The 67442-nt window shown below is 60.7% G+C and overlaps 5 protein-coding genes across 6 annotated transcripts in view; 1 reads left to right on the top strand and 4 right to left on the bottom strand.

Moving 5' to 3' along the window:
- Window positions 1-11183: 11183 nt before the first annotated feature.
- Window positions 11184-22604, bottom strand: SLC7A3 (solute carrier family 7 member 3). Its single transcript, XM_029067100.2, has 11 exons — window positions 22184-22604; window positions 17510-17668; window positions 17138-17315; window positions 16336-16448; window positions 15828-16050; window positions 15573-15712; window positions 14036-14138; window positions 12165-12361; window positions 11887-12053; window positions 11572-11680; window positions 11184-11476 (listed from the first exon to the last, which is right to left on the bottom strand). Exons 1-11 carry the CDS (start codon window positions 22569-22571, stop codon window positions 11376-11378), a joined length of 1878 nt encoding a protein of 625 aa, XP_028922933.1. The 5' UTR covers window positions 22572-22604; the 3' UTR covers window positions 11184-11375.
- Window positions 22605-40917: 18313 nt separating this feature from the next.
- SNX12 (sorting nexin 12) lies at window positions 40918-46046 on the bottom strand. 2 transcript variants are annotated; one of them, XM_029067094.2, is made up of 4 exons: window positions 45864-46046; window positions 42920-43015; window positions 42382-42506; window positions 40918-41085 (listed from the first exon to the last, which is right to left on the bottom strand). In XM_029067094.2, the coding sequence occupies exons 1-4, from the start codon at window positions 46014-46016 to the stop codon at window positions 40983-40985; spliced, it is 477 nt and encodes a 158-aa protein (XP_028922927.1). In that variant the 5' UTR covers window positions 46017-46046; the 3' UTR covers window positions 40918-40982. The 2 variants fall into 2 exon arrangements, with proteins under 2 accessions (XP_028922927.1, XP_028922926.1); XM_029067093.2 differs by having other exon boundaries at window positions 40931-41085; window positions 45852-46046.
- A 5618-nt stretch (window positions 46047-51664) lies between these two features.
- FOXO4 (forkhead box O4) lies at window positions 51665-56733 on the top strand. The gene is made up of 4 exons (XM_039912319.1): window positions 51665-51976; window positions 52078-52115; window positions 52276-52504; window positions 55527-56733. The coding sequence occupies exons 1-4, from the start codon at window positions 51665-51667 to the stop codon at window positions 56187-56189; spliced, it is 1242 nt and encodes a 413-aa protein (XP_039768253.1). The 3' UTR covers window positions 56190-56733.
- Window positions 56734-57465: 732 nt separating this feature from the next.
- C6HXorf65 (chromosome 6 CXorf65 homolog) lies at window positions 57466-64709 on the bottom strand. Its single transcript, XM_029067825.2, has 6 exons — window positions 64640-64709; window positions 60935-61021; window positions 60718-60852; window positions 59828-59896; window positions 58554-58657; window positions 57466-57613 (listed from the first exon to the last, which is right to left on the bottom strand). The coding sequence occupies exons 1-6, from the start codon at window positions 64662-64664 to the stop codon at window positions 57500-57502; spliced, it is 534 nt and encodes a 177-aa protein (XP_028923658.1). The 5' UTR covers window positions 64665-64709; the 3' UTR covers window positions 57466-57499.
- Window positions 64710-66560: 1851 nt separating this feature from the next.
- The window catches only part of IL2RG (interleukin 2 receptor subunit gamma), an 8551-nt gene continuing 7669 nt past the window's right edge, over window positions 66561-67442 (bottom strand). The window contains exon 8 of the mRNA XM_029067083.2: window positions 66561-66810. Within this exon, the coding sequence (XP_028922916.1) occupies window positions 66676-66810 (135 nt within the window). The 3' untranslated portion in view covers window positions 66561-66675. The remainder of the gene's footprint in view (window positions 66811-67442) is intronic.

The following is a 67442-nucleotide window of genomic DNA, read 5'->3' on the forward strand; positions in this document are numbered from 1 at the left end:
TGTGCAAAGACCTGCCTGGCTTCAAACAGATTTGCTCTTTTAATCACCGCGTATTCAGCAAGGGGAGGCTCGCCCCGCAAGTCTGAGCAAATCTAGCCCTCGCTGTACCCGCTGCGTCGAAAATAAAGGATGGGTTTCGAGATGAGGAATCTGGCCGCCGTCCATAAAGTCTTTACACGCGTCCCCGCTCGGGGGAGTGGGAAAAGTTTAACTCCTTTCAGGCCCTCGGTCGGACCGGAGGCTCACCCGTGACCGATTACGGTGCTCTCTGGCAGTTGTTTTTCGTATGACGCGCTTTGGGCCAAATATAGCTGCCTCCGAAGCACTTCTTTGAGCAACCGAGGAACCCGGCCCTTAGGTGAAGCTCTGTAGGGAGGAGCGGAGTGGAGAGAGTCCGGGCCCGGGAGTCAGAAGGCCCTGGGTTCTCATCTCGGCTCTGCCCCTTGTCTGCCGGGTGACCTTGGGCGAGTCGCGTCCCTTCTCTGGGCCTCGGTTCCCTCATCCGTAAAATGAGGATTGAGGACGTGAGCCCTACCTGGGACAGGGATGGGGTCCAGCCCCATTTGCTTAAAATAAGAATAATAATGTTGGTATTTGTTAAGCGCTTACTATGTGTCGGGCACTGTTCTAAGCGCTGGGGTAGATACAGGGTCATCAGGTTTCTCACAAGTGAGACTCCCACAGTCTTCATCCCCATTTTACAGATGAGGGTACTGAGGCCCAGAGAAGTGAAGTGACTTGCCCACAGTCACACAGCTGACAGATGGCAGAGCCGGGATTCGAAACCTACCCACCCCGGCGCTTAGAACGGTGCCCGCCACGTAGTAAGCGCTTAAAAAATACCACCGTTATTCTTAGGGGGAGATTAGATGAAGAGCGAATCGCTCTGAGATTCCCATCCTCAGCATCCGGGCTCAAGGGAGCGTTGTATTTTATTTATGTATTGATCTACTCGTTGAATTATTTATTCAGGATGGTTCGTCGAGATACGCGTTTGTGTCCTGCTTCCGGCTCTGTCCAAGTTTTTCCTCCAGCTTTCACGATCTGCAAATCCTTTTTCTTGGGCTCCCCCATTTTTTGTTTTTTAATAGTATTTATTTTAACGATGACCGTGTGCCAGGCCCTGAGCGGAAACGCCCTCCCTCCTCAAATCCGACAGACACTGAGTCTCCCAAGCTTTAACGAAGGCCCATCTCCTCCAAGAGGCCTTCCCTGACTAAACCCTCCTCTCCTCCCGCTTCCTTCTGCGTCGCCCCGACCCGCTCCCTTTCTTCATCCCCCCTCCCAGTCCCGCACCGCTAATGTCCGGATCTGTCATTTATTTATATTAATGTCTGTCTCCCCCTCCGGACTTTCAACTCGTGGCGGGCAGGGAATGTGTCCGTTTAGTGTCGTGTCGTCCTCTACACACACTAAGCGCTCAGTAAATACGATTGAATGAATGAATGAATGTGTAAGGACAAGATCATCATCGTAATAATGACTGTGATATTTGTTTAGCGCTTACTATGTGCCAGGCACTGTATTAAGCGCTGACAAGGTGATCAGGTGGAGGAGTTGCCAGGCCTCACTGTACATGGATTGAATTTCACGGGAAGGAGTTACTTTTAATTTAACGACCACCATAAATAAAAGAAATGGAGAAGCGTCGTGGTCTAAGGGATAGAGCTCGGGGCCTGGGAATCGGAGGGCCTGGGTTCTAATCCCGGCTCTGCCCCTTTTCCGTCGGGTGGCCTCAAGCCAGTTGACTTCTCTGGGCCTCGGTTTCCTCATCTGTAAAATGGGGATTCAATCTCTATTCTCCCTCCTCCTTAGGCTGTGAGCCCCATGTAGGGCAGGGAATAAATCCAACAGGATGAACATGTATCTACCCCAGTGCTTGGAACGGCGCTTGGCATGTTATTATTCTTATAACTGCATTTGTTAAGCGCTTGCATGTACTAAGCACTGGGGTGGATACAAGCAAATCGGCTTGGACGCAGTCCTTGTCTCACACTGGGCTCACGGTTTAAATCCCCATTTTACAGATGAGGGAACTGAGGCCCGGGGAAGTGAAGCGACTGGCCCGAGGTCACACAGCAGACTAGCGGCGGAGCCGGGACCCAAGTGGCTAGACAACGCAGAAGGGAGAGCCAGCTGGGGAGAAAGAGGGCTTAGTCAGGGAAGGCCTCCCGGAGGAGACGTGACCTTAATAAGGCTTGGAAGGTGGGGAGAGGGGTGGTCCGGCGGCTATGGAGGAGGACGGGGTTCCAGGCCGGAGGCGGGACGTGGGCGAGAGGTTGGCGACGAGACGGAGGCCCCGTGAGCGTGTTGGCGCGAGGGGAGAGGAGGCACGCGGGCCGGGCCGGAGGAGGAGATCGGGGAGGGCGGGGAGGAGGGGGTCGCCCCACCGAGGCCTTTAAACCCCACGGCCACCGCTTCCCGGGGGACACCGAGGCGGACGGACAACCGCCGGAGGGTCCGGAGGACCGGGGAGACGCGGACCGAGCCTTTATGTAAAAAAACGGGATGAGGGGAGCAGCGTGGCCTAGTGGGTAGAGCCGGGGCCTGGGAGTCAGAAGGACCCTGGTTCTCATCCCGGCTCCAACTCTTGTCGGCTGTGCGACCTCCGGCAGGTCCCTTCACTTCTCTGTACCTCGGTTCCTTCGTCTGTAAAATGGGGATGAAGACCGTGAGCCCCAAGTGGGACGGGGACTGGTTCCAACCCGATTATCTTTGTATCTACCCCAGCACTGAGACCAGTGCCTGGCACAGAGTAAGGGCTTAGCAAATACCGCAATTATTATTATTATTATTATTATTATTAGGTATGGACTGGAACGGGAAGAGACGAGAGGGCGAGACACGTAGTCAGCACTTAACAAACAGCATCGTAAAAAAAAAAAAAGCCCATTATTAGTGGCCTGATGAATTTCGGTCTCTAGTCCAGAATCCTTCCGGGCCCCGTTCAAGCCTGTAGCTTTTAGGTCCCGGCTCTTTCCTCCCGGAGCCCCGATGTCAGGCCGGAGCCAGCCGGCCCCCCGTTCCCCTGCGGACCCCGGAATCCCGTAACCACGTGGCTGACCTTAGCTCTGAAACCTCTGACCTCTGAAAGCTCCCCGTCCCCCCTCTGACTGACGGTCTCCATCCGGACGAGGAAACCGAGGCGCAGAGAAGTGAAGAGATTTCTCACCCACGGCAGCGGGCCCCTCTGACCTTAGCTAGGAAAGCTCTGACCTCCTAAACCACCCCGTCCCCCGTGGGGCTCACAGTCCCATCCCCATTTGACAGATGAGGAAACTGAGGCCCGGAGATGTGAAGTGACCGGCCCTAGATCACACAGCAGGCGAGGGCCGGAGCCGGGATTGGAACCCACGACCTTCTGACTCCCAGGCCCGGGCCCTGAACGAACTTAGCCCTGCGCTCAGTACAGTTCCCGGCCCGTAGTAAGTGCTAACAGACACCTTAATGAGAGGGAAAAAAAAGGAAATCGATATTTTCATCCCATGCCAAGGGGCTTGCTTGGGTGACCACCACCCACCAGAAAAGCCGAACAACTCTACAGCCTCCAACCTGAACAAGTCTGACCTAAACCACCGTGGGTCGTGGGTGTGGGACCGTAAAGTATTTACCTCACGTCACACCCAACATGTCAACGCAAAGATGGCCTTTGAGTCCTTTTCCGGCTCCGGCGCTCGCTCCCGGGGCGCGTTGGGGTGAGAGTGGATTCCCTTGGCGTGAGTTTGGGCAGCGTGGGTGGGAGGGCCGAGAGAGCAATTATCTCCCCAGCCGGCCAGCCGGGACAGGCCTCTGAGCTGTGTTTCACTTGCGGGGAAGTGATTCATTTTGATGGATTTTCTGATGTGGCCACGGGGTTGAATTTTCTCCCCGGGGCAGATTTTTCTTTTTTTCCCTCTTTTTGCGGGATCTGCTAAGGGTTTACCGTGTCCACCGGGCACTGTAAGAAACGCTGGGGTGGATCCAAGCTGATCGGGTTGGACACGGTCCCTGTCCCACGTGGGGCTCGCAGGCTCATTCCCCAATTTCCAGATAAGAGTAACGATGGTGACATTTGTTAAGCGTTTATTACGTGCCGAGGACTGTTCTAAATGGGAGGATAAATACATGGTCATCCCCTGTCCCGTCTGGGGCTCGCGGGCTTTTACAGGTGAGGTAGCTGAGGCACAGAGAAGCGAAGTGACTGGCCCAAGGCCACACAGCGGGCAGGTGGCAGAGCCAGGATTAGAACCCAGGTCTTTCTGATTCCCAGGCCCGGGCTCTTTCCCCTAGGCAGTGTTGGTTTTCACTTTAGCCATTTTGTCAAGATAGAACAGGATTTGGCGACAGATGGAATATGGAGGTGGAATATTGGCACAGCGCTCTGCTCACAGTAAGCGCTCAATAAATATAATTGATCGAATGATTGAATAAGAGAGATGAGTTGAGGATTAATGCCAAGGTTACAGGCTGGTGAGATAGGAAGGATAGTAGTATTTGTCTACAGTGAAAGGAATGACGGGAGGAGGACAGGGAATGGGTGGGAAGCATTTAATGGGTTTTAGACGCCTAAATGAGAAGGGTCAGCGATATATTCAAGTAGAGATGACCCGAAGGCAGGAGAAAATGTGAGATGGTAGAGAAGGTGAGAGAACAGGGCTGGAGTTGGAGATTTGGGAAGCGTCCACGTAAAGGTGGGAGTCGAAGCCGTGGGAGCGAAGGAGTTCTCCGAGGGGGGGGGGGAGACAGAGAAGAGGAGGGGACCCGGGACCGAGCCCCGAGGGACACCTGCAGTCCGGGGGTGGGAGGCCAAGGAGGAGCCCGCCCGGAACACGGAGAAGGGGCGGCCGGAGAGATGAGTGCTCTTCACACAGTAAAGCACTCAATAAGTAGGACCGAACGAAGGGACGGATGGAAGAGGAGAAGCGGGAGAGGCGGGCCGAAGTCCGCGGGGGCCGGTCGGCGAGGCGGAGGGCGGCCCGGAGGCCGAGGGGGAGCGGGACGGGGCGGAGGCTGTCGGGTTTGGCCAGGAGGAGATCGGTGGTGACCTCCGAGGGGACGCTTTCCATGGAGCGAAGGGGACGGAAACGAGATGGGAGGGAGTCGAGGTGTGAATTCTTCCAACCCCTCCAGCTCAGCACGCCTAAAAGTAAACTTTGCAGACTAAGCCTCTGATTTCTCCTGTCTGCCCTCCCTGTCAGCATCCCCTGTGTATTCAGTTATTCACCCCTTGGTATTAATGGAGCGCTTACTGTATGCAGAAAGTAGGTGCTCGCTAAATATCCCTGGTTGACTGATGTTGTTGTGCAATAGACTAGGTGGACTTCAGACAGCTTACAGCCGAGAGGGCGAGAGAGACGTGAAAATAAACGCAGCCGGGGGTGGGGGGAAAGGATGAGGATAAAAATAATAATAGTATTCTGGCCCTGTAGCAGTTATAATAATAATAATAATAATATTGGTATTTGTTAAGCGCTTACTATGTGCCGAGCACTGTTCTAAGCGCTGGGGTAGACATAGGGGAATCAGGTCGTCCCACGTGGGGCTCACAGTCTTAATCCCCATTTTACAGATGAGGGAACTGAGGCACAGAGAAGTGAAGTGACTTGCCCACAGTCACACAGCCGACAAGTGGCAGAGCTGGGATTCGAACTCATGAGCCCTTATGAGTTATGTAAATCATCTCTTAACTCTCCTATTTCCCCTAACCCTAATCTGTTTTAATGCCTGTCTCCCCCGTGGACGTAAGCTCTTTTTTTAATGATATTTATTGAGCGCTTACTCTGTGCCAGGCACCGTACTAAGCACTGGGGGTAGGTACAGGCTAATCAGGTTGGACACAGTCCATGTCCCAGCTGGGGCTCACGGTCTTCATCCCTATTTTACAGGAAAGGTAATCGAGGCCCAGAGAAGTGACTGGCTCAGTGCCACCCGGTAGACAAGTGGCGGAGTCAGGATTAGAACCCGGGTCCTTCTGACCCCCAGGCCTGGACTCTATCCACCCTGTTTCTTGGATTTCTTAGGCCCTGAGTGCCACGGGAGACCAAGAGTGGGCCTGACTTCATCACGGAGCAGTGTGGCGGAGTGGGTGGAGCCCGGGCCTGGGAGTCAGAAGGTCACGGGTTCTAATCCCGGCTCCTCTACGTGTCTGCCATGTGACCCCGGGCCAGTGGCTTCACTTCTCTGGGCCTCGGCTCCCTCCTTTGTAAAACAGGGATTGAGCCCGCGAACCCCATGTGGGCCAGGGACTATGTCCGACTCAATTTGCTTATATCCACCCCAGCGCTTAGTCCAGTATTTAGCACGTAGTGAGAGCTCAGCAAATACCATTATTATACTTTATCATCTGATTCTCCCACAGCCCTTAAGCTCCTAGCTGTGCTTCTATATACCGAACCCGTCCTACAATAATTGAGCCAGAAATAAGCCGGAACAGGAAGCTGGATTTCTGTGTTATTCATTTAAAGAGAGAAGGCAGATAACTCTAAAGAGCCTCTTTCATAAAAACGTCTTCAGACGAGGCATAAACGGAGAAGAGAAATGCAATGCCTTGTCTCTATAAATAGATTAGGATCTCCAGAGAAATTCTCCAGGCCTTCTCCGAAGGCTCCGGGGACCCTGTCGGCAGGACGGGAATGTGGCTCGGGGCGGCGGGTTGGCGCTAAGCCATGAGAACCCAGTGCGTAGAGCCCGGCCCCGGGTTCTAATCCCGGCTCCGCCACTTATCTGCTATGTGACCTTAAGCAAGTCACTTTGCTCCTCTGGGCCTCAGTTGCCTCATCTGCAAAATGGGGATTGAGACCGTGAGCCCCACGGGGAGACCGGGACTGCATCCAATTTGATGTGCTTGAAAGGGAGCAAGAGTCGGGGTGACGCAGAAGGGAGGAGGAGACGAGGAAAAGTGGGGGGCTTAGTCAGGGAAGGCCTTCGATAAGGCTTTGAAGGCGGGGAGAGTCATTGTCCGTCAGCTATGAGGAGGGAGGGTGTCCAGGCCGGAGGTAGGAAGTGGGCTAGGTGGCACTTACTGCGTGCCAAGCCCTGCGCTAGGCAGTTGGATAGTTCCAAGATGATCAGGTCTCACGTGGGGCTCACAGTTTAAATTCGGAGGGAGAACCGGGATCGAATCCCCATTTTGCCAATGAGGGAACTGAGGCACGGAGGAGTTATTTTGTTAAGGTATCTGTCAAGCACTCACTCTGCGTCAAATACTTTTCTAAGCCCTGGGATTGAGTACAGGTTAATCAGTCAGACCCAAACCCTGTCCCCCGTGGGGCTCGCGGTCTAAGTAGACAAGAGTCAGGATTAGAACTCAGGTCTTCCGACTCCCAGGCCCGGGCTCTCCCCACGAGGCCCCCCGCCAGTGAACCGAGCGGGGGACAGGATCTGAGTCCAATCCGATTAGCTTGTATCTAACCCAGACCCTAGTAGGGTGCCTGGCACACAGTGAACGCTCAACAAATACTATTTAAAAATGGCCTTTTGGTATTCCAGACCTCACTTTAAGTGAAAGAATGGCCAACCTTCCTAATTACCTCGTCTATTCACCGGCCCTCCGCTCTGGAGGAGTGAGGTCACCGATTTTATCATTAAGCTGTCTGGGACTCCGGCCCCTGAATTTCAATGAGAAATTAATGATAAATTAGGCCTCAGAATTCCTCCAAACCTTTGCCTCATCTGGGGAATAACAAACACCTCGGGGCATTCGTCTTTCCACACCTGCTGGTCCTTTCGAATTCAATTTATAGTTTTATTCTAACGTCCGTCTGCCCCTCTAGACTGTTGGCTGGTGGTGGGCAGGGAATGTGTCTCCTTTTTTTGTTGTATTGTCCTCTCCCAAGCATTTAATAATAATAATAATAATAATGGTGGTATTTGTTAAGCGCTTACTATGTGCAGAGCACTGTTTTAAGCGCTGGGGTAGATACAGGGTCATCAGGTTGTCCCACGTGAGGCTCACAGTTAATCCCCATTTTACAGATGAGACGACTGAGGCACAGAGAAGTGAAGTGACTTGCCCACGGTCACACAGCTGACAAGTGGCGGAGAGGGATTCGAACCCATGACCTCAGACTCCCAAGCCCGGGCTCTTTCCACTGAGCCACGCTGCTTCTCTGTTTAGCTCAGAGCTCTGCACGCAGCGCCCAATAGATACGATTGGTTGATTGAGTGCAGGGAACGTGTCTACCCCCTCTGTTGTATCGTCCTCTCCCCAGTGTTTAGTCCAGTGATCTGCGCCCCGTCGGCGCTCGGTAAATACGACTCGATGAATGAACTGACAGCTACATGAAACTGCATCCCTGCAGCTAAAACCGAAGCTACGAGGCCTAGTGGGTAGAGGTCGGGCCTGGGAGTCAGAAGGACCTGGGTTCTAATCCCGGCTCCACCGCCGGTCAGCTCTGTGACCTTGGGCAAGTCACTTCCCTTCTCTGGGCTTCAGTTCCCTCCTCTGGAAGAGGAGGATTAAGAGTGCGAGCCCCGAGTGGGACAGGGACGGCGTCCAGCCCCATTAGCTTGGATCTACCCCAGCGCTTAGAACAATACTTGACACATAGTAAGCGCTTAACAAGTATTATTATTATTATTATTACTGACAACCTGTCAATGAAGCTCGTTGTGGGCAGGGATTGTGTCTGTTTATTATCATCCAGCGCTTAAAACAGTGCTTGGCACATGGTCGGCGCTTAACAGATATTATATCGGACACTCCCAAGCGCTAAATACGGTGACTTGTAAAATATTAACGGTGACAGTAATATATTAAGCTTATTACGCTTACTATATAATACTTAATACCCAGTGAGAGCTCAATAAATACAATTGATTGAATCTGAGGGGCCTTCGGTCTTTCGCCTTTCCAGAACCAGAAGAACAGACTCATCTTCACCTTTCTGTTCCGCCAATCGCCTGAGAAAAATTCACTTTCCCCTCCTCTCCAGTGCGTGACTCCTGCTACTCCTGTCTAAAACAGTCTTCCCGTTCCACTAGACTCCGCCGCTGAGATTTCGTTTGTTTCGGTTACCAAGGTTACCTCGCTTCCCGCCAACTGGAAAGCTTTCCGGTGGGATTTTTTATTTTTTCCCCGGTCTTTCGATTTTCGTTTTTCGGAGGGGAGATGCAAAATGCCCTCGATTTATTTCCTCCTAAGGGGAAGCTCGACCCTCTTCTAAATTACGTGCTCCGAGCTCGAACAACGTCACGTGCGACATCGAGAGGGCCGAATTAGAAAAGATCCTTGGCCCGGGGCTTTCGGGCCGTGACTTAGCAGACGGGCTGGGGTTACTACTCTTGGAAGGAAGGGTGGGATGACGTGGTTTCGATCCGGAGTCTTGCGGGGGTTGAATGAGAGTCAGCTCTTCGAGGGATCTGCCAGACAGTATGCCAGGAGGGTTTGGGAGGAAGGAAAATTGAGGCGGTTTGAGAGAAGAACCACGGGAATTAGGACAGTTCGATGCTCAATAAAATGGACGATAGATGTCAATTCTGTTCCTACAGCCTGACGTGGTGGGCAGAGCCCCGGCCTGGGGGTCCGAAGGACCCGGGCTCTCATCCCGGTTCCGCCACTTGTCTGCTGCGTGACCTTGGGCCAGTCGCTTTACTGCTCTGGGCCTCAGTGGCCTCCTCTGTAAAATGGGGGTGGAGACTGTGAGTCCCCCGTGAGCCCCAACCCGATTTGCTTGGACCCAGCTCAGGGCTTAGTACGGTGTCTGGCACATTGTAAGTGCATAACATCAATCACAATTATTATTATCACTACTACTGTTTTGACTACCGATGCTATTTATCTCTCTTCAGCCCCCTCCTCTCAGCCTCTCTCATCAGACTCCCTCCCCTTTGCCTCTCCTCAACTTCTATCTTCAGCTCCCTTTCCTCAGCCTTTCCTCGGCCTCTCTCTTCAGCCCCCTCCCCTCGACCTTTCCTCAGCCTCTATCTGCAGCCTCTTCCTCTCAGCATGTCCTCAGCCTCCACTTTCAGCCCCCTCTCCTCAGCCTTTATCTTCAGCCCCCTCCTCTCAGCTTCTCTCATCAGACCCCCAGCCCTCAGCTCTCTCTCCTCAGCCTCTATCTTCAGCCCCCCTCGTCTCCTCCTGTCCTCAGCTCACCTCCTCAACCTCTATCTTCAGCCCCTTCCTCTCAGCTTCTCCTCAGCCTCCCCCTCTCCTCAGCCTCTCTTCAGCCCCCTCCTCTCAGCTTCTCTCATCAGACCCCCACCCCTCAGCTCTCTCTCCTCAGCCTCTATCTTCAGCCCCGTCCTCTCACCCTGTCCTCAGCCCACCTCCTCAACCTCTATCTTCAGCCCCCTCCCCTCAGCCTCTCCTCAGCTTCTTTCTTCAGCCCCTTCCTCTCAGCTTCTCCTCAGCCTCCTCCTCTCAGCCTCCACTTTCAGCCCCCTCTCCTCAGCCTCTATCTTCAGCCCCCTCCTCTCACCCTGTCCTCAGCCCAATCTTCAGCCTCCCTCAGCCTTTATCTTCAGCCCCCTCCTCAGCCTCTATCTTCAGCCCCCTCCCCTCAGCCTCTCCTCAGCTTCTAACTTCAGCCCCTTCCTCTCAGCATCTCCTCAGCCTCCTCTCAGCCTCCACTTTCAGCCCCCTCTCCTAAGCCTCTATCTTCAGTCCCTTCCTCTCACCCTCTCCTCGGCCCACCTCCTCAACCTCTATCTTCAACCCCCTCCTCCTCTCAGCCTCTATCTTCAGCCCCCCTCAGCCTCCATTTCAGTCCCCTCCTCATCCTCTATCTTCAGCCCCCTCCCCTAGCCTCCTCCTCTCAGCCTCCAACCTACCCCTTCCCATGAACCAGGATATTCTGCTCCCCAGAAGGCAGCATGGCGTAGTGGGTAGAGCCCGGGCCTGGGAGTCAGAAGGTCATGGGTTCTCAACCCGACTCCGCCACTTCTTGTCTGCCTTGTGTCCTCGACCAAGCCACGTCACTTCTCTGTTCCTCAGTTCCCTCATCCATAAAATGGGGATTGAGACTGTGAGCCCCCAAGGGGACAGGGCCCGAGTCCAACGTGATTTGCTTGTATCCACCTCAGCGCTTAGTACAGTCCCTGGCACCTAGTAAGCGCTTAAATACTACAGTTGTGAGTATTATTACGGGGCCTGGCACATAGTAAGCGCTTAACAATTATCATCATCATTATTTATTATTTAGGGCAGGGTGTGGGGGAGGATGAGGAGGGGGAGGGGGCTTGCAAAAGAAGGCAGACGGCCCTTATTTTTTTTCCTTTTAATACAAAGGGAACCGATCCAGTGTACTATAAAACAAAAAAGGAGTCCGGATTCGAAAGAGCTGTCCGTCTCTCCCTACTGACCCAGCTTCCCCACGCCCCGCGTCGTGGGGCCCAGCGAAGGGAAGGAGCGTGGTCATCCCGGGGCCGAGGTGGGGAGGGGGTCCGGGCGGCGGTCAGACCGACGTGTCGCCGGACTGCGTCTTGGAGGGCAGGGGGTCGCCGCGCTGCCCCTCGGCGCTGTGCCGGATCCCGTAGCCGAAGTAGATGGCGAAGCCTGGGGGGAGGCGGGGAGGGCTTAGCGGGGGTCCCCGGTCTCACAGGCCGCGGCCTCGGGGGGCGGGGGTCCGGGGTGGGGGCGGCGACACTCACCCAAGGCCATCCAGACCCCGAACCGGGCCCAGGTGCCCGCGCTGAGCTGCATCATGAGGTAAACGTTGATGAAGATGCTGACCACGGGGAGGAAGGGCAGGATGGGCACCTGAGGGGAGACGGACGCGGGCCTCGAGGCCTGGCACGGGCAAGGCTGGCGGGGAAGGGGGCGGGGAGGTGCGAGGGCAGGCCGGCGGACGGGCCCCCCTCACCGACCGCGGGGAGCCGGCGTCGGCCGGACGTCAGGGAGAGAGGGAGGCCGTTGGCCGGTCAGGGGGAAAAGGAGGGAGGGAGGCCGGCATCGTCCGCCGTCACCTTGAAGCTGAGGCGTGTGGGGCTCTGCGGTTGCCTCCAGATGACCCCGGTGACCCCGGCGACCAGCACCAGGAGCAGCAGGAACAAGGCCACCCTGCCGGGGCTCCCGGCCAGCAGCTCTTCGGCCCACTGGGCCAGCACCAGGCTGAGGGCGGTCAGCCCCACGGCTGCGGGCGGAGCCAGACGGGTCAGGGGGACGCCCCCCGGCCCCCCGGTCCCCCCAAACCCCCACCGCCCCGGGGAGCCCCTCTCCGTTTCGGGGGCGGGCGGCCCCTCACCGAGCAGCGAGACGCAGACGTAGACCAGGCGGCCGGAGGCGGGGGTGGGGGCCGGGGGGACGTGGCAGAGGAGGCGGGAGAGGGTCCGCGCTGGATGACCGGGCCCTCCCTCGGGCCGGACCGCCTTCTCCTCCCTCAGAGACCGAAGCTCCACACATTCCTCTCCCTTCCGCTCCATCAGCTCATCCGGCTGGTACCTGGGGCCCCCAGAAAACAGGAGGGTCAGAGGAGACCCCCCCCCGACCCCCGTCCCAAAAGCATCACGGAGGAATAACGGCAATCGTTGCATTAGTGAAGCGTCGACTACACCCCAAGCACTGTGCTAAGCGTCGAGGGATGAATTGTTTTGCTTTGTCGCCTGTCTCCCCCGCTTCTAGACCGCGAGCCCGTTGTTGGGTAGGAGTTGTCTCCAACGGTTGCCGAATCGTACTCTCCAAGGGCTTGGCACAGTGCTCTGCACACGGTAAGCGCTCAGTAAATAAGACTGAATGAACGCATACGAGATCATCGGGTCGGGTAAGCTCGTTGTGGGCAGGGAGTGCCTCTCTCTATTGCCGTATAGAGCCCGGGCCCGGAAGTCAGAGGTCATGGGTTCTAATCCCGGCTCCGCCGCCTGTCTGCTGTGTGACCTTGGGCAGGTCGCTTTACTTCTCTGGGCCTCAGTGACCTCATCTGGAAAATGGGGCTGGAGACGGGTGAGCCCCACATGGGACGGGTTACTCTGTCCAACCCGATTTGCTTGTATCCACCCCAGTGCTTGGCATAGTAAGTGCTTGACAAACACCACAGTTATTATTATTATTGCCCTCTCCCAAGCGTTTAGCACAATAAGTGTTCAATAAGTACAGTTGATTGAATGAATGAACCTAATCCCTGACCCACACGGCCCAAGTGGGAGGGAGAATGGGTGGGTTTTTTTGTTTTTTATTTTTTTTTAAATGGTACTTGTTAAGCGCTTACTATGTGCCAGGCACTGTTCTAAGGGCCGGAGTAGACACGAGGTCAGCGGGTGAACTTGTTCAACTGTCCCAGTGCTTAGGATGGTGCTTGGCACATAGTAAGCGCTTAAAAAGTACCGTTTCAAAAAGATAAAAAACAAACCCACCTATTTTTCTACTTATTACTGTTAAGTCACTAGAACTAGGAAACGACTCGAGGGCATTTGATTCATTCGTTCGATCGTATTTATCGGGCGCCGAATAGTACCGGGGTCTCTAAGTGGTGTCCGGTCTAACTCCAGATGGGTAAACTCTCTTCCCCTCTTCCAAGTCCTTCTGAGAGCTCCCCTCCTCCAGGAGGCCTTCCCAGACTGAGCCCTCCCTTTAATAATAATGTATTTGTTGGTATTTGTTAAGCGCTTACTATGTGCAGAGCACTGTTCTAAGCGCTGGGGGAGATAATCAGATTGTCCCACATGAGGCTCACAGTCTTAATCCCCATTTTACAGATGAGGTACCTGAGACCCAGAGAAGTGAAGTGACTTGCCCACAGTCACCCAGCTGACAAGTGACAGAGCCGGGATTCGAACCCATGACCTCTGACTCCCAAGCCCGGGCTCTTTCCATTAAGCCACGCAGCTTCCCTCTGCTCCTCCTCCCCTCCCCACAGCACTTGTGTATATTCGTATATATTATTTATTACTCTATTTCCTATCTATGATTCTATTTCTCTATTTCGATGGTATCGACGCCCGTCTACTGGTTTTGTTCTGCGGTCCGTCTCCCCCTTCTAGACCGCGAGCCCGTCGTCGGGGCGGGATGGTCTCTGTCCGTTGCCGGATCGTCCTTTCCACGCGCTCCGTACAGCGCTCTGCCCACGGGAAGCGCTCAATAAATACCACTGAATGAATGGATTGATTGAAGGAAGCTCACCTGAGGATTAGGACGCAGACGGCCACTAAGGAGTAGGCCAAGAGCGTCCCGATTGACATTAAATCCACCAGGTCCGTCAGTTCAAAGAGGAAGGCCATGATAGCTGTGGAGAGACAAACACAGGCACGTTCCCGCCGTCGCCCGCTTTATCTCCCCCTCCGCCACTGCTGTGAGCTCATCCACTCATTCGATCGTATTTATTGAGCGCTTACTATGCGCGGAGCACTGGGCCGAAGCACTTGGGAAGTACGATTGGGCAACAGAGGGAGACCATCCCTGCCCCCAACGGGCTCACAGTCTAGAAGGGGGGAGAGGGGCTTCAAAACAAGTAAACAGGCATCGGTAGCGTTATTTTAAATAAATCGAATTATAGATATGGGCCCATCATTAATAAAAATAAATAGAATTATAAGTATGTACCTATCTAGGCAAGTGTTGGGGGGCGGGGAGGGGGCGTTGATGAGGAAGGGAGGGGGAGCAGAGGAAAAGGGGAGAAAAGGGGCGCTCGCCGTGGGCAGGGAATGTCACTCTTTATGGTTGTACTGTACTTTCCCCACCGCTTAGTACAGTGCTCTGCACACTGTGAGGGTGGCTTAGCGGACAGGGCTTGGGAGTCAGAGGGCGTGGGTTCTAATCCCGGCTCCGCCGCTTGTCCGCCGGGTGACCTTGAGCAAGCCACTTCACTTCTCTGGGCCTCGGTTCCCTCACCTGGAAAATGGGGATTTAGAACTGGGAGCCCCACGGGGGACAACCCGATGAGCTTGTATCTCCCCCAGCGCTTAGAACAGTGCTTGGCACACAGTAGGCGCTTAACAAATACCATCATTATTATTCCCGCTAGATTGCAAGCTCCTTGTGGGCAGGGAGTGGGTCTGATATATTGTCCTCTCCCAAGGGCTTAGTACAGTGTTCTGCACCCGGTAAGCGCTCGGTAAATACGACTGACCGACTGTAAGGGCTTAATAATTATGCCTGAATGAATGGATGAATGTCTAGACTGTGTCCAACCCGATGTGCTTGTAGTAAAGATGGCATTCGTTAAGCGCTAACTATGTGTCGCGCACTGTTCTAAGCGCTGGGGGAGATACCAGCTAATAATAATAATGACGATGGGATATGCCATCATCAGAGAGGACCGGAGAAGCAGGGCAGCCTAGGGGGTAGAGCCCGGGCCCGGGAGTCCAAAGGACCCGGGTTCTCATCCCGGCTCCGCCGCTTGCCTGCCGGGTGACCTCGGGCCAGTCACTTTACTTCTCCGGGTCCCGGTTCCCTCCCCCGGAAAACGGGGGTTAAGATCGTGAGCCCCACGGGGGACAGGGACCGCGTCCAACCCCGTCGGCTCGTACCCACCCCGGCGCTTGGCACAGGGCCTGGCACGTAGTACGCGCTTCGCAAATACCGCGGTCGTTATATCACTAGCTGGACCGACGGCGCCGTCGCTATTATTCCGAAGGGTTTCCGTTCCCCAGGTTCCCTCCCGCCGCTCGACTCGGGGTGGGGGCCGGGGACAGGGGGCCCCGCGCCCCCAGTCTCGAACCTGCAACGATTCCCGAGGCGACGGTGGCCACGAGGGGTGTGCGCGTCCGGGCGTGGATGAGGGCGAGGGGCCGGAAGAGCAGTCCGTCTTCCGCCATGGCGAAGATGACCCTCGGCATCGGGAACATGGAACCCAGGAGGCTGGGGGGGGGGAACAGTGCCCGCCGGGAGGTCACCCCCGCGTCCCCCCGGTCTTCTTCCCCGCCCCCCGGGAGCCCCGTCCGGGCCCGGGGGAGGGGGCGGACTGGTCACTGACCTGGTGGACAGGGCGCAGAGCGAGCCGACGGCCACCACGTAGCGGGCGGGGGCCCAGCCGACGTGTCGGAAGGCCTCGGGCAGGGGGCTCTCGGGACGCAGCAGGTAGTAGGGCATCATCAGGGTCAGCGCCGCCGACACCCCGAAGTAGGCCACGAAGCAGACCAGCAGGGACACCACGATGCCCACCGGGATCGTGCGCTGGGGATCCCGGGCCTCTTCTCCTGGCCGGGCCCCGGCCGGGGGTGGGGTGAGGGTAAACGGGGGTGATCAGGGATCACCCCCCTCCCCCAGTCGCTACACGTACACACACACACACACCCCCTCCCGCCCTCTCGGCCGAGCTGGGCATCCCGGAGAGGGCCCGGGTCGGGGGACCCATCTCGGAGGAGGCCCCGGGGGGGTGGGCGGGAGATCCTGGCGTGGCGGGAAATCCCGGAGGGAGGTTGGAGGATCCCGGGGGCGGGGCGCATCCCGGGGCGGGGGTCCGGCCGAGGGGCTTCGGTCACCCGTGGTGGCGATGCAGTCGAACCCGACGAAGGCGTAGAAGCAGGTGGCGGCTCCCCTCAGGATCCCGTCCAAGCCGAAGGGCACGAAGCCACCGGCGCCCAGGGGCCCCAGCCTGAGGGGTCGATGGGGGAGGGGAGGGGGCGGCGGGGCGGGTCAGAGGTCACCTCCGGGAAGCCCCACCGCCCCTCACCGAGGCCAGGGAGAAGCAGCGCGGCCCGGCCGACAGAGCCCGGGGTCGGGACTCCGAAGGTCAGGGGTTCTAATCCCGGCTCTGCCGGGTGACCTTGAGCCAGTCACTTCCCTTCTCCGGGCCTCGGTTCCCTCGTCTGGAAATTGGGGCTGAAGACCGGGAGCCCCACCTGGGACGGGTACCGTGCCCACCGCCCCCCACCCCCCGATTAGCTTAGATCTTCCCCAGCAGGTTAGCACAGTGCCTGGCACATAGTAGGTGCCTAATAAATACCACGATCATTATTATTACTAGGAGAGGCAGCGTGGCTTAGTGGCAGGAGCCCGGGCTTGGCAGTCAGAGGACTTGGGTTCTAATTCCGGCTCCCTCACGTGTCCGCTGTGTGACCTGGGGCAAGTCACTTCACTTCTCTGTGCCTCGGTGGGGTCGAATGGGGTCGAAGAGGGTGAGCCCCAAGTGGGCAACCTGATGACCTCGTATCTCCCCCAGCGCTTAGAACAGTGCTTGGCACATAGTAAGCGCTTAACAAATACCATATTATTCTTTATGTCGCCCTCCCGAGGACTCCAGTCCTCCCCCCGGGATCTGGCCCCCCGCCCCCGGGGCCTGACCTGTAGGTGTCATTGGGTCCGGGGGAGTCCAACGCGTAGTCGTCGGCCGCCAGCCGCCAGTTACGCAGGTCGCCCTTGACGAAGCCGGATACGACGACAAAGCCGAGGACCAGCAGGTTCACGGCCGTGAACACCTTGGTCACCAGCGCCGACTCGCTGGCCCCCAGAGCCAGCAGCCCTGGGTGGCCACGGGGGTCGTCAGCGGGGCAGCCCACCCTCCGCCCAGCCCGCCCCGGCGCCCCCGGGCCGGCGGGGGACCCGGGGCCGCTCGGCCGCCCGCCCCCCAAAACGCCGGGACCCTCGCCGGACAGCGGCCGGCCGAGGGCGAAGCTCGCGACCGGATGGACCCCCTCCCCCGCTCCGTCCCCTCACCGGTCAGCAGCAGCACGAGGCCGAGGGCGAAGAAGTCGGGGTACTCGGCCAGGACGTGGGGCACCCCGAGGGGCACGGTCTCCTGCAGGGCGGCGGAGATCTGGTTCCCAATCAGGTTGTCGAAGGCGGAGCTCCAGGCCCGGGCCACGCTAGCCGTCCCTGGAGGGAGACCGGTGAGCCGCCACGGGTCAGTCGGTCCGTCCGGCAGTCGACTGTATTTATTGAGCGCTTACTAGGTGCGGAGCACTGTACTGAGCGCTTGGGAGAGGACGATACAATAGGACGGATCCCCTGCCCACAGGGAGCTGACACTCTCAGGGGGAGACGGACGTTAACGGAAATAAATGAGAGATTTGGACATGGGGGCGTGGGGCTGGGAGGAGGGAGAGTAAAGGGAGCGAGTCGGGGGGACGCGGAAGGGAGGGGGAGGAGAGGAAAAGTGGGGGGCTCGGTCAGGGAAGGCTTCCCTGGAGAAGCAGCGTGGCTCAGTGGAAAGAGCACGGGCTTTGGAGTCAGAGGTGATGGATTCGAATGCCGGCTCTGCCGCTTGTCAGCTGTGTGACTGTGGGCAAGTGACTTAACTTCTCTGTGCCTCCGTTACCTCATCTGTAAAATGGGGATTAAGACTGTGAGCCCCAAGTGGGACGACCTGATTCCCCTGTGCCTACCCCAGCGCTTAGAACGGTGCTCTGCACATAGTAAGCGCTTAACAAATACCAACATTATTATTCCTGGAGGAGACGGGCCTTCCGTAAGGCTTTCAAGTGGGGGAGATTGGGGGGCTGTGGGATTTGGGGAGGGAGAGCGGGCCGGGCCGGAGGCGGGACATGGACCGAGGGTCCGGACGGGCCACGTCGAGGCCCCGGGAGCGGGTCGGCGCGAGAGGAGCAGAGCCTGCGGGCCGGGCCCGGGGAGGAGATCGGGGAGGAAGGGGCCGCCCCGCCGACGCCTTCAAACCCCACGGCCACCGCTTCCCGCTGGACGCCGAGGCGGCCGGGCCGCCGGCGGAGGGTCCGGAGGAGCGGGGAGACGCGGACCCAACGTTTCCGTAGAAAAACGAGGCGGGCGGCGGAGGGAAGTCCCTGCCGGGGCGGGGAGAGGCTGGAGGCCGGGAGGCTCATCCAGTCATCAAGGCGGGAGGGGAGAAGTGCTTGGATGAACATGGTACCACTGTGGATGGAGAGGAAAGGGCGGATTCTCGCGATGTCGGGAAGGTGGAACCGACAGGATTAAGTGACGGATCGAGGAGTCGAGGAGAAGGCCGAGGTCAGGGACCCGTGAGCCGGGAAGGACGGTGGTGTCTTCTACAGTGATGGGAAAGTCACGGGGAGGACGGGATTTGGGGGGGAAGATAAGTTCGGTTTCGCGGAGCCCACCTACACCCCCTACCTGGGGGTGAAGAGGGGAAGACAGAGGGGGGCTGAGCTCCAGGATCCCCACTTTTAGCTCTCCCCTCCCCCCAAGCCAGGACAGTGCTCTGCACATGGTAAGCACTCAATAAGCTGATCGGCAATTAATCCATCAATCGTATTTCCTTACACTTACTCTAATAATAATATTATGGCATTGCAACCAATCTGTCATAATTTTTGAGCACTTAGAATAATAATGATAGGGGTACTTGTTAAGCGCTTACGGGGTACCAGGTACGGTACTAGGCGTTGGGGCGGATACCGGCAAATCGGGTTGGATACAGTCGCCGTCCCACGTGGGGCTCACTGTCTTCAGCCCCATTCTATAGATGAGGAACTGAGGCACAGAGGAGTGAAGTGACTGGCCCAAAGTCACCCAGCAGGCACGTGGCGGAGCCGGGATTAGAACCCAGGACCTTCTGACTCCCAGGCCCGGGCTCTAGGCACTACGCTAAGCACTTGGAAGAGCACGATCCAACAGAATTAGCAGACACGTTCGCTGCCCCCGGTGAGCTGACGGTCTAGAGGGGGAGATAGGCAGGTTGGCCTAGTGGAAATAATAATAATAATGATAATGATGGTATTTGGTAAGCGCTTACTCTGTGCCGAGCACTGTTCTAAGCGCTGGGGCACATACAAGGTCATCAGGTTGTCCCACGTGGGGCTCACAGTCTTCATCCCCATTTTCCAGATGAGGTCACAGAGGCGCAGAGAAGTGAGGTGACTTGCCCAAGATCTCAAAGCAGACGGGCGGCGGAGCCGGGATTAGAACCCACGTCCCCTGACTCCCAAGCCCGGGCTCTTGCCCGTTGGCCACGCTGCTTCTCTAGTGGAAAGACCCCGGGCCTGGGAGTCAGAGGTCATGGGTTCTAATCCTGACTCCACCACCCGCCTGCCGTGAGACTTGGGGCAAGTCACTTTGCTTCTCTGCGCCTCAGTGACCTCATCTGTAAAATGGGGATTCGATACCCGTTCTCCCTCCTGCTTAGACCCAGGAGCCCCGGGTGGGACAGGGACTGGGTCCGACCTGATTATTTGCTACCTCCCCCGGCGCTTAGTTCAATCAATCGATGGTATTTACTGAGCGCTCCCTGGGTGCCCAGCACCATCCCAATCCCCGTAACAGCGTCGGCAGCCACATTCCCTGCCCACGAGGAGCTGACGGTCCTTCGCACAGTGCTTGGCACATAGTAAGCCCCTAACAAACACCGCAGGTAATAATTCCAGAAGAGAAGCACCAGGTCTTGAAGGCCACCCGACCGATTGGTCCAAGGTATTTATCGAGCGCTTACTGCGTGCAGGACACCGTGCTAAGCGCTTGGGAGGGGACAACGTAACACAGAGTTGGTAGACGTGTCCCCTACGCGCGATCGATCGGTGGTAACTCTGTGCGCAGCACTGTACCGGGCACTTGGGGGAATACCTAGAACTGATAGTCACGCTCCCTGCCCACAATCAATCGGTGGCATTTAATAATAATGTTGGTATTTGTTAAGCGCTTACTATGTGCCGAGCACTGTTCTAAGCGCTGGGGTAGACATAGGGGAATCAGGTTGTCCCACGTGGGGCTCACAGTCTTAATCCCCATTTTACAGATGAGGGAACTGAGGCACAGAGAAGTGAAGTGACTCGCCCACAGTCACACAGCCGACAAGTGGCAGAGCTGGGATTCGAACTCATGAGCCCTGACTCCAAAGCCCTTGCTCTTTCCACTGAGCCACGCTGCTTTATTGGGCGCTTACTGTGTGCGGGGCACCGTCCTAAGCGCTTGGGAGAGGACAATGCAAAAGAGTTGGTAGACGCATTCTCCGCCCGCAAGGAGCTGACAGGACTTAGCTCCTCTGTGCCTCGGTTTCCTCATCTGGAAAAATAGAGAAATGATAACCCCTTAAATTGGGAGTCCCGTTGGGGTGGGGGACTGAGGCAGGCAGTCGTATTTATTGAGCGCTTCCCGTGTGCAGAGCACCGGACCGGGCGCTTGGATGAAGGCGATTCACAGTGAGCTGAGAGTCTAGAGGGGGAGAAAGGCAATAATATAAATAAATGAGGGAGGGGGATATAGGGGTGTGGGGCTGGGATGAAGAAAGGGACGAGTCGGGGGAGACGCGGAAGGGAGGGGGAGATGAGGAAAAGTGGGGGGCTCAGTCAGGGAAGGCTTCCTGGAGGGGACGGGCGCTCAGTAAGGGTTGGAAGCGGGGAGAAGAGCGGTGGGCTGTGGGATGTGAGGAGGGAGGCCGGGCCGGAGGCGGGACGTGGGCGTCTGACCCAGTGCTTGGCACCTATTGTCAGCTGGCTGTGGGCAGGGAATGTATCTGTTCTAGTGTCCCCTCCCCAGTGCTCTGCACACAGTGAGCGCTCAATAATGACCATCGATTGACCGACAGATGCTCCACGCTTGCCAGATGACACAGCCGTTCTTTGAATATTGAGAAGCAGCGCGGGCGGCCTAGTGGAAAGAGCCCAGGCCTAGGAGTCAGAGGATCCGGGTTCTAATTCCGGCTCCACCCGTTGCTTGCTCAGGGATCTTGGGCAAGTCCCTTAAATTCTCTGTGCCTCGGTTTCCACGAAGGTAAAATGGGGATTCGATACCTGTTCCCCCTCTAATCTACAGTGGGAGCCTCACGTGGACAGGAAATCTTTCCAACTTGATTAACTTTCTTCTAGACTGTCAGCTCGCTGTAGGCAGGGAACGTGTCTGCTAATTCTGTGGTATTGTCCTCTCCCAAGCGCTTAGCCCAGTGCTCTGCACATCATACGCCCTCGATAAATACCAGCGATTGATTAATTACGGGCAGAGAAGGTGCCAACCCGCTCCGTTGGATCGTCCTCTCCCAAGTGCTCAGCCCAGTGCTCTGCACGCAGTCAGAGCTCAATTATCACCGCTGATTGTTTGATTGATTTAAAGACAGGGAACGCGTCTACTAACTGTTGTCTCGTCCTCTCCCAAGCGTTCAGCCCGGTGCTCTGCACACCGTCAGCGCTCGATAAATACCAGTGACGGATTACGGGCAAGGCGTGTGCCTACCGACTCTGTTGAGCGGTCCTCTCCCAGGCGCTTAGCCCAGTGTCCTGCCCGCGGCCAGCGCTCGATAAACACGGATCGACCCGTCCACCCCGGCGCTCAGAACAGCGGTGAGCGCCCCCCGAAACGCCCCGATCCCCACGATCCTCACCGGGCCGGTAGTCGGTCTCTCCCCGGCGGGGTTCGGCCGGGGGTCTCGGCCCCCCCCCCCCCCCACCCCTGGCCCCCGGGGGTCCTCACCGATGACGTAGGAGAGGATGAGGTTCCACCCGGTGGTGAAGGCCCACAGCTCCCCGACGGTGACGTAGCTGTAGAAGTAGGCCGAGCCGGCGCGGGGGACGCGGGCCCCGAACTCGGCGTAGCAGAGGCCGGCCAGCACGGACGACAGGGCGGCCACGAGGAAGCAGAGGACGATGGACGGGCCGGCCTTGTCCTTGGCCACCTCCCCGGCCAGGACGTAGACGCCCGCGCCCAGGGTGCTGCCCACCCCGAGGGCCACCAGGTCCAGGCCGCTGAGGCAGCGGGAGAAGCGGGTCTCGGCCCCCGGGCCCGGCTCCAGCGGCCGGCGACGGACCAGCTTCTCCCCGAAGACGCCCAGCGCCTGGCGAACCCTCCGGCCCGGGGCCATGGTGGACGGGGGCGGGGGGCGGCCGACCGTGGTCCCCTGAGGAGGAAAGAGCCCCCGGGTGGGGCGGCTGTGTGAGGGGGTGGGCCTGTTCGGGGGGGAGTGGGGCAGAGGGTCCTGAGGAAAGTGTCGGGGGGTGGGGAGGGGGTCCTGAGGAAAGAGTGGGGCGTGGAGAGGGTCCTGAGGAATGAAGAGGAGTTTGGGGAAGGGTCCCGAGGAAAGAATATGGGGGAGAGGGGGTCCTGAGGAAAGGGAGGGTTAAGGGAGGGTCCTAAGGAAAGAATGGGGGGCAGAGAGAGTACTGAGGAATGGGGGGGGCGGGTCCTGAGGAATGCGAGGGGGGCCTGAGTGGGTGGGGGGGTGTCCTGAGGAATGAGTGGGAGGCAGAGAGGGACCTGAGGAATGAGGAGTTTGTGGGGGGTCCTGAGGAAAGGATGGGTGGGGTGAGGGTGTGGGGGAGGTCCTGAGGGATGAAGAGGAGGGTGTGGGGGTGGTCTTGAGGAAAGGGTGGGGGGCAGAGAGGGACCTGAGGGATGAGGAGGAGGGGTTGGGGGGGGGGGTCCTGAGGAAATAGGGTGTGGGGGTCCTGAGGAATGAGAAGGGGTGTGGGGGGGTGGTCCTGAGGAAAGAGTGGGGGGCAGAGAGGGTCCTGAGGAAGAGGAGGGGTTGGGGGGGATCCTGAAGAAAGACTGGGGGGGGGGTGAGGGTGGTCCCGAGGAAAGAGTCCGGAGGGGGGAGAATATGTGTGGGGGTCCTGAGAAAGGAGTGAGGGGGTGATGGGGTTGGGGGAGGGGGTCCTGAGGAATGAGTGGGGGGCAGAGAGGGGGCTGAGGAATGAGGAGGAGTTTGGGGGGTCCTGAGGAAAGGATGAGGGGGTTGAGGGGGGTCCTGAGGAAAGTGGGGGACAGAGAGGGGCCTGAGGAATGAGGAGTTTGGGGGGCTCCTGAGGAAAGGATGGGGGGATGAGGGGTGGAGGCTCCTGAGGGATGAAGAGGGGTTTTGAGAGGGGGGGTCCTGGGGAAAGGGTGAGGGGGTGGGGGGCAAGAACCAGTTCAGAAATCCCAATTCCCCAGGTTGAGGGGGCACTGGGGCAGAGGGGAAACCCACCCCCGACCCACCACCGGGTGGAAAGGGCCCAGGGCTAGGCGTTGAGGGCCCCGGGTTCTAATCCCGCCGCCTCGGGCCTGCACTTGCCTGCTGTGTGAGCTGGGCCGAGTCACTTGGCGTCTCTGTTCTCCCGCTCTGCGCGACGGGGCCACGGGCGGCCTGGGCAGCGGCTCTCCGGTCCGGGGCCTGGCACAGCGCTTGGCGGACGGTGCGAGCTGCAGGAATACCTCGGGGATTAGCGCCCTGCCCGAGGGGGCCCAGCCAGACTCGGGGGCGGGGAGGGGATGAACCAGACCGGCGGCCTCCCACCCGAGGACCCAGGACCCTGGACTCCTGGCAGCCCCCCACCCCACACGGCAGGGGGAGGGGGCTACGGGGGGCATTGGAAATGGGGGAGGGCACGTGGAGGGAAACGGGGGGTTAGGGAGGAATGGGGGGCATGGGCGTGGGAGGCAGAGGGGGCGTCAGGGGCATGGGGGTGGGGGGCATGGAGGGCTCAGGGGGTGGGGACTTGGAGGGCACAGGGAGGTGGGGGGCACGGAGGCCATGAGAGGGGGTTGGGACGTGGAGGGCATGGAGGGGTGGGGGGCATGGAGGGCATGGAAGGGTGGGGGCACGGGGGGCACGGAGGGGTGGGGGCATGGAGGGCATGAGCAGGGGGTGCTGGTGGGCAGAGGGAGGTGGAGGCAGGGGGGCGTGAGGGGGGCGAGGGGCATGAAGGGCAAGGAGGGGGGTGCTGGTGAGCACAGGGAGGTGGAGGGCAAGGCGGTGGGGGAGCACGGGGGGCACGAGGAGGGCCGGAAGGCAAAGGGAAATGGGTGGGGGGCGTGGAGGGCCTGAGAGGGGGCGATGGGGCAAGAGGTGCATGAGGAGGAGGGGCTGGGGGGCAGAAGGAGGCGGAGGGCAAGGGGGTGGGTGGCATGGGGGGGGGGGGATGAGGAGGGGGCTCGGGGCGGATCCAGGTGGGCAAGGGGCGAGGCTCACCAGCGGGGCCGGGGGGCTCTCGTCTGTCCGTCCGTCTGCGTGTCTGTGTGTGTCTGTGCTGGTGCGAGGGAAGAGGTGGAGGAGCGCCCCCTCCCCCCCTTCCCCGCCCCCTCCCCCAGATTTGGGGGTGGGGGGCGAGGGCGGGGTCCCCCTGACGTCCAACTGACGTTTCCATCCGGGGCGGGGAGGCCGGACTCCTCCTCCTCCTCCTCCTCCTCCTCCTCCTCCTCCTCCTCCTCCTCCTCCTCCATCCCTCACTCATTCCCACTGATGGAGCGCTGACTGTGTGCAGAGCCCTGGGCTAAACGCTTGGGAGAGGATAGTGCATCTGCAAGACGCTTCCACTCACTCATTCCTATTGATGAAGGGCTGACTGGGTGCAGAGCCCTGGGCTGAGCGCTTGGGAGAGGACGATGCAACGATAAAACACTTGCATTCATTCCTATCGATGGAGCGCTGACTGGGTGCAGAGCGCTGGGCTGAGCGCTTGGGAGAGGAGAGTGCATCGATTAGACGCTTGCATTCACTCATTCCTATTGATGGAGGACAGACTGGGTGCAGAGCGCTGGGCTCAGCGCTTGGGAGAGGACGATGCAACGATAAAACACTTGCATACATTCCTACTGATGGAGAGCTGACTGTGTGCAGAGCCCTGGGCTGAGCGTCTTGGGAGAGGACGATGCAACGATAAAACACTTGCATTCATTCCTATCGATGGAGCGCTGACTGGGTGCAGAGCGCTGGGCTCAGCGCTTGGGAGAGGAGAGTGCATCGATAAGACGCTTGCATTCACTCATTCCTATTGATGGAGGGCTGACTGGGTGCAGAGCGCTGGGCTGAGCGCTTGGGAGAGGAGAGTGCATCGATTAGACGCTTGCATTCACTCATTCCTATTGATGGAGGACAGACTGGGTGCAGAGCGCTGGGCTCAGCGCTTGGGAGAGGACGATGCAACGATAAAACACTTGCATTCATTCCTATCGATGGAGCGCTGACTGGGTGCAGAGCGCTGGGCTGAGCGCTTGGGAGAGGAGAGTGCATCGATTAGACGCTTGCATTCACTCATTCCTATTGATGGAGGACAGACTGGGTGCAGAGCGCTGGGCTCAGCGCTTGGGAGAGGACGATGCAACGATAAAACACTTGCATACATTCCTACTGATGGAGAGCTGACTGTGTGCAGAGCCCTGGGCTGAGCGTCTTGGGAGAGGACGATGCAACGATAAAACACTTGCATACATTCCTATCGATGGAGCGCTGACTGTGTGCAGAGCGCTGGGCTCAGCGCTTGGGAGAGGAGAGTGCATCGATTAGACGCTTGCATTCACTCATTCCTATTGATGGAGGGCTGACTGGGTGCAGAGCGCTGGGCTGAGCGCTTGGGAGAGGAGAGTGCATCGATTAAACGCTTGCATTCACTCATTCCTATTGATGGAGGGCTGACTGGGTGCAGAGCCCTGGGCTAAACGCTTGGGAGAGGACGATGCAACGATAAAACACTTGCATTCATTCCTATCGATGGAGCATTGACTGGGTGCAGAGCGCTGGGCTCAGCGCTTGGGAGAGGAGAGTGCATCGATTAGACGCTTGCATTCACTCATTCCTATTGATGGAGGGTTGACTGGGTGCAGAGCGCTGGGCTGAGCGCTTGGGAGAGGAGAGTGCATCGATTAGACGCTTGCATTCACTCATTCCTATTGATGGAGGGCTGACTGGGTGCAGAGCACTGGGCTGAGCGCTTGGGAGAGGACGATGCAATGATAGAAGACTTGCATTCATTCCTATCGATGGAGCACTGTGTGCAGAGCGCTGGGCTGAGCGCTTGGGAGAGGAGAGTGCATCGATTAGACGCTTGCATTCACTCATTCCTATTGATGGAGGGCTGACTGGGTGCAGAGCACTGGGCTGAGCGCTTGGGAGAGGACGATGCAATGATAGAAGACTTGCATTCATTCCTATCGATGGAGCACTGTGTGCAGAGCGCTGGGCTGAGCGCTTGGGAGAGGAGAGTGCATCGATTAGACGCTTGCATTCACTCATTCCTATTGATGGAGGGCTGACTGGGTGCAGAGCGCTGGGCTGAGCGCTTGGGAGAGGACGATGCAACGATAAAACACTTGCATACATTCCTACTGATGGAGAGCTGACTGTGTGCAGAGCCCTGGGCTGAGCGTCTTGGGAGAGGACGATGCAACGATAAAACACTTGCATTCATTCCTATCGATGGAGCGCTGACTGTGTGCAGAGCGCTGGGCTCAGCGCTTGGGAGAGGAGAGTGCATCGATTAGACGCTTGCATTCACTCATTCCTATTGATGGAGGGTTGACTGTGTGCAGAGCGCTGGGCTCAGCACTTGGGAGAGGACGATGCAACAATAAAACACTTGCATACATTCCTACTGATGGAGAGCTGACTGTGTGCAGAGCCCTGGGCTGAGCGTCTTGGGAGAGGACGATGCAACGATAAAACACTTGCATTCATTCCTATCGATGGAGCGCTGACTGTGTGCAGAGCGCTGGGCTGAGCGCTTGGGAGAGGAGAGTGCGTCGATTAAACGCTTGCATTCACTCATTCCTATTGATGGAGGGTTGACTGTGTGCAGAGCACTGGGCTGAGCGCTTGGGAGAGGACCATGATGCAACGATAAAACACTTGCATACATTCCTATCGATGGAGCGCTGACTGAGTGCAGAGCCCTGGGCTGAGCGCTTGGGAGAGGAGAGTGCGTCGATTAGACGCTTGCATTCACTCATTCCTATTGATGGAGGGCCGACTGGGTGCAGAGCGCTGGGCTGAGCGCTTGGGAGAGGACGATGCAACGATAGAACACTTGCATTCATTCCTATCGATGGAGCACTGACTGTGTGCAGAGCGCTGGGCTCAGCGCTTGGGAGAGGAGAGTGCGTCGATTAGACGCTTGCATTCACTCATTCCTATTGATGGAGGGCCGACTGTGTGCAGAGCCCTGGGCTGAGCGTCTTGGGAGAGGACGATGCAACGATAAAACACTTGCATTCATTCCTATCGATGGAGCGCTGACTGTGTGCAGAGCGCTGGGCTCAGCGCTTGGGAGAGGAGAGTGCGTCGATTAGACGCTTGCATTCACTCATTCCTATTGATGGAGGGTTGACTGTGTGCAGAGCACTGGGCTGAACGCTTGGGAGAGGACCATGCAACGATAAAACACTTGCATACATTCCTGTCGATGGAGCGCTGACTGAGTGCAGAGCCCTGGGCTAAGCGCTTGGGAGAGGACGATACATGGATAAAACACTTTCATTCCTATCGACTGAGAGCTAACTGTGTGCGGAGCACTGGGCTGAGCGCTTGGGAGAGGACAAGACAACAGCAAAAGACTTCCATTTATTCATTCCTATTGACGGAGCACTGACTGCATGCAGAGCACTGGGCTGAGCGCTTGGGAGAGGATGATGCATCGATAAAACACTTCCAATCATTCATTCCTATTGACGGAAGGCTAACTGCGTGCAGAGCACCGGGCTGAGCACTGGGGAGAGAACGATATAACACATTCCCTGCCCTCCACAAGCTTGCACTCTAGAGGGGGGAGACGGACGAGAATAGAAATAAATCAATGATAGAGGAGAGACAGATACTAATAGAAATCAATAAATGACAGATAGGGATTTAAATGCCTTTTATCGAGCGTTTATGGTGTGCGGAGCACTGGACTAAACACTTGGGAGGGGACGAGACAACAATAAACACACACTTTCATCCGCTCATGCGTTCAGTGGCATGTGTTGAACGCTTACTGCACACAGAGCACCGAACTGAGCCATCGGGAGAGGACAAGACGACAATAAAGCCCTTTCTTTCATTCATTCATTGCTACTTATTGAGCGCTCGCCGTGTGCAGAGCACTGGACTAAGCGTTTGGGAGAAGACGATCCGACAATCAACAGACATTTTCATTCTTGATTGTGACCCCCATGTGGGACGGGGACTGTATCCCCCCGATGAGCTGGGATCCAACCCAATGCTTAGAAACACATAGAAAGTGCTTAACACATACCATCCTCCTCCTCATTATTGTTATTATTCGTTCGTATTTATTGAGAGCTGACCGTGCGCAGAGCACTGTTCTAAGCGCTTGGGAGAGGACAAGAGAACAGAGCTGGCTGACCCGTGCCCGAGCCCCCCGCTTTTCCTCATCTCCCCCTCCCTTCCGCGTCCCCCCCGTCTTTTGCTCCCTTCCTTCGTCCCCCTGTCCCGGCCCCGCACCCCCTAGGTCCCCCTCCCTCATTTTATTTAGAGAGAAGCAGTGCGGCCTAGTGGGTAGAGCCCGGGCCTGGGAGTCAGAAAGACCCCGATACTCATCCCGGCTCCCCGACTTGTCCGCTGTGTGACCCTGGATCGGTCGCTTCACTTCTCTGGGCTTCAGTGCCCTCATCTGTACGATGGGGATGGAGACTGTGAGCCCCACGAGGGACAGGGACTGGTGAAGTAGTATCTACCCCAGCGCTTAGTACAGTGCCTGGCACACAAATGATAATTATAACTGTGATATTTGCTAAGCACTTACTATTTGTTAAGCGACGGACCGTACTAAGTGTTTGGGAGAGGACAGTAGAGCAGTGCCGGGCCGGTAGTAAACGCTTAACAGATATCACAGTTATTATTATATTTTAACTAAAACAGAGGATTATGTCATATATAATTCTAGAACACATTAATAACACCTAAGTATACAATGCGTGATTTGATTATATATTACATTAATATATTGCACTGATGAGAACTTTGCTAATATTCTAGATTACATAAGTAATATAATAGTGTATAATATAATCTATTATAGGATTATTTAATACTATTATAATATAGCATACTAATATGATGAGAAATCTGCTTTGATTTGTTCTACTGCATTGCCGTATTGTAATTTCCAAGCACTTGGCACAGTCCTCTGCACCCAGTCGGCGCTCAATGACTACGATGGGATGAATGAACGAAATGTAATATATAATTGTATTATATCTAATTCTATCAGAATCATAATGTCCCCCCTCCCTCTAGACCGTAAGTTCGGCGTGGGTGTGGAAGGGGTCTAGTTATTAATGACCATACGGGTATTTGTTAAGAGCTTTGCCAAGCACGGTACTAAATTCAGAGGGTCTCCCAAGCGCTTAGTACAGTGTGTCGCAGCCAGTGAGCCCTCCATAAATCCGATCGATTCAATCAATACTTGATCAATACCCTATCCCGGCTCTGCCACTTGTCAGCTGTGTGACGGTGGGCAAGTCACTCAACTTCTCTGTGCCTCCGGGACCGCATCTGTCAAATGGGGATGAAGACTGTGAGCCCCACGTGGGACAACCTGATGACCCTGTATCTCCCCCAGCGCTTAGAACAGTGCTCGGCACATATAGGAAGCGCTTAACAAATACCAACATTATTATTATTATTATTATTATTAATAATAATAATAAAAATAAATTTCAGCTGGGGCTGGTGAGGAGCAGGCCTCATCCCCTGGGCAGGTGCTGCCCTCTGCTGGAGTCTGGCTGCCTCTGCACCCAACGACCAACCCCTCCCCAGGCCTGAAATAATAATAATAATAAAAATGACAAAAATAATAATAACAATGATACTAATAAGAAATGAAGTCTTTGTTAAGCGCTTACTAGGTGCCAAGCGCTGAAATAATACCCGTCGAAGGGCAGGGACTGTCTCTGTTACCGAATTGTCCATTCCAAGCACTTAGTCCGGTGCTCTGCCCATAGTAAGCGCTCAAGAAATACTATTGAATGAGTGAATAATAATAATAATAATATGTATTTGTTAAGTGCTTACTAGGTGCCAAGCACTGAAATAATGATGATGATGATGATAATAATAATAGTAAGTATTTAAGTGCTTGCTATGTGCCAAGCACCACAATAATAATAATAATAATAATTATTTAATAATAATAATGTGGGTATTTGTTAAGCGCTTCCTATGTGCCGAGCACTGTTCTAAGCGCTGGGATAGATACAGGGTAATCAGGTTGTCCCACGTGAGGCTCACGGTTAATCCCCATTTTACAGATGAGGGACCTGAGGCCCAGAGAAGTGAAGTGACTTGCCCACAGTCACACAACTGACAAAGGTGGGATTCGAACTCATGACCTCTGACTCCCAAGCCCGTGCTCTTTCCACTGAGCCACAAGTGCTTGCTATGTGGCAAGTACTGAAATACTACTACTACTACTAATAATACGTATTTGTTAAGTGCTTGCTTTGTGCCAAGCACTGAAATAATAATAATAATAATACTATTCCCCCGATTAGACTGTGAGCCCGTCACTGGGCAGGGATGGTCTCCATCTGTTGCCGAATTGTCCATTCCAAGCGCTGAGTACAGTGCTCTGCACAGAGTAAGTGCTCAATAAATACTATTGAATGAATTTGTTAAGCGCTCACTAGGTGCCAAGCACTGACATAATAATAATATGTATTTTTAATAATAATGAAAAATAATAATGGTGTTTGTTAAGTGCTTACTATGGGCAAAGCACTGTTCTAAGTGCTGGGGCCATACAAGCTGATCAGGTGTCCCACACGGGGCTCACAGTCTTAATCCCCATTTTACAGCTGAGGTCACTGAGGCCCAGAGAAGTGAAGTGAGTTGCCCAAAGTCCCCCAGCTGGCAAGCGGCAGAGCGGGGATTGGAACCCACCACCTCGAACTCCCAAACCCGGCCTCTTTCCACTGAGCCACGCTGCTTCTCTTTTATGGGCTTACTATGTGCCAAGCCCTGAATTAATAATAATTATATGTATTTGTTAAGCGCTTACTATGTGCCAAGCCCTGAAATAATAACAATTATATGTATTTGTTAAGCGCTTACTATGTGCCAAGCCCTGAAATAATAATTATATGTATTTGTTAAGCGCTTACTATGTGCCAAGCCCTGAAATAATAATCATAATGATAATAATAATGCCCTTGTCGGCTGTGTGACTGTGGGCAAGTCACTTCACTTCTCCGTACCTCAGTTCCCTCATCTGTAAAATGGGGATGAAGACTGTGAGCCCCACGTGGGACAAACTCATTCCCCTGTATCTCCCCCAGCGCTTAGAACAGTGCTCTGCACGTAGTAAGCACTTAACAAATACCAACATCGTTATTATTATTAATAATACTATGTATTTGTTAAGCGCTTACTAGGTGCCAAGCACTGAAATGATAATAATATGCATTTGTTAAGCGCTTACTAGGTGTCAAGCACTGAAATGATAATAATAATATGTATCTGTTAAGCGCTTACTAGGTGTCAAGCACTGAGATGATAATAATAATAATATGTATCTGTTAAGCACATACTAGGTGTCAAGCACTGCAATGATAATAATAATAATATGTATCTGTTAAGCGCTTACTAGGTGCCAAGCACTGAGATGATAATAATAATAATATGTATCTGTTAAGCGCTTACTAAGTGCCCAGCAGTGGAATGATAATGGTATGTGTTAAGTGCTTACGGTGTCCCAGGGCCTGGAATAATAATAATAAAGGTATCCGTTAAGTGCTTTCTATGTGCCCGGCGCTGGAATAATAATAATAATGCCAGTGGTATTTGTTAAGCGCTTACTATGTGCTAAGCGATGGGGTAGTTTACAGGGTCATCAGTCCGTCCCCCGTGGGGGTCCCAGTCTCCACCCCCCTTTTCCAGCTGAGGGAACTGAGGCCCAGAGCGGGGAAGTGACTCCAACAAGGTCACACAGCTGATACATTTGTCCATTCCAAGCGCTTAGTCCAGTGCTCTGCACATAGTAAGCGCTCCATAAATACTACTGAATGATTGAATGAATGATACTGGGCGGAGGGGGGGGGGATTAGAACCCATGACCTCCACCTCCCAAGCCCGGCCTCTTTCCCCTGAGCCCCGCTGCTTGCTCGGCCGCCCTTTCCGAAGGGCGCTCAGTCCAGTCCTCCGGACCCCGTGGGCGCTCAATCCATCGAATGAATGATGAATGAAGGAGGGAATGAATGGATGAAAGGTGACCCCGGGGGCAACGACCGGCTCAAGGTCAACCGGGATCTGGTGAGCCGGCGGGGGCGGGGGGCGGAGCTGGGACTAGGGGAGGGGTCCCACGCCCCCCCGGTGCCAATCAGACGGGGGGTGGAGCAGGGGGCAGGGCCCAGGTTGGATCCACTGAGGCTGGACGGTGACCTTTCACCTTCTGGGCAGAGGACCGAGGTCTGCAGCAGGTGGGCACCGGTCGGCGGGGGCCGGGGGATGGATGGGGGGAGTGCCCGGACCTGCCCCACCCTCGTGGGGCTTTGCCACCGGTGGGCAAGGCTGCTGGGGGGCACCTAGACCGCTTTGCCACCTGTGGGGAGGCGTAAGTGGACTCTTGTCCAGTGGGCAGGGCTGGTGGGGGGCACCCAGGCCGCTTTGCCACCTGTGGGAGACGCGTAAGTGGGCTCTTCTCCGGTGGGCAGGGCTGGTGGGGGGCACCCAGGCCGCCTTGCCACCGCTGTGGGTTCCTGTCGAGGGGGCAGAGCTGGTGGGGGGCACCCTGGCCGCTTTGCCACTGATGTGGATTTTTTTCCCGAGTGGGCAGGGCTGGCGGGGGGCACCTAGGCCTCTTTGCCACCGGTGTGGGATGCGTAAATGGACTCTGCCCGAGTGGGCAGGGCTGGTGGGGGCACCTAGGCCTCTTTGCCACAGGTTTGGGATGCGAAAGGGGGTTCCTGCCGAGTGGGCAGGGCTGGTGGGGGGCACCCAGGCCGCTTTGCCACCTGTGGGAGACGCGTAAGTGGACTCTTCTCCGGTGGGCAGGGCTCGTGGGGGGCACCCAGGCCTCCTTGCCACCGCTGTGGGTTCCTGTCGAGTGGGCAGAGCTGGTGGGGGGCACCCAGGCCGCTTTGCCACCTGTGGGGAACGCTTAAGTGGACCCTTCTCCGGTGGGCAGGGCTGGCGGGCGGGCACCCAGGCCGCTCTGCCACGTGTGTGGGATGCATAAATGGACTCTTCCCGAGTGGGCGAGGCTGGTGGGGGGCACCTAGGCCCCTTCGCCACATGCAAGGGATGCATAAAATGGACTCTTCCCAAATGGGCAGGGCTGGTGGGGGGCACCAAGGCCGCTCTGCCACCGGTAGGGCATGCGTAAATGGACTCTTCTCGAGTGGGCAGGGCTGGTGGGGGGCACCTAGGCCCCTTTGCCACGGGTGTGCGTTCCTCCCGAGCGGGCAGGGCTGGTGGGGGGCACCCAGGCCGCTTTTCCTCTTGTATGGGACGCATAAATTAGCGTGGCTCAGTGGAAAGAGCCCGGGCTTGGGAGTCAGAGGTCGTGGGTTCGAATCCCGGCTCTGCCCCTTGTCAGCTGGGTGACTGTGAGCAAGTCACTTCACTTCTCTGTGCCTCAGTGGCCTCATCTGGAAAATGGGGATGAACCGTGAGCCTCACGTGGGACGATCTGATGGCCCTGGATCTCCCCCAGCGCTTAGAACAGTGCTCTGCACATAGTAAGCGCTTAACCAATACCAACATTATTATTATTATCTGTAAAATGGGGATGAGCTGTGAGCCTCACGTGGGGCGACCTGATGACCCTGGATCTCCCCCAGCGCTTACCACAGTGCTCTGCACATAGCAAGCGCTTAACCAATACCAACATTATTATTATTATTAAATGGACTCTTCCCGAGTGGGCAGGGCTGGGGGGGGCACCTAGGCCGCTTTGCCAGCGGTGTGGGACGCATAAATGGATTCCTCCCGAGTGGGCAGTGCTCACCGAACTCTCTTCCCCTCCTCCAAGCCCTCATCTGTAAAATGGGGACGAACGGTCAGCCTCACATGGGACAACCTGATGACCCCGTATCTCCCCCAGGGCTTAGAACAGCGCTCTGCACATAGTAAAGCGCTTAACCAATACCAACATTATTGGGGAAGGCAGCACGGCTCAGTGGAAGAGAGCCTGGGCTTCGGAGTCAGAGGTCATGAGTTCGACTCCCGGCTCTGCCCCTTGTCAGCTGTGTGACCGTGGGCGAGTCACTTCTCTGGGCCTCAGTTACCTCATCTGTAACATGGGGATTAACTGTGAGACAACCTGATTACCCTGCATCTACCCCAGCGCTTAGAACAGTGCTCGGCACGTAATGGGCGCTTAACAAATATCAACGTTATTATTATTACTGAGAGCTCCCCTCCTCCAGGAGGCCTTCCCAGACCGAGCCCTCCCTTTCCCTCTGCTCCCCCTCCCCTCCCACCCTCTGCTCTTCCCCCTTCCCACAGCACTTGTGCGTATTTCTATATATTATTTATAACTCTATTTTATTAATGATGTGTATCTATCTCTGATTCACTTGAGCCATTTTGATGGCACTGATGCCCGTCTACTTGTGTTTTGCCATCTGTCTCCCCCGTTTAGGCCGCGAGCCCGTCGTTGGGCAGGGATGGTCTCTCTCTGTCGACCAACTGTCCATTCCAAGCGCTTAGTACAGCGCTCTGCACACAGTGAGCGCTCAATAAATGCGACCGAATGAAAGGTGGGTGGGAGCCAGACCGTTTCGCCAAGGGTGTGGGACGCGTAAGTGGGTTCTTCCCGAGTGGGCAGGGCGGGTGGGTGGGAGGTCACTGCCTCCGCCTCCCCTCGGGCCCACAGATGGGCAGGGAATTCCACCCTGCCCCGTGCCACCCACACAGAATCCCATTCCCCCCATCAGGGAAGCTCTGGGATCCCCCAATAATCCTATTTTTCCCGGAGGGAAGTGCGATTCCCTGCATCTCCATAATCAGATAATTCAGTCGGCCTCATGGACACCGGTGACACTGCCAAGCACCGTTCTCAACGCTGGGGTGATGGTCATAAATAATAATTGTATAGGTGAGGCGCTTACTAATGATAATGTTGGCATTTGTTAAGCGCTTACTAGGTGCAGAGCACTGTACTAAGCGCTGGGGGAGATACAGGGTAATCGGGTGGTCCCTCGTCGGGCTCCCAGTCTTCATCCCCCTTTTACAGATGAGGGAACTGAGGCCCGGAGAAGCGAGGTGACTCGCCCCCGGTCACCCAGCTGACACGTGGCAGAGCGGGGATTCGAACCCATGACCTCTGACTCCCAAGCCCGGGCTCTTTCCCCTGAGCCACACTGCTTCCCAGGTGCCAGACACTGGAATAATAATAATGATGATGATGATAATGACATTTGTTAAGCGCTTACTATGTATGTGGCAGGCACTGGAATAATAATAATAATAATGATAATGATGGCATTTGTTCAGCCCTATGTGGCAGGCACTGGAATAATAATAGTATTTAAGCACTTACTAGGTGGCAGGCACTGGAAAAATAATAATAATAATAGTATTTTTTAAGCACTTAGTATGTGCCACACACTGGAATAATAATAATGGCATTTGTTAAGCACTTACTATGTGGCAGACACTGGAATAATAGTAGTAGTATTTGTTAAGCATTACTATGTGCCAGACACTGGAATAATAATAATAATAATAATAATAATGGCATTTGTTAAGCGCTAACTATGTGGCAGGCACTAGAATAACAATAATAATAGTATTTGTTAAGCACTATCTGCCAAGCACTGTTCTGAGCGCTGGAGTAATAATAATAAATAACAGTGGTATTTCTGAAGTGCTTACTATGTGCCAAGTACTGTGCTAAGCAGCGTGGCCCAGTGGAAAAGAGCCCGGGCTTGGGAGTCAGAGGTCAAGGGGGTCGAATCCCGGGTCTGGGTTCGAATCCCCGGTCTGCCACTTGTCAGCTGTATGACTGGGCAAGTCACTTCACTTCTCTGTGCCTCAGTTACCTCATCTGGAAAATGGGGATTAGCTGTGAGGCTCACGTGGGACGACCTGATGACCCTGTATCTCCCCAGTGCTTAGAACAGTGCTGTGCACACGCTAAGCGCTTAACAGATACCAACATTATTATTATCACAAGGCCGTCAGGTTGTCCCCCTTGGGGTTCACCAAAATAATCCCCATTTTCCAGAGGAGGGAACTGAGGCCCGGAGAAGTGAAGCGACTGGCCCCAGATGATCCAGCAGACGAGGGGAGGGCTCAGGATTAGAACCCAGGACCTTCCAGCTCCCGGGCCCGGCTTCTACCCACTAGACCACCCGGCTTTTCTATAACGATGGTATTTAAGTGCTTACTAAGCGCCAGGCACTGTGCTAACCCCTATATTGGGAAGCAGCATGACCCTAGTCGGTTATTATTACCCCAGTGTTTAGAACAGTGCTTGGCAGATAGTAAGGGCTTAATAATAATAATAATAATAATGTTGGTATTTGTTAAGCGCTTACTATGTGCCGAGCCCTGTTCTAAGCACTGGGGTAATAATAATAAATAATGTTGGTATTTGTTAAGCGCTTACTATGTGCCGAGCACTGTTCTAAGCGCTGGGGGAGACACAGGGGAATCGGGTTGTCCCACGTGGGGCTCACGGTCTTCATCCCCATTTTACAGATGAGGGAACCGAGGCACAGAGAAGTTAAGCGACTCGCCCACCGTCACACAGCCGACAAGTGGCAGAGCTGGGATTCGAACTCACGAGCCCTGACTCCAAAGCCCGTGCTCTTTCCACCGAGCCACGCTGCTTCTCAGAGGGGAATCAGGTTGTCCCCCGTGGGGCGCGCGGTCTTCATCCCCATTTTACAGATGAGGTCACTGAGGCACCGAGAAGTGAAGTGACTCGCCCCAAGTCACCCAGCTGACAAGTGGCCGAGCCGGGATTCGAACCCAGGACCTCTGACTCCAAAGCCCCTGCTCTTTCCACTGAGCCATGCTCCTTCTTAACAGATACCATCATCATTATTATTATTAATAATAACAAATAAGATTGAATACTGGAATAATAATAATAATGACGATGGTATTTGTTAAGCGCCTACTATGTGCCAAGCACTGTTCTAAGCGCAATACCATTCCCCTTCTTTATGATTTATTTTCGTCAGTCTCCCCTTGTAGGCCACAGGCGGGGTGGGGGGCGTCTTAACAACTCTGCTGTTTTGTACTTTCCCAAGCGCTTAGTCCCAGTGCTCTGCACACAGTAAGCGCTCAATAAATACCATGGACCGACGGTGGACGGGCAAGGAGTCTACCAGACGTGTCACATTGTCCTCTCCCAAGTGCTCGATACAGTGTTGTGCACACAGTAAGCGCTCAGTAAATACCACGGACTGTGGGGAGGAATCACGGCTAACAACTCTGTGGTCCTCTCCCAAGCGCTCGGTCCAGTGCTTAGCACACAGGAAGCGCTCAACAGATACCGTGGATTGACCATCTGTCCTGTCCTCTCCCAGGCGCTCGGTCCAGTGTTCCGCCCCCCAGTCGGCGCCCAATAAATAATCCTCTCTCTCGGCGGGAGGAGGGGGAAATAAGTCTCGTGGACCACAGGCTCCCAGAATCAAAACGTGGCTTTATTCATCCTTGGAAAGATGGCGGCGGGGTGAAACGTTCACACGCAGGGCGGGAGCCCCGAGGCGTCCATTACATTCACGACAGGTTTCGGGGGAGACACCCGCGGCTTCCGGCTCCATCCCCGGAGACGCCGGCCGCCCCGGCGATGCGGTCCTCCCCCAAGCGTTCAGTACACCGCCCTGCCCACGGGAAGCGCTCAATAGATAGCACTGATGGACTGACAGACCGGAAGCTCGTTGTGGGCAGGGCACCCGTCCCCTCTCCCAAGCGTTTAGTACACCGTTGCGCACGCGGCGCTCGATAAATACGGCCGACTGGGGGCCGGGGACACCGTCCAGCAACTCGGTTCTCTCCCGAGGGTTTAGGCCGGTGCTCTGCACGCGGTAAACGCTCAATAAATACCACCGCCTGACTCTTCCTGAGAAGGGGGCCTAACGGTAGCGTAGTAATCCTCTTTTTTTTTTTTTTAAGTGCTTACTGTCTGAGGTAACGTGGGCAGGGCACGTGTCCGCTGAGCCTGTCGTCCCGTCCCGAGCGCTCGGCACAGTGCTCCGCACACCGTAAGCACTCAGTAAGTACCACGGGTCGATGGATGGTTGCGCTACCCTGTACCGGGACGGCCCCCCCCCCCCCCCCCCCGTCGCGGGCACAACGGGACCGTTTCCGTCGGTGGCTACGTCGGCCTCTCCCAGGTGCTCAGGCCAGCGCTCTGCACGCCCTAAGCGCTCAGCGGACACCGTCGAGTCCGGGATGAGATGCCAAGGTGGCGTTCCGCTACCCGGGCGGCACGGGGGCCAAGGCGGGGGTGAGGAAACTCGGTCGGCGGGGGGGGGGTTGGCGCGGCAGGAGGGGGCGGAAGACGCGGAGCCGGAGCGCGCCCGCACGCCACGTCCCCCTCCTCGCTGGGGGCGGGGACCCCCGGCCCCGTGGAATTCGCACGGGGGGGCGGGGCAGAACGAAGGACAGAGGGGCACCCGAACGGGGCCCACGGAGCGAGCGGGGGGGGGGGGGGGACGACGTCCGCTAAGCGGGACCCTCCCCCGGGCCGGGCTACGTGCTGAGCGGGATACCCGGAGGAGGCCAAAAGCGACCCGCCCCGACGAGGCCGTGAGATGCGGTCTGGGGCAGCGGGGCGGTCGAACGTCGGGGGGGACGGAGCCGAGGGGTTGACGGGGAGGCGACGTGGCCCGGGGGACAATACTGGCTTCAACAGCGTGGGACTTGAGCTCCCCAATCACTCGGTGGTATTTATTGAGCGTTTCCCCCTCCCCCCCCCCCCGGGGTACAGTATATTAAGCACCTGGGAAAGAACGATCGTGGTGTTTCGTTAAGCTCTGGGCACCGTACTAAACGCCGGGCGGGGGGCAACCGGCAAACCGGGTCGGACACGGGACGAGTCGATCGGCTACCGGGATGGGGGCGGCCGGGCGCCCGAGGGAGCCGGGTTCTAATCCCCCTTCCGCCGCGTGACCTCGGGGAGGTCACCGGGCCGCCGGGAAACGGAGACGAAGACCGCGAGCCCCGCGCGGGCCGCGGACGGCGGCCCCTCCGATTTGCTCGCTTCGACCCCGCTGCTCGGGACGGTGCCTGGCACGTAGTAAGCGCTTATTACAATAAATAGAAATAAAAAAGAGATGGGCCTAAACGTGTCGCGGGGACCCCGGGGGTCTGGAGGCCCGGCGGTTCCGGGGACGTCGACGCCTTGGGAAAGCGGGACGGCCCCGCGGCTTCTCTTTTGGAGCGGGGATGGGGGCGGATCGCGAGAGAGCCCGGGCCCGGGGAACCAGACCACCTGGGTTCTCACCCCCTTCAGGTCCCCTCCCGGGCGTTCAGTTCAGCCCGGGCTTTGGAGTCAGAGGTCATGGGTTCGAATCCCGGATCGGCCACTCGTCAGCTGGGTGACTCGGGGCCAGTCACTTGACTTCTCGGTGCCTCAGTGACCTCATCTGTAAAATGGGGATTAAGACCGTGAGCCCCACGGGGGACGACCCGATTCCCGGGTCTCCCCCAGCGCTTGGAACGGTGCTCGGCCCACAGTAGGCGCTTAACGAATACCAACATTATCATCATCATTAGTTCACTGCCCTGCGCGCGGGCGTTCGACCCACGCCCCCCGCCTGGCCGGCGCCTCTTGGCTTCTCTGGGCCTCGGTTCCCTCCCCTGCGGAAACGGGGTCAACCCCCCCGCCCCGTCCCCCCTCCGCCTCTGAGCCCCGACGGTCTCGCCTTCGCCGGCGGGGCCGGGTGGGCACCGGGGGGCTCGGGAGATTCGAAACCAACACCCGAGAGGTGGGAGACGGCGTGAGGCTTCACAGTGGTTTAATAGGGGCGACGGTTGGACGCGGGACACGACCCGGCGGCCGCGCCGGGGTCTAGGTGGGTGTGTGGGTGTTGGCGGGCCGGGGGCTTTGGGGACCCTCCGGGCCTTTTGTGCACGACCGAGGGACGGGGGGGCGTTTTACGGGGAGACGGTCAAAAAAAACAAAACGACAAAAAGCCACCCGCGACGGAGGTTCTCCATCGGGACGGCGGCGGGCTTCCCGCTCCCGGGCTTATTTCCGAGGAGGGGGCGACCTCGGCCGCCGGGGACCGCCCCCCGCCCCGGGACCCTCCGTCCCGCGCCCCCCTCGCCGGGCGGGACCCCCCCCCGGCCCCGCGGTTCGCTCCCGGGGCCTCGGCTCTCCCCCCGGGGCGGCGGGGCGGGGGAGGGGGCGGCGTCCGGGCGCGCGGAGGCCCCCGGGGGGGGGGGGGGGGGGGGGCGCGAGGGGCGGCTTCATGCAGGGCGGCCGCCCCCGGCCCACCGGCGTCCCCCCGAGACCCGCGGCCTCCCCGACCCCCCGGGGGGACGGGCGCACGTGCCGACGGGCGGGCGAGGGCGAGCGTCCGGGCGGGGGGGGGGGGGCGGCCCGGCGGGGGCTTCCCCTTATTGGCGCACTTTCCCGGGAACGTAGTTGCGGTCGATGGTCTCCTCCTGCAGGAACATGTGCAGGCAGCGCTCGTTCTGGGCCAGCGGGTGCCCGGCGATTCTGAAACGGGACCAGATCCGCCCGGCCGGACGTCAGGCGGGCGTACGGGGGCCCCCCCCCGCCGCGGGACGCTGGGCTGAGCGCTCGGGAGGGGAAGCCACCGCGCTCAAGGGCCACCGTCCCCGCCCACGAGGAGCCGACGGGTCCAGAGGGGGAGGCGGACAATAAGAAAAATCAGGTGTGGACACGCAGCCCCCTCCCGGCCCCGCAGCCCTTATTCGGCCCTCCGGTCGTATTTATTGAGCGCCTCCCGGGGCTGCTAAAGTCCGTCTCTGTCGCTCATTTCGCAGCCGCCTCTCCCCCTCTAGACCGTCGGGCTCGCTGCGGGCCGGGAAGGCACCTGTTCTGTCCTTGTAGCGTCCTCTCCCGAGCGCTCAGGCCGGTGCTCCGCGCGCGGGAAGCGCTCAGTAAATAGCAGGGACCCCTTGAGCCCGGACTGCGGGCAGGGAGCGTGTCTGTTCTCCCGTTATATATCGGACCCCTCCCGGCCCCCCCCCCCCCCCCCCCCCCCGGCTCTGGTGTCCAGATCGGTCGGCGACTTCTCCTCCTGTCCGTCGGCTCCTTGTGGGCAGGGAATGGGTCTGTCGAGGGTTGGACTGTCCTCTCCCCAGCGCTCTCCGCACCGTAAGCGCTCACTTCAGTGGAAAGAGCCTGGGCTTTGGAGTCAGAGGTCACGGGTTCGAATCCCCGCTCCGCTACTTGCCAGCTGGGTGACCGAGGGCGAGTCACTTCACTTGTCTGTGCCTCAGTTACCTCATCTGTCAAATGGGGATGAAGACTGTGAGCCCCACGTGGGACAAACCTGATTCCCTTATGTCTACCCCAGCGCTTAGAACGGTGCTCGGCACCTAGTAGGCGCTTAACAAACACCATTATTATTATTATTATTATCCGCCGACCGACTCTAGCCTGTCAACTCGTTGCGAGCAGGCAACGTGTCTCCTCTACCGTTCTGTCGTCCTCTCCCAAGTGCTCAGTCCAGTGTCCTGCGCTCGATAACCTCGACTGTGAGCCCGTTGTTGGGGAGGGGTCGTCTCAACTGGTTGCCGGCTTTCCAAGCGCTTAGCGCAGCGCTCCGCTCGCTCTCAGCGCTCGATAAATGCGACCGAATGAAGGAAATAGGGCCGAGCGGGCGAGGGCGGCTCGGTCCTCGGCGAGCGCGGACTCCCCCGCCGTCCCCCGGGGGACGGCGGGGTCGGGGAGGGGTCTCCCGTTGGCACGAGGGGTGGCGTCCGGAGGGGCGGGGGGTGGTCCCGCCGCGGGGGGGGGGCGGGGGGGGGAGGAGGGGTCGCTCACTTGTTAATGAACTGCTCCAGGCCTTGCCGTCTCTCCTCGATGAAGGCCTCCTCGAAGATGCCCTCATCTCCCCGGAAGGGCAGCTGACGTTTCAGGGCTTTCCCGGGCAGGGGCGGCACCACAATCTGGAGGCGGGAACAGGTGATCAACGAAATGACACCACTGATAATAAACGCTGAGCCGTCGGCTCGCCGGGGGCCGGGAACGTGCCCGTCTCTTGTCGGTCGGGCCGGGAAGCGCCCAATAAATACGACGGGAGGAAGGGAGTGAAAGGAGAGCCTGGGCGTCGTGGGTTCCAATTCCAGATCTGCCGGGTGACCTGGGGCCGGTGGCTTCGCTTCTCGGGGCTCCGTTTCCCTCATCTGGAAAACGGGGACGGAGACCGTGAGCCCCCCCCTTGGGACGGGGGGCGGGGTCCAGCCCGATGCCTGGATCCACTCCAGCGTTCAGTACGGTGCCCGGCCCTTAGTAAGTGTTTAAAAACAACCCCAGCGATTACACCTGGGCGGGTCGGAGGGGACGGGGAGGGCCATCCCACCTTACTGTCTCGCTCCAGCTCATTCTTCAGCCACTCGAAGTCACTGTATCGCCGCCGGACGCACGACTCCTTCAGCTTGAAGATGGGCAGGTTGGTCTGTGGGGGAGGAAGGCACCGCTTACTGAGCGCCCGCCTCCTCCCGGAGGCCCTCCCCGCCCGAGCCCCCCGTTTTTCCTCCTCTCCCCGTCCCTCCCGCGTCCCCCCGACTTTCGCTCCCTTCCTCCGTCCCCCCGTCCCGGCCCCGCACCCCCTACGTCCCCCTCCCTCCTTTCTCTTCCCGCCCCTCTCCCCCCTCTAGACTCTCAGCTCCTCGCGGGCCATGAATGTCACCGTTTATTGTTGCATTGTTCGTTCCCAAGCGCTCAGTACAGTGCCCTGCACCCAGTCGGCGCTCATCAAACACCCCCGACTGACTGTGATGGCGCCAGGGCAGCGCCTACCAGTTGCCCTAAAAAAAACATTTCCGTTGGTCGACGCGCCCTCCGGGACGCCGGATGAGCGCTTACTACGCGAAGCTCAATGCGGCCGTCGGGGCGTCGACCGAGCGCTCACTACGCTGTGCTCAATCCGTCCGTCCGCGGTGTTTAAGAATCAAAATCCCGGTCATAATCGATACCCCGTCAGAAGCGACGAGGGAGAGCGTGCAAACGAGCCACGGCGGGAGAGCGAGAGCACCGGAGTGACCGTGAGAGAGCAAGGGCGTGAGATGGGTGAGTGTGATCAACGCCCCCGGGGGGGGGGGGGGGGGGGGAGCCGCGTGCGGGGCAGAGGCCGAATTCGGCCTCCTCCTTGCCCCCCCGGCTTCTCGGCGGGCTTGGCCCCCAAAGACGCGCCCGTGAAGCGTAGGAAAAACGCATTCGGGGGTGTTTTTCGAGCGCTTACTGCGTGCGGAGCACTGGGCGAAGCGCTTGGGAAGAGGACGTCACGTACACGGGGAAGAACGAGTGACGATCCCTGCCCACGACGGGCCGAGGGTCTGTGACCAGAGGGAGAAAACGGGCCCGCCGACTCTCGTCTCCTCCTCTCCCGAGCGCTCTGCGCACGGTCGGCGCCGCGTAGACCGGTGCCTGGCACGTAGTAAGCGCTTCCGCGGTTATCGTTAGTGCCGTCCGATAAGTATCACCGACCGATCGAGAGAGAGGAACGTATCTACTAATTCGGTCGTACTGTCCTCTCCAAAGCGCCGGAGCCTGTCCACCAACCCCGTCTGGATTCTCCTCTCCCAGGCGCTCAGTCCAGTGTTCTGGTCGCGGCGCTCGGTAAATAGCGCCGCCCGATCGACCAGTCGAGATGGGAGAGTCGCGGGATTTCAGAGCCGTTCAAGTCCCGAGGTGGGGACGGCTGTTGCCTCATGTGGGGCAGAAAGAAAGATGGATCCATCAGGGGTATTTACTGAACGCTTACCGTGTGCAGAGCGCTGGACTAAACGCCCAGGAGAGGACGACACTTTCATTCCATGGCTCGAGCGTATGAGGAGGGTGGGGAAGGGGACCCGCCCGCCCCCCAAATCCTTCTGCCCCCGTCCCCGTCCCCGCCGCTTCCCTGGCCGGGGTCGGGGGTCAGGGCCCAACCCGGACCCCGGACGCGCTCACGGGGGTCTAGTCCAGTGCTGCGCACGCAGTGAGCGCCCTCCTCCCCCTCTAGACTGTCAGCTGGCCCCGGGGAGGGATGCATCCGTTGAACTGTCCTCTCTGCGGCGCTTAGGGCGGCGCTCTGCACACAGGAAGCGCTCGGTAAATCCGTCTGAATGAGTGAATATGATGAACGGGAGTTGGGCGCGCCCTTGGCCCTTGGCCCCTGCCCCCTCCTCACCTCGCCTCCTCTCCTTGACCTCTGCCCCCTCCTATCCCCATGTCCTCCTAACCCCCTGACCTCACCCCCTCCCCCTCCTCTAATCCCTGACTTTGTCCTCTCCCCCCTCCTCTCCTCGACCTCTGCCCCTTCCTATCTCCCTCCCCTAACCCCGACCTCGTCCTCTCCCCCCTCCTCTCCTTACCCCCCCTCTTCTTGACCTCTGCCCCCTGACCCCCCTCCTCTCCTTATCCCCTCTCCTTGACCTCTGCCCCTTCCTCTCCCCCTCCCCTAACCCCCCGACCTCGTCCTCTCCCCCTCCTCTCCTTACCCCGTGCCCCCTGACCCCCCCTCCTCTCCTTACCCCCTCTCCTTGACCTCTCCCTCTCCTCTCCATGACCTCTGCCCCGACCTCTCCCCCTCCACCCCCCGACCCTCGTCCTCTCCCTCTCCTTTTCCATGCCATCCTATCTATTGAGCGCTTACTCGGTGCACAACGCTCTTCTTGACCTCTGTGCCCTGACCTCTCCCCCCGCCCTGGTCCTCTCCCTCTCCTTTTCCATGCCATCCTATCTACTGAGCGCTTACTCGGTGCACAACCCTCTTCTTGACCTCTGTCCCCTGACCTCTCCCCCCCGCCCTGGTCCTCCCCCTCTCCTTCTCCACGCCATCCTATCTATTGAGCGCTTATTCCGTGCACAACCCTCTTCTTGACCTCTACCCCCCTGACCTCTCCCTCTCCTTTTCCACGCCATCCTATCTACTGAGCGCTTACTCGGTGCACAACCCTCTTCTTGACCTCTGCCCCCTGACCTCTCCCCCCCCCCGCCCTGGTCCTCCCCCTCTCCTTCTCCACGCCATCCTATCTATTGAGCGCTTATTCCGTGCACAACCCTCTTCTTGACCTCTACCCCCCTGACCTCTCCCTCTCCTTTTCCACGCCATCCTATCTACTGAGCGCTTACTCGGTGCACAACCCTCTTCTTGACCTCTGCCCCCTGACCTCTCCCCCCCCCCCGCCCTGGTCCTCCCCCTCTCCTTCTCCATGCCATCCTATCTATTGAGCGCTTGCTCCGTGCAGACCCCCTCCTTGACCTCTGCCCCCTGCCCTCCCCCCCGCCTCCCCCGCCGACGGACTCACCCTCATGCGGACCTCGTAGGTGGTGAAGCGCGCGCGGCCGACGCCCACCGTCTGGGGGTTGAAGATGTCGATCTCCAGGAAGTTGCTGGGCGGCCCGTAGGCGTCGGTGAGGTCCTGCGGCTTGGAGTTGAGGCGCCGGGTGTCGGCCACCGCCGCCTCCGACATCTTCCCCCGCCGCCGGCCGGTCCCGGCCCCCTCCCCCAACTCCCCTCCCCCGGCGCGCATGCGCCGCGCCGCCGCCCCGCGCCCTGCATTCCGCCACCCTCCCCGCCCCGCGCCGCCTCCCTCGCCCCCTTTACACAGGGCGCGGGGCTCCCCCCCCGCCGGCCCCGGGATCGGCATGGCTGCAGAAGCGCCGCCCCCTCCTGCGTTTCTCCCTACGGGGACGCCCGACGTTATACAGGGTCCCGGGCGGCCCGCCCCCGGGCCTCGGGCCGCCCCCTACGCTGAATAATCCATAACGGGCGCGGCGCGGAGACGGGATGCGGGGCGTTATCCAGAGCGCGGGGTTCCCCTCGGCCTCTCCTCTCGATTGAGAGCCTACTGGGTGCAGAACACTGGGCTAAGCGCTCGGGGAAGCGGACCACCACTATTATTATTTTTTATTGCTCCTAGTCCTGTTGATTGAGCTTTTAGTGGGTGCAGAACACTGGGCTAAGCGCTCGGGGAAGTACACCACAAATGTCATGATTTTTTATTGCTCCTAGTCCTGTTGATTGAGCTTTTAGTGGGTGCAGAACACTGGGCTAAGCGCTTGGGGAAGTACACCACAAATGTCATGATTTTCTATTGCTCCTAGTCCTGTTGATTGAGCTTTTAGTGGGTGCAGAACACTGGGCTAAGCGCTTGGGGAAGTACACCACAAATGTCATGATTTTTTATTGCTCCTAGTCCTGTTGATTGAGTTTTTACTGGGTGCAGAACACTGGGCTAAGCGCTTGGGGAAGTACACCACAACTATTATTTTTTATTGCTCCTAGTCCTGTTGATTGAGCTTGTGTTGGGTGCAGAACACTGGGCTAAGCGCTTGGGGAAATACACCACAAATGTCATGATTTTTTATTGCACCTAGTCCTGTTGATTGAGCTTTTAGTGGGTGCAGAACACTGGGCTAAGCGCTTGGGGAAATACACCACAAATGTCATGATTTTTTATTGCGCCTAGTCCTGTTGATTGAGCTTTTATTGGGTGCAGAACACTGGGCTAAGCGCTTGGGGAAGTAGACCACAACTATAATTCTTTTTTCTTGCTCCTAGTCCGTTGAATGAGCTTTTAGTGGGTGCAGAACACTGGGCTAAGCGCTTGGGGAAATACACCACAACTGTTATGATTTTTTATTGCTCCTAGTCCTGTTGATTGAGTTTTTACTGGGTGCAGAGCACCGTTCTAAGCGCTGGGGTAGATACAAGGTAATCAGATTGTCCCACGTGGGGCTCGCATTTTTTTTCATCCCCATTTTTACAGATGAGGTCACTGAGGCCCAGAGAAGTGAAGTGACTTGCCCAAGGTCACACAGCAGACCAGCGGCGGAGCCGGGATTAGAACCCACGACCTCTGACTCCCAAACGCGGGCTCTTTCCACTGAGCCACGCTGCTTCTCAAATGCCATCGTCATTAATAATAATAATAATAATAATGTTGGTATTTGTTAAGCGCTTACTATGTGCCAAGCACTGTGCTAAGCGCTTGGGGGGGATACAAGGTGATCAGGTTTTCCTCATAGGGCTCCCAGTCTTCATCCCCATTTTACAGAGGAGGGAACTGAGGCCCGGAGAAGGGAAGCGACTTGCCCAAAGTCACACAGGCGACAAGTGGTGGAGCCGCGATTCGAACCCACCACCCCTGCCTCCCAAACCCAGGCTCTTTCCACTGAGCCACGCTGTTATTATCATTCCAATGCCACGGTGTTGGTCGACAGGTTCCCCGCCCACCCCGGGCTTCCAAGTCTACACCGGGAGAAATATCAAGTATTTCTACTACGTGATGGCTGGCGGTCGCCCGTCCACCTCGGCGTCAAACGGAAACCGGTCCCCGTCGGCTTTAAAGACCACCCCGGGGCTGCCTCCTCCTCCTCCCCGCCCTCCCTGATTTCCTCCTGCGGCCCGCACGCTCCGCTCCTCTCACGCCGACCCGTCGCGGTCCCTCCATCGCGTCTCTCTCGCCGCCGACCCCTCGCCCGCATCCTGTCCCTGGGCCGGAACGTCCTCCCGCCTCAGATCCCACAGACGGTGACTCTCCCCACCCTCAAAGCCTTATTGAAGACGCCTCCTCCAAGAAGCCTTCCCCGACTCAGCCCTCCTTTCCTCTTCTCCCTCTCCCTTCTGCGTTGCCCTGGCACCCCTTTAAGCGTTCGATAGTCACCCCACCCTCAGCCCCTCAGCGTCTACGTCCAGATGATAATGTCGGTATTCGTTAAGCGCTTACTACGGGCCGAGCACTGTTCTGAGCGCTGGGGGAGGTACGGGGTCATCGGGTCGTCCCACGTGAGGCTCGCGGTCTTCATCCCCATTTTCCAGATGAGGGAACTGAGGCGCAGAGAGGTGAAGTGACTTGCCCACAGTCACCCAGCTGACAAGGGGCAGAGCCGGGATTGCTGTCTGTCTCCCCCCTCCAGACTGTAAACCCCAGCGCTTAGAACGGTGCTCTGCACATAGTAAGCGCTTAACAAATGACGTTGGTATTTATTAAGCGCTTACTATGTACCGAGCACTGTTCTAAGCGCTGGAGTAGACACAAGGGAATCAGGTTGTCCCACGTGGGGTTCACGGTCTTAATCCCCATTTTACAGGTGAGGGAACCGAGGCAAAGAGAAGTTTAGTGACTTGCCCACAGTCACACAGCTGACAAGTGGCGGAGCCGGGATTCGAACTCATGACCTCTGACTCCGAAGCCCAGGCTCTTTCCACTGAGCCACGCTGCTTCTCTACAAATACCAACATCGTTATTAAACTCGACGTGAGCAGGACCAACGTTATTATGAAACCCGACGTGAGCAGGGCGTTATCCGCTGACTCTTGTCCTCTCCCAGGCGCTCAGTACAGTGTGCTGCACTCCGTGAGCGCTCGATAAATACGATCAATTCATTCAGTCGTATTTATTGACCGCTTCAGGTGTGCAAAGCACGGTACTGAGCGCCTTGGAGAGGAGAGCGCAATAACGAGCGGTCCCATTCCCTGCCCACAATGAGCTGACGGCCTAGAGTTCAGCGTGGCTCCGTGGAAGGAGCCCGGGCTTGGGCCTCAGAGGTCATGGGTTCGAATCCCGGCTCTGCCGCGTGTCAGCTGTGCGACCTTGGGCGAGTGACTTAACTTCTCTGTGCCTCAGTGACCTCATCTGTAAAAGGGGGATTAACTGTGAGCCCCATGTGGGACAACCTGATGACCCTGTATCTCCCCCGGCGCTTTAGAACAGTGTGCTGCACATAGTAAGCGCTTAACCAATGCCAACATTATTATTATTATTTTCATTCCTATTTACTGAGCGCTTACCGTTTGCAAAGCAGTGAATTAAGCGCTTGAAGGAGGACAACCAACAGACACGGTCCCTGCCCACCAGGCGCTTGCAGTCTAGGGGGGAGGTTACAGTGATCGTTCTCCTCCCCCCTTAGATTGTGAAAGCCATTTGGGCCAGAAACTGTGACTATCATTGCTATTATCAGTGCTTAGTACAGTGCCTAGCACTTAATAATAATAATAATCGTGATATCGGCTAAATGCTTGTTATGTGCCAGGCGCTGTATACTAAGCGCTGGAGTGGATACAGGGAAATCGGGTTGGACACAGGCCCTGTCCCACACGGGGCTCTCACTCTTATCCCCATTTTCCAGATGAGGGAACCGAGGCCAAGAGAAGGGAAGTGACTGGTCCTTAGTGCTGAATTGCACTTGCCAAGCGCTCAGCCCAGCGCTCTGCACACCTACAGAGAGCTCACCTCCTCCAGGAGGCCTTCCCCGACTGAGCCCCCCTTTCCCGCTCCTCCTCCCTCCGCTGCTCTCCCCCCTTCCCCTCAGCACTGTGCTCGTTTGTATATATTTGAGAAGCAATATATATATTTGTATATATATATATTTATATATATATGTATATATTTGTATATATTTGAGAAGCAGCGTGGCTCAGTGGAAAGAGCACGGGCTTGGGAGTCAGGGCTCATGAGTTCGAATCCCAGCTCTCCCACTTGTCGGCTGTGTGACTGCGGGCGAGTCACTTAACTTCTCTGTGCCTCGGTTCCCTCAACTGTAAAATGGGGATTAAGACCGTGAGCCCCACGTGGGACAACCCGATTCCCCTATGTCTGCCCCAGCGCTTAGAACGGTGCTCGGCACATAGCAAGCGCTTAACAAATACCAACCTTATATATATTATTTATCACCCTATTTATTTTGATAATGAGATATAGCTCTTCGATTCAGTTTATCTTGATGACGTCGTTTTGTTCTACTTTGCTTTGCCATCTGTCTCCCCCGTTTAGACCGTGAGCCCGTCAGTGGGCAGGGATGGTCCCTCTCTGTTGCCCGACTGTCCATTCCAAGCGCTTAGTACAGTGACCTGCACGCCGTAAGCGCTCGATAAACACTACTGAAGGAAGGAAAGGAAGAGCTCAATAAATAGGATCGAACGAATGAGATTGTCTCTTCTGCGGAACTGTCCTTTCGAGGCGCTTAGTCCAATGCTCTGCACCTAGTTGAAAGCTCAATAAGCGTGAGGGATCGAATGAATGAGTGACTGACAATGACTGACTGAATGAATGAGATTGTCTCTACTGCCGAACCGTCCTTTCGAAGCGCTTAGTCCAGTGCTCTGCACGCAGTGAAAGCTCAATAAGCAGGAGGGATTGAATGAATACATGACTGAATGAATGAGATTGTCTCTACTGCCGAACCGTCCTTTCGAAGCGCTTAGTCCAGTGCTCTGCACGCAGTGAAAGCTCAGTAAGTGTGATGGATTGAATGAATGCATGAATAAATGACTGACAATGACTGACTGAATGAATGAGATTGTCTCTACTGCCGAACCGTCCTTTCGAAGCTTAGTCCAGTGCTCTGCACACAGTGATAGCTCAGTAAGTGTGATGGATTGAATGAATGAATGAATGAATGACTGACAATGACTGACTGAATGAATGAGATTGTCTCTACTGCCGAACCGTCCTTTCGAAGCGCTTAGTCCAGTGCTCTGCACACAGTGAAAGCTCAGTAAGTGTGATGGATTGAATGAATGAATGAATAAATGACTGACAATGACTGACTGAATGAATGAGATTGTCTCTACTGCCGAACCGTCCTTTCGAAGCGCTTAGTCCAGTGCTCTGCACGCAGTGAAAGCTCAGTAAGTGTGATGGATTGAATGAATGCATGAATGACTGACAATGACTGACTGAATGAATGAGATTGTCTCTACTGCCGAACCGTCCTTTCGAAGCGCTTAGTCCAGTGCTCTGCACGCAGTGAAAGCTCAGTAAGTGTGATGGATTGAATGAATGAATGAATAAATGACTGACAATGACTGACTGAATGAATGAGATTGTCTCTACTGCCGAACCGTCCTTTCGAAGCGCTTAGTCCAGTGCTCTGCACGCAGTGAAAGCTCAATCAGCAGGAGGGAATCGATTGATTGATTGATTGAATGAATGACTGAACGCATGAGTGAATGAGTCCCCAGGAGGCCACGCTCCTCCTCCGGCCTCGCAGCGCGCTGAGCCACAGGAGGCCGAGCCCCGCCCCCCCGCCGCGGGGGCTTCTGGGACTTGTAGTCCCTCCCTCTCTCTCTCCCCCACTTCCTGCCACGCCGCCGGGCCCGGCCGGGGCGCGCTGCATGACGGGAATTGTAGTCCGCCCGGGACTCGCTTTCCCGGCGGGCGCCGGGCCGCGCTGCATGACGGGAATTGTAGTCCGCCCGGGACTCGCTTTCCCGGCGGGCGCCGGGGCGCGCTGCATGACGGGAATTGTAGTCCGCCCGGGACTCGCTTTCCCGGCGGGCGCCGGGGCGCGCTGCATGACGGGAATTGTAGTCCGCCCGGGACTCGCTTTCCCGGCGGGCGCCGGGGCGCGCTGCATGACGGGACCTGTAGTCCGCCCGGGACTCGCTTTCCCGGCGGGCGCCGGGCCGCGCTGCATGACGGGACCTGTAGTCCGCCCGGGACTCGCTTTCCCGGCGGGCGCCGGGGCGCGCGTGCGCGGTAGACGGCCGGGTCCCCCCCCCCTCCCCTTCCCTCCCTCCCTCCCCAGAAGGCGGCCGAAAGCGAGCGGCAGGAGGCCCACTTCCGGTGGGTCCGGGGCCTACTTCCGGTGGAGCCCGGGCCTACTTCCGGTGGGGCCGATGGAGGCGGAGGGGCGGCGGGGGGAGCCCGAGCTGGAGCCCCGGGGGCGGCCCCGCTCCTGCACGTGGCCCCTGCCCCGGCCCGAGCCGCCCCCCGCCCTCCCGGCCGCCGCCGGCGTCCCCCCCCAGGACCGGCCCGACGCGGGCCCGGGCCCCCGGAAGGGCGGCTGTCGACGCAACGCCTGGGGCAGCCAGTCCTACGCCGACCTCATCAGCCAGGCCATCGCCAGCGCCCCCGACAAGCGGCTCACCCTGGCCCAGATCTACGAGTGGATGGTCCGCTCCGTCCCCTACTTCAAGGACAAGGGCGACGCCAACAGCTCCGCCGGATGGAAGGTACGATCGGGCCTCCTCCCGGCCGGCGGGGGGCGGGGGGGGGGGGGGGAGAACGGGGGGACGGTCGAGCGCTCGCCGCGCCGCCCCGAGCTCAGTCCGTGCGTGGGGGGAGGGGGGTTGAACGCCTACTACAGTGTCCCGAGCTCAGTCGGGCCATCGAGGGCCGGGGTTGAGCGCTCACTACGCCGCCCCGAGCTCAGTCCCTGCATAGGGTGGGGGGGTTGAGCGCTCACTACGCCGCCCCGAGCTCAGTCCGTGCATCGGGGGGGAGGGAGGTTGAACGCCTACTACAGTGTCCCGAGCTCAGTCGGTCCATCGAGGGCCGGGGTTGAGCGCTCACTACGCCGCCCCGAGCTCAGTCCCGGCATAGGGTGGGGGGGTTGAGCGCTCACTACGCCGCCCCGAGCTCAGTCCCTGCATAGGGTGGGGGGGTTGAGCGCTCACTACGCCGCCCCGAGCTCAGTCCGTGCATCGGGGGGGAGGGAGGTTGAACGCCTACTACAGTGTCCCGAGCTCAGTCGGTCCATCGAGGGCCGGGGTTGAGCGCTCACTACGCCGCCCCGAGCTCAGTCCCGGCATAGGGTGGGGGGGTTGAGCGCTCACTACGCCGCCCCGAGCTCAGTCCGTGCATGGGGGGGAGGTTGAACGCCTACTACAGTGTCCCGAGCTCAGTCGGTCCATCGAGGGCCGGGGTTGAGCGCTCACTACGCCGCCCCGAGCTCAGTCCGTGCATGGGGGGGAGGTTGAACGCCTACTACAGTGTCCCGAGCTCAGTCGGTCCATCGAGGGTGGTGGATGAGCGTTTATTACGCTGCCCCGAGCTCAATCAGTCCCTCCGTGCATCGGGGGTGATGGTGGAGCGGCTACTACGCTGTCCCGGGCTCAGTCCGTGCATCGGGGGGGGGGGGTTGGTTGAACGCTCACTACGCTGCCCCGAGCTCAATCAGTCCCTCCGTGCATCGGGGGTGGTGGCGGAGCGCTTACTACGCTGCCCCGAGCTCAATCCGTCCACCGGGAATGATGGTTGAGCGCTGACCACGCTGCCCCGAGCTCGGTCCGTGCATCGGGGGGGGTGGCGGAGCGCTTAGCACACTGCCCCGAGCTCGGTCCGTGCATCGGGGGGGAGGTGGTGGAGCGCTTACCACACTGCCCCGAGCTCGATCCGTGCAGCGGGGGTGGTGGCGGAGCGCTTACCACACTGCCCCGAGCTCGATCCGTGCATCGGGGGGGGTGGCGGAGCGCTTAGCACACTGCCCCGAGCTCGGTCCGTCCATCGGGGGTGTGGGTGGAGGTGAGAACGTAGGCGCTCGCTACGTGCCCAGCTCCGTTCCCGGCGCGGGAGTAGACGCGACGTCCCCCGTCCCCGTTTTCCAGAGGAGGTCGCCGAGGCCCAGAGAAGCGGAGCGACTCGCCCCCCCCCCCCCCCCCCCCCCGGTCGCCCGGCTGCCGAGCGGCGGGGCCGGGATCCGAACCCGCGACCTGGGCCTCCCGAGCCCCGCCGCTCTTCAGAGACGGCCCCCGCGCTGCCCCGTGAGCTCGGTCCGTCGGACGCCCGGCCTCTCCGTCGCGCCGCGCGCGGGGCGCTGGACCGAGCGCCCGGGAGAGGAGGAGAGGAACCGGCGACGGACACGGACCCCGCGGACGCGGACCCGACGTTTTGCGGGGGGAGGCCGGGGCGGGGAAGCGCTCGGAAGCCGCGCGGCTCAGTGGGAAGAGCTCGCGGGTTCGAATCCCGGCTCTGCCGCCCGTCGGCCGTGTGCCCGTGGGCGAGTCACTTCCCTTCCCTGGGCCTCGGCTCCCTCGTCCGGAAAATGGGGACGAAGACCGTGAGCCCCACGGGGGACGACCCGATTCCCCCCGGGTGTCCCCCCGGCGCCTAGAACGGTGCCCGGCCCGTAGTAGGCGCTTACCGGGTGCCCGCGTTGTTGTCATTCGGATGGCGGGGAGGGGGCGGATCCGAAGACGTGGAACGGAGAGGGTTCCGCGCGGGTTGGATGAGGCCCGTCCACCGACGGCGGGGACCGTCTCCGTCCGTCGCCGACCCGTTCGTTCCCAGCGCTGAGTACGGTGCTGCGCGCGTAGGAAGCGCTCGGTAAATACCGGCCGACGAGAGGGAGGGACGGGGGAGGACGGCGGGGCCGTCAAGGGGACGGGCAAGTCGGGGAGGACGGGGCTCGGGGCGGAAGAGGGGGAGCTCGGTTTCGGGGGGGTCCGGTCGGAGGCGACGGGAGGACGGCCAAGAAGAGCGGGGCCCCGGGGGCCAGAGGGAGAGGGCGGAGCGCCGTCCCGAGCGCCGGGGGAGGTCCGGGGTCATCGGGTCGTCCCCCCGCCAGGCTTCCCGGCCTCCGTCCCCGTTGGACAGGCGAGGTCACCGAGGCCCAGAGAAGCGACCGGCCCACGGTCCCGCGGCGGCGGCGGCGGGGCCGGGAGCCGGACCCGGGAGCGAAGGCGGGGGCGCGGGGAGGCGGAGGGGAGGAGGGGACGCCGCGGGCCGGGGGCGGGAGGCCGAGGAGGAGGGACGGGGGGAGAAGCGGGAGGGGACGGCGGCGGCCGGGGTCCGCGGGGGGCGGCCCGGGGGCCGGGGCGGCGGCGACCTCCGAGGCGAAGCTTTCCCCGGAGCCGGGGGGACGGAAGGTAGGTCGACACGGGGGTCGAGGACGGAGTCGGAGGAGAGGGGTCGACCCGTCCCCCTCCCGCCCGCTTCGCACGGTGACCGCTCGGTAAATGCAGCTGACCGGTGCCGCGCCGCTCGGCTCCTCCGGGCCTGGGTTCCCTCGTCCGTCCCACGGGGGGGGGGGGGGGGGGGGGGGGGGGGGGGGGAGACCGGAGGCCCCACGGGGGGACGGGCCGATGAGCCCGCCGCGTAGCGAGCGCTCCCCGAACCCCGCGCTCATCACCGCCGCCGCGCGCGCGGCCCCGGGCGGGTTCCCGCGGCCCCCGCCCCGCGCGCTGACGTGTCGCGCGCCTCCGTGTCTTTGCACGCCCCCCCGGCCGGCGGTGTCCCCGCGGCGCCGCCCCGCAGAACTCCGTCCGCCACAACCTGTCCCTGCACGGCAAGTTCGTCAAGGTGCACAACGAGGCGACGGGCAAGAGCTCCTGGTGGACGCTGAACCCCGAGGCGGGCAAGAGCGGTAAGGCCCCCCGCCGCCGGGCCGCCTCCGTGGACGGCGGCGGCCGGCGGGCGCGGGGCAGGAAGAAGGGGGCGGGCGGGCCGGACGAGCCGGACGTGTGGACGGCCTTCGGGCCCCGCGGCGGCCCCGGCGCCCGGCCCTCCCCGCGGGGGGCCGGGCCCGAGGCGGCGGACGACGGGCCGGCCCGCGCCCCGGTCGGCGAGGAGCTGGAGCTCATGGACGGGCTCCGCCTCGCCTCCCCCGGCCGGCCGGCCGCCCGCGGGCCGCGGACCCCGGGGGCCGTCCCGGCGGCCGAGGCCCCGCCGCCCGCCGGAGACGTCCTCCCCCCGACGGAGGCGCCGCCGCCGCCGGGGAGCCCCCCGGCCGGCCGGGGGGCGGGCGGGCCGGACCCCCGGGGCCGCCTGCCCCGGGACCTGGACCTGGACCTGGACCTGGAGAACCTGGAGTGCGACGTGGACGGCATCATCGGCGACCTCGTGGGCGGCGGCGAGGGGCTGGACTTCGGCTTCGACCCCGAGGCCCGGACCCCCGCCCACCCCTGGGTGTCCGGCTAGCCCGGCCCGGCCGCCCAGACCCGGGGACGCGTCCCCCTCCACCGGGCCGGCGGCCCCGCTCCCGGACCCGCCGTCGCGGGGACCCGGGCCGGGCTTCTCGTGCGGCGGGGGAGGGGGCCGGGACGCGGGGTTTTCCCGGGGGGCGGGCCGGGGGCAGGCCAGCCGCGGATCACGGCTTTTTATAAACCTTTTACGACAGTCGTCTGTATCTATCAATCTATCCGTAAACTCGAGCGTAGGGGTCTGTAGGGGAGCGGGGCCGGCGCTCGCAGCCGGAGGTCTGTCCGCACGCCCCCCCCCCCCCCCGGAAAACGCAGACGCTACGGACTCCCCCCCGGGGGGGGCGGACGGAGAGCCCGGACCGGGGTTCGAGTCCCGACTCCGCCGGCCTGCGTTGGGGCCCCGGAGGGCGGCCGGGCCGGGGCGGGGGGGGTCCCTCGCGCCTCCCCTCCGGGTCGGAGCCTCTCGCCCGACGTCCGGTCGCCCCGGGGGCCGGCGGGCGACCCCCGTCTACGAATAAACCCAATAAACGACCTCCAACCGATCCCCTGCCTCCGATCCCTCTGCCCCGGGGCGGGCGGGCGGCCGGGCGGCCGCCGAGGGGCGCGGCGCCGGACGGAACGCTCGGGGGACGACGCCGGAACGGTAAAGCGTGGCTGTACTTTTCGGCGCGGCGGCGGGAGCCCGGGCTTCGGAGTCAGAGGCCACGGGATCGAATCCCGGCTCGGCCCCCCGGTCAGCCGGGCGACTCGGGGCGGGTCGCTTCGCTTCTCGGGGCCTCGGTTCCCTCACCCGGAAGATGGGGGCGGGGCTCGGGTCCCACCCGACCGATCTGTAACATTAACGACGGCGACGTCCGTCGAGCGCTCGCCGTGGGCCGTGCGCCGTTCTAAGCGCCGGGGGAGGCGCGGCGTCGTGGGGTCGTCCCACGCGAGGCTCCCGGTCTTCGTCCCCGTTTCCCGGACGGGGTCGCCGAGGCCCGGGTTGGCCCACGGTCCCGCGGCCGACGGGGGGGCGGGGCCGGGAGGCCAACCCGCGACCTCTGACGGAGCCGGGCTGCTTCTGCAGCCGCCCCGGCGCTTAGTACGGCGCCGGGCGCCTAGTTGGCGCTTCACGAGTACCCGAAAGGGAAGATGGGGGATGGGGACCGTGAGCCCCCCCGCCGTGGGATCGCGTCCGGCGGCCGGGATCTCCCCCGGCGCCCGGTACGGTGCCCGGCGCCTAGTGAAGCGCTCCGGCGACGCCATTTAAACACCGCCGACGAGAAGGCGCGGGGTTTTGGGTCGTCGAGCGCGCGCGGGGTTTATTGCTCAGCGGTGTCTCTCCTTCTTGCCGCCGGTTTCGGATTTGGCCCTGGAGACGGGAAGCCCCCTCCTCCCCAGAGCCTCCTCCTCCGTCGGCCCCCCGCGTCCCGTGCCTTTGGCCTGCGGGAGACGGAAGAGCGGCGCGGCCTGGGGGGCGGGGCCCGAGGCCCCGGGCGCGAATCCCCGGCCCGCCGGGCGGCCCCGGCCCGGTCGCCCCGCTTCTCCGGGCCTCGGTCCCCTCCTCCGGGAAAGGGGGACGGGGGACGGGGCCCGCCCGAGTCGCTCGGCGCTCGGTCCGGTGCCCGGCACGGGGGAGATAGCGGCCGGAGCCTTCCAGGCGGGGGCGGCTCGTCGTGGGCGGGGAGCGTGACTGTTTATCGGTCACGGCGCCGGTATCTAGCAAGCTCCCGCTGGGGGCCGAGCGCCGACCCGAGCGCTGGGGGAGAGACGGGGGTCATCGGGCCGCCCCCCCCCCCCGTGGGGTCGCCGGCTGCGCCCCCGTTTTCCGGCCGCCGCCGCCGAGGCCCGGAGGAGCGAAGCGGCCGGCCCGAGGTCAGGCGGCGGACGCGGGGGGGGGGGGCGGGATCAGAACCCGCGTCCTCCCACCCCCGAGCCCGGGGTCTCCCCGCCCGGCCGCGCTGCCTCTCCCGTTTGTCGTCATCTCGTCCCCTCCCGAGCGTCGAGTGCCCCGCACGCGGTAAGCGCTCAGAAAACTGGAGCGGGTGACTGAACGAGAGGATCGTCTTCTCCCGAGCGTCCGGCCCGGCGCTCCGCGCCCGGCGAGCGCTCGGAAAACCCGATCGGACGAGAGACGGATGAGAGCGTCGTCCTCCCCCGAGCGTCCGGTCCGGCGCTCCGCGCCCGGCGAGCGCTGGAGAGACGCGATCGGGCGAGGGCGCCGTCCCCTCCCCGCCTCCGAGTCCACTTGGCTCCGCGCACGGTTAAGCGCCCAGCAAATACCCGGGACCGGCGGAAGGAAGACATCTCTCCGAGGCGCTCGGCCCCGTGCCCCGCTCGGAGCGAGCGCCGAGGGAGCGACCGAACGCGGAGGGCAGCTCACCGAGAGACAGCCGGAGGAGTCGATGGCGGGGACCCTCTTCTCCTGCCCACGGTGAAGCTTTAGGCGATTCTTCTCCAGGTAATCGCACTGGGCCCGCAGGGCGTCTGGAACCCAGGACCCTTGAGTCCCGTCCGCCCCGGGCGGGGCTCTGTACTGAGCGCCCGGCGTCGGCGGGGGGGGGGGGGGCCAGGGGATCCCGGGGCAGGCGGGGGGGGCCTCCCCCTCCAGACGGCGGGCTCGTCCGGAGCCGCGACCGCGCCCCGGATATTAACGATCGTGATGACGATGGGACCTGTTAAGCGCTTACTCGGTACCGAGCGCCGTTCTGAGCGCCCCGGGGAGGATACGGGGTCAGCGGGTCGACCCGCCCCGGGCTCACCGGCTCCGTCCCCGTTGGAATTTTAACGATAAGGACGTCGCCGACGGCATCCGTCGGGCGGCTTACTAGGCGCCGAGCCCCGTTCCGGGCGCCGGGGCGGCTACGAGGTGGGCGGGCGGTCCCACGTGGGGCTCACCGGCTCCGGCCCCGTTTCAATTAACGATAACGACGGCATTAAGCGCCCACTACGTGCCGAGCGCTGTTGTAAGCGTCGGGGGAGACCCGGGGCCGTCGGGTGATCCCGCGCGGGGCTCACCGCCTCTATCCCCGCTTCATCGGTAGCGACGACGGGGCCGGCACCCGTTAGGGGCCCGCTACGTGCGAAACCCTCTCCTGAACGCTGGGATCGACACAGGGAAATCGGGCTGGCCCACGTGGGGCTCGCGGTCTCTGTCCCCGTTTTATCGTTGATAATAATAATAATAGTAGTAACGACGGTAATGGTATCCGTTAAGCGCCTGCTGGGCGCCGAGCCCCGTTCCGAGGGCCGGGGGAGAGACGGGGGCGTCGGGTTGTCCCCGGTGGGGCTCCCGGTCTCCGTCCCCCTTTTCCAGACGAGGGCCAGACCGGCCCGGGGACCCCCGGCGGGCGGGCGGGCGGGATCGGAACCCAGGACCGCCGCACCGTGCGGCCCGAAGGGAGCACGGGGCTCCCCCCGCGGCGGGCGCCCGACGAACGTGACCGAGCCCGTAGGGGCCGGGCCCGTCCCGGGGCGCCCGGGACCTGCCCCCGCCCCAAGGAGGCGGGGGGACGGGCCGGGCGGTCGCTCCCGGGTTCCGATCCCGACGAGGGCCGGCCGCCCCCCTTCCGCGGGCCCCGGTTCCCTCGTCGGACGGGGGACCCCCCCCCCCCCCCCCCCGCGCTCCGGCCGGGAGTCTCCCCCCGGCCCCCGTACCCAGTAATCCGGGTCCCGGGTCCTCGAGGATGGGGACGATGGCTCGATAGGCGCTCTCGTTGCGGGACCCTGTCGGAGAGGACGCCCCCGCCCCTCGTTTCGGAGAGACCCCCCCCCCCCCCGCCCCGGGGCTCCGACCCTCCTCCCGCTCCTGCCCTAGCGTCGGGTCCGGCGTCCGGCCCGGGGTGGGGGCCGGACACGCACCGGGAAGGAGAGGAACGCGGGAGCGAAGGGTAAGGACGACGACCGGGCCGTCGGGTGGGCGCCGGACGCCGTCCCGAGGAAAGGGGGTCGGGCCCGGCTCCGTCCCCGCCGGACGGACGAGGGCGACGGGAGGCCGGGGCGACCGGCCCGGGGGGCGCCCGGGCTCGGGGGTCCGAGGTCGCGGGTTCGGATCCCGGCCGCGCCGCCCGTCGGCCGGGCGCCTCCCTTCCCGGGGCCCCGGTTCCCCCCTCCGTCCGACGGGGATGGAGACCGAGAGCCTCGCGGGGGACGGGCCCGGTGAGCCTTGATCCGCCCCGGCGCTCGGAACGGCGCCCCGCCCGTCGCGGGCGCTTGAGGCGGCGCCGCTCAGCGGGAAGGGCCCGGGCCCGGGAGTCGGAGGTCGCGGGTTCGAATCCCCGCTCCGCCGCTGGCCGGCCGGGCGACCGCGGGCGCGTCGCGTCCCCGGGCCTCGGTGACCTCGGTCCGCCCGAGGGGGATGGAGACGGCGAGCCTCCCGCGGGACGCCCCGGGCCCCCCCGGGTCTCCCCCGGCGCCTAGGACGGCGCGCGTCGTGAGCGCTCGACGGACACCCACGCGACGATGGCCGTTAAACCCCGACGCGACGGTCACCGTGGACCGCGCGGCCCCGGCCGACCCCCGCCCGCCCGAGGGGTCCCCGGCCCTACCCGGCGGGCCCCGCTCCAGCCGGCACACGTAGTAGATGCCCCGCGGCGGGAGGTACTTGGCGGCGCTCTCCCCCGGGAACTTGGCCGTGAAGAGCAGCTTCAGCGTCCCCGCCTCGTCGCACAGGTCGATGGGCGCTGCGCGGGGGAGACGCGTCGTCCCCGCCCTCCCTCCCCCCCCCCCCGACGTGGGGGTCCCCGAACCCCCCCCCCCCCTCACCTGAGTCGGGCAGCCCGACCTTGTGTCGGGCGTACTGCAGCAGGAACGGGACGGAGCAGTTGGTGTTGGCCAGAAATTCCTGCGCGTCTGGGAGGGAACGTCGGGATTGGGGGATTCCCGCGCCCCACTTCCCGGGATCCCCCCACGCCCCGGGGCGGCCCCTTGGTTCGCGCCGTCGTGCGCGATCGCCGCGTGCGGAGCGCTGTGATGACGGTCGCGTCGGTATCCGCCGAGCGCCTCCTGCGTGCCGAGCGCCGTCCTGAGCGCCGGGGGAGAGGCAGGGTCCTCGGGGGGGTCCCACGGGAGGCCCCCCCCGGTCTTCACCCCCCTCTGACGGATGAGGGAACCGAGGCCCAGAGAAGGGAAGCGACTGGCCCGAGGTCACCCGGCCGACGGGCGGCCCAGCCGGGAGTCGAACTCGCGACCCCCGACTCCCAAGCCCGGGCTCTCGCCGCGGAGCCGCGCTGCTTCCCACGACGCTCGGGAGAGGCCAGCGCAACACCAGAGGGACACGTTCGTTCATTCGTTCATTCCTTCAGCAGAAAGTCCAAGCACCGAGCCGACCTCACACACTTCAGATTCATCCTTTCCTGCCTTAACTCCGCCCTCTCCTCCGCCAGGCAAAGCCTCTTCTCCTCCCTCATGGACACCCACGCCCGTCACCCCCGCCGACTGTTCCGGACCTTTAACTCTCTCCTCGGGCCCCCCGTTCCTCCCCCTCCCCCATCTCTCACCCCCAATGATCCGGCCACCTATCTCCTCACGAAAATCAACACGATCGGGTCTGAGCTCCCCAAAGTCACCCCTCCGCCTCCCCCCTCCCCCCCACCGACCCCCTCCCCTACTTTCCCATCCTTCCCTGCGGTATCCTCGGAGGAGATCTCCTCCCTCCTCGCGAGCGCCACCCCCTCCGCCCGCGCCTCGGACCCCATTCCCTCTCACCTTCTTAAAACCGTCGCCCCTGCCCTCCTCCCTTCCTTAACTTCTATTTTTAACCACTCGATCTCCAAGGGCTCCTTCCCCTCTGCCTTCAGACACGCCCACGTCTCCCCCATCCTAAAAAGACCCGCTCTCGACCCCACTTCCCCCTCCGGTTATCGTCCTATCTCCCTACTACCCTTCCTCTCCAAAATCTTAGAACGGGTCGTCTACGATCGATGCCTAGAATTCCTTAACTCCCATTCTCTCCCGGACCCCCTCCGATCTGGCTTCCGTCCCCTCCGCTCTACCGAGACCGCCCTCTCTGAGGTCGCCCGTGACCTCCTTCTCGCCAGATCCGATGGCTCCTACTCCATTCTGATCCTCCTTGACCTCTCAGCCGCCTTTGACACCGTCGACCGTCCCCTCCTCCTCCACACCTCATCTCACCTCGGCTTCACGGACTCCGTCCTCTCCCGGTTCTCCTCTCGCCTCTCCGGCCGATCATTCTCGGTCTCCTACGCCGGAGCCTCCTCCCCCTCCCATCCTTTAACCGTCGGAGTTCCTCGAGGGTCGGTTCTCGGCCCTCTTCCGTTCTCCATTTACACTCCCTCCCTCGGCGAACTCATCCGCTCTCACGGCTTCGACTACCATCTCTACGCAGACGACACGCGGATCTACATCTCCGCCCCCGTCCTCTCCCCCTCCCTTCGGGCTCGCGTCTCCTCCCGCCTCCGGGACGTCTCCGCCCGGATGTCGGCCCGCCACCTAAAACTCAACGTGAGCGAGACCGAGCTCCTCGTCTTCCCTCCCAAGCCCGGTCCGCTCCCGGACTTCTCCGTCACCGTGGATGGCACGACCGTCCTTCCCGTCCCGCGGGCCCGCGATCTCGGTGTCATCCTCGACTCGTCCCTCTCGTTCACCCCACGCATCCTATCCGTTACTGAGACCTGCCGGTTTCACCTCTACGATATCGCCAAGATCCGCCCTCTCCTCTCCACCCGAACGGCTACCTCACCGTTACGGGCTCTCGTCATATCCCGGCTAGACTACCGTGTCGGCCTTCTCTCCGACCTCCCTTCCTCCCCTCTCGCCCCGCTCCGGTCTATCCTTCGCTCCGCCGCCCGGCTCGTCTTCCCGCAGAGACGATCTGGGCCTGTCACTCCCCTTCTTAAACAACTCCAGTGGTTGCCTATCGACCTCCGCTCCGAACAGAAACTCCTCACTCTAGGCTTCGAGGCTCTCCGTCGCCTCGCCCCTTCCTACCTCTCCTCCCTTCTCTCTTTCCACCGCCCGCCCCGCACGCCCCGTTCCTCCGCCGCCCGCCTCCCCGCCGTCCCCCGGTCTCGCCCGTCCCGCCGTCGACCCCCGGGTCGCGTCCTCCCGCGGTCCCGGGACGCCCTCCCTCCTCGCCTCCGCCGGACCGATCCTCTTTCCCTCTTCGAAACCCTACTTAAAAATCACCTCCTCCGAGAGGCCTTCCCAGACCGAGCTCCTCTTCCCCCTCTACTCCCTCCGCCATCCCCCCTTCACCTCTCCGCAGCTTAAGCCTCATTTTCCCCTTTTCCCTCCGCTCCTCCACCTCTCCCTTCCCGTCCCCACGGCACCGTACCCGTCCGCTCGACTGTATATATTTTCGTCACCCTATTTATTCTGTTAATGAATCGTACGTCGCCTCGATTCCGTTCAGTCGCCATCGGTTTTTACGAGACGTTCTTCCCCTCGACGCTGTTTAGTGCCATCGTTCTCGTCCGTCCGTCTCCCCCGATCGGACCGTGAGCCCGTCAGACGGCGGGGACCGTCTCTATCTGTTGCCGACTTGTCCGTCCCGAGCGCTTAGTACAGTGCTCTGCACCTAGTAAGCGCTCAATAAATACTATTGAATGAATGAATATTTACGGAGCGCTCACTAGGTGCGGAGCACTGTACTAAGCGCTTGGAACGAACGTGTCCCTGCCCACGACGAGCTGACGGTCCAGACGGGGAGACGGACATTCATTCCTTCAGTCAGAGGTGTTTATCGAGCGCCTACTGCGCGCAGAGCACCGTACCGAACGCTCGGGGGAGGCCGGCGCGACCCCAGAGAGGCACGGTCCCGGCCCACGACGAGGTGACGGTCCAGAGGGGGAGTCGGACGTTCGTTCGGTCATTCAGTCGTATTTATCGAGCGCCTACTGCGCGCAGAGCACCGTGCCGGACGCTCGGGAGAGGCCGGCGCCACCCCAGAGAGACACGTTCCCTGCCCACGGCGAGCTGACGGTCCAGACGGGGAGACGGACGTTCGTTCCTTCAGTCAGTGGTGTTTATCGAGCGCCTGCCGCGCGCACGGCACTGTACTCGACGCTCGGGGGAGGGCGGGACGACAGTTAACCGCCCCATTCCCTGCCCACGGAGAGCCGACAGTCTAAGGGGGAGGCGGACGGGAGGGGCGAAGAATAAATCGACGACGGATAGTCATCCGGTCGTATTTATCCGGCGCTCCCCTCGTGCGCTGGTCTGCCTGTTGCCCGGTTGGCCGTTCCAAGCGCTTAGGACGGCGCGGCGCGCGTAGTAGGCGCTCGGGAAATACCCTGGAAACAACGGATGGACGGACCGAGCGCCGCGGGGGGGACGAGGGGACGATGAACACGTTCCCCGCCCGCGGCGTCGGTCTGGGGCGGGGGGGGACGGGCGGTAAGTCGTTCCCGCCTGCGTCCGTTCCATCCCGTTTCCGGGGCGCCGTACTAAGCGCCCGGGAGAAGGGGAAGGGTCGGGCGGGTTGGGGGGGGGAGGCGGGGTCCGTCTCACCTCCGTGTTTGACGCAGATGAACATTTCCTCGGGCCCGGGCCTCGTCCGGGCCCCGGGGGAAGCCCGGAGGGCTGCGGGGAGGAGGCGGCCCCCCGGGGCGGGATTGTGAGGTCAGGGGGCGGGGGGGGGGGGGGGCCGCGAAGGGAGGCCGCCGCCGGTCGTGAACGGGAACTACGGTATTTGGGAAGCGCCGACTACGCGCCGAGCGCCACGACGCCGTTCCGCGGAGCGGGCGGCGGTCGCGGGACGAGCGGATGCCCGCGGCCGGCTTGTCTGACGATTGTCCGTGATGTTTATGCCGATGATCGTGGTGATCGGGGCGTCCGGCGAGCGCCCGATAACCATTAGAGAAGCAGCCTGGCTCAGTGGAAAGAGGCCGGGCTGCGGAGTCAGGGGTCACGGGTTGGAATCCCGGCCCGGCCGCCCGTCAGCTGACCGTGGGCGAGTCGCTTCACTTCCCTGGGCCTCGGTTCCCTCATCTGTCAAATGGGGACGAGGACCGGGAGCCCCGCGGGGGACGACCCGATCCCCCCGCGTCTCCCCCGGCGCTCAGAACGGCGCTCGGCACCTAGTGAGCGCTTAACGGATACCGGCGTCGTCGTCATTATTATTCCAGGCCCGGCACTGTTCCAAGCGCTCACCTCGCTTAGGTGACGACCTCGGCTCCGCCCGGGCGCTTGGAACGGCGCCGGGCGCGGAGTGGGCGCCGGGGCAGATCCGAGGTCATCAGGCGGTCCCCCGCGGGGGCTCGCCGGCTCCGTCCCCATTCGGCGGATGGGAGAACCGAGGCCCGGAGGGGGACGACCGGCCCTCAGGCCCCCCCCGGCTGCCGGGCGGCGGAGGCGGCATTAGAACCCGAGGCCTCTGAGCCCCAAGCCCGGGCTCTCCCCGCCGCGCCGCTCCTCGACGCGCGGTACGGCGTTCTGCGCTCGGGAGGCGCCCGTGAAATCGTGATCGCGGTGTCTGTGCGGCGCTTAGGGTGTCGCCAAGCGCTGCACTGAGCGCTCGTGATCGAACGGATGAAGGAGAGACTCGGCGCCGGGTCCCCCTCCGCCTCTCCCGGGTGCGGGGCTCTGTACCGAGCGCCTGGGAGAGGACACTAGAAACCATCCCTGCCCTCGAGGGACCGTACCGAGCGCTTGGGCGGGGGCGGAGTCGGTGGACGCCGTCCCCTGCCCTCGGGGAGCGTAGCGTCTGCCCTGGGCCGAGCACTGTGCTGAACGTTCGGGAGAGGACGGTAGAGTCGGTCGACGAGGACCGTGCCCTCGAGGAGCTACCGCGTGCGGGCCACCCCGGCGTCCAGTACGGTGCCGGGCCCCTAGTAAGCGCTTCACGAACACCACGGCGGCGTGAGGAGCGGCGTGGCTCAGTGGAAAGAGCCCGGGCTTCGGAGTCCGGGGTCACGGGTCCGAATCCCGGCCCCCGCCACCCGTCAGCCGGGTGACCCTGGGCGCGTCACTTGGCTTCTCGGTGCCTCGGTGGCCTCATCCGGAAAACGGGGACGAAGACCGTGAGCCCCACGGGGGACGACCCGATTCCCCCGTGTCTCCCCCGGCGCTTAGGACGGCGCTCGGCACGTAGCGAGCGCTTAACGGATACCGACGGCGTGACCACGGTTATTCGGATTTTCCTCCTCCGGGCCTGGAAAACGGGAATCGACGCCCGTTCTCCCTCCCGCCGAAACCGGGAAGCCCACGGGCGACGGGGACCGTGTCCGACCCGATGATCTCGGATCCCCCCCCCGCCCCCCCGCGGCGTTCGGTACGGCGCCCCGCGGGCGCCTAACGAGTACCCCGGTCGTTATTCACTCCACTCCCCCCGGCCCGTCGAACGGGGCTCCGATCCTCCCGCCGACCCGGCCCCCCGCCCGCCCCGACTCGCTCCCCGGAGACCCCCGTCGCCCCGATCGGCGTCGGGACGGACGAGACGTGGAAACCTCTTTATTTTCCTCGATCAGAAGGGGCGGCGGGGCACGGGGAAGGCGCCGGAGGAGGGCGCGGGGTGGGATCCGGGGGTCCGGGGTCGGCGGCGGGGGTCAGAGGGCCGGGCGGGGGCCCGGCGGGGCCTGGGGGTCCGGCTGGCGGGCGGGGGGCTCGCTGATGTGACAGAGGTGCTCACTGTAGTCTGGCTGTAGACTCTCCTCCAGGCCCTTGGACACCCCGCTCCAATCCTGGCGAGAAGAGGTGGGCGGAGGTCGGGGGGTCGCGGGGTCCGCCCCGGCCCGTCGTCGTCCCCCCCCGGCCGCCGCCCCCCGGTTCGGCCCCGGCCGGTCGGATCGGCCGCGCCCCTACTCTTCGTTCGTTCGTATTTCCGGAGCGGCGCCGGACCGAGCGGCGTGGCCCGGGGGGCGGGGGGGGGAGCCCGGCCGCCCCGGGTTCCGATCCCGCCCCCGGGCGGCCGCGTGACCTCGGGGGAGTCGCCCGGCCGCTCCGGGCCTCGGTCGCCCGAGGACGGAGACGGCGAGCCCCCCGCGGGACGGCGCCCGGCACGCGGCAGGCGCTCCAGCGGACACCGTCGTCGTCTTGGTTCCGATCCCGGCTCCGCCGCCCGTCCGCCGGGCGACCTCGGGCCGGGCGTCCTGACGTCCCCGGGCCTCGGTTCCCGCATCCGGAGAGCCGGGGGGGAAGGGCGCGGGACGGGGACCGCGTCTGACCCGACTGACCCGGACCCTCTGCCGCCGGTCTCGTCCCCTCCGCGGCGCTCGGTACGGGAGGCGCCGGATCGACGGGCCCGCACGGACGGTCGGGTCCGTGGCCCCCACCGGCCCGGGAGGTCGCGGCGGGCGGGGGACGCGTCCGCCGT

The sequence above is a fragment of the Ornithorhynchus anatinus genome, chromosome 6, assembly GCF_004115215.2.
Source record: "Ornithorhynchus anatinus isolate Pmale09 chromosome 6, mOrnAna1.pri.v4, whole genome shotgun sequence".
NCBI classification, from domain to species: domain Eukaryota; kingdom Metazoa; phylum Chordata; class Mammalia; order Monotremata; family Ornithorhynchidae; genus Ornithorhynchus; species Ornithorhynchus anatinus.

What these genes read in the sequence shown, in the direction of transcription:
- FOXO4 (XM_039912319.1), top strand. Translation starts at nt 51,665, where the DNA reads ATGACGGGAATTGTAGTCCGCCCGGGACTCGCTTTCCCGGCGGGCGCC. An exon ending in CGCGCTGCATGACGGGACCT is followed by an intron (nt 51,977 to 52,077) that starts GTAGTCCGCCCG and finishes CTCCCTCCCCAG; the next exon opens with AAGGCGGCCGAAAGCGAGCG. An exon ending in CGGCAGGAGGCCCACTTCCG is followed by an intron (nt 52,116 to 52,275) that starts GTGGGTCCGGGG and finishes CGCCCTCCCGGC; the next exon opens with CGCCGCCGGCGTCCCCCCCC.
- C6HXorf65 (XM_029067825.2), bottom strand. Translation starts at nt 64,664, where the DNA reads ATGTTCATCTGCGTCAAACACGGAG. An exon ending in CCCGGGACCCGGATTACTGG is followed by an intron (nt 58,658 to 59,827) that starts GTACGGGGGCCG and finishes CCTGGGTTCCAG; the next exon opens with ACGCCCTGCGGGCCCAGTGC. An exon ending in ACTCCTCCGGCTGTCTCTCG is followed by an intron (nt 57,614 to 58,553) that starts GTGAGCTGCCCT and finishes CGTCTCCCGCAG; the next exon opens with GCCAAAGGCACGGGACGCGG.
- SNX12 (XM_029067093.2), bottom strand. Translation starts at nt 46,016, where the DNA reads ATGTCGGAGGCGGCGGTGGCCGACACCCGGCGCCTCAACTCCAAGCCG. An exon ending in AGCTGGAGCGAGACAGTAAG is followed by an intron (nt 42,507 to 42,919) that starts GTGGGATGGCCC and finishes TCCCGCCTCCAG; the next exon opens with ATTGTGGTGCCGCCCCTGCC. An exon ending in CTGGAGCAGTTCATTAACAA is followed by an intron (nt 41,086 to 42,381) that starts GTGAGCGACCCC and finishes GTCCCGTTTCAG; the next exon opens with AATCGCCGGGCACCCGCTGG.
- SLC7A3 (XM_029067100.2), bottom strand. Translation starts at nt 22,571, where the DNA reads ATGGCCCCGGGCCGGAGGGTTCGCCAGGCGCTGGGCGTCTTCGGGGAG. An exon ending in CATCCTCTCCTACGTCATCG is followed by an intron (nt 17,669 to 22,183) that starts GTGAGGACCCCC and finishes GTCTCCCTCCAG; the next exon opens with GGACGGCTAGCGTGGCCCGG. An exon ending in GTCTGCGTCCTAATCCTCAG is followed by an intron (nt 12,362 to 14,035) that starts GTGAGCTTCCTT and finishes TGGGGGCCCCAG; the next exon opens with GTACCAGCCGGATGAGCTGA.